The sequence below is a fragment of the Echiichthys vipera genome (genome assembly GCF_963691815.1).
Source record: "Echiichthys vipera genome assembly, chromosome: 15".
Lineage (NCBI taxonomy): Eukaryota > Metazoa > Chordata > Actinopteri > Perciformes > Trachinidae > Echiichthys > Echiichthys vipera.
This window is the reverse complement of record NC_139840.1, coordinates 11,107,641-11,164,459: the sequence shown is the minus strand read 5'-3', so window position 1 is coordinate 11,164,459 and position 56,819 is coordinate 11,107,641. Positions and strand designations below refer to the sequence as shown.

Sequence of the window (56,819 nt, the reverse complement as noted above, 5' to 3'; positions counted from 1 at the left end):
AAATGTCTTCCGAAAAGCAGAAAAGCAGCCTTTTCATTGTAAAGAAATTGTCTCCTCAAGTAGCTGTCTGGTGCGTGAGCAGGTGGGATGAAGCCGTGGCTCAGGTGATGCTGTACTCTTATGGCATGAGCTTATTGTGCACTCCCTATTATTTGCTGCAGTGGTGGATGAAGTTGATGCTGTGCAGTGCAAAGCGTTGCTGCCTCATTGGCTGTGATAACCCATCCGTTCTCCTTGAAGAGGAGCACACTGTAGCCAGCTAATGGGATCTTCTGTGGGATTTTTTTTTACTATAACACAACTCTCAAGAAAGCCTCATTGTCTACAAATAATGTAATTCACATCAAGTCTTCAGTTCAAGGAATCATCCAGCTGCTGAGACAAAGGAATATACTTTAGCTGGGGAACAGAGGAGTCATATGATTTGCATTTCTCATCTTTTTCTAACTACTGACAAGAGGCGAAGGAGCCAGAAACACACTATTTTGAGTTTAATTTTGTCTGCTGAAAAGATATTCACGATACACTTTAAGTCAGTCATTAATCCCCTGCTTCAAATTACCAGTATGTAAATGTGTTTGATGGAGCAAAGGGAATGTGGATTCTTATCCAGATAGGAAGATTTTTCCAAGAATGATAATGCTAAGCAGGAAAACATTCAGGCTTTCTAACTCAAATCACATGTTTCAGATCATGATTGTCAACATCTGTTTTGTGTATTCCAAGGCTTGTCATAATTAGCTATGCCTGTTTCTGTTTTTGTGAGGAAAATATGTTAAATGCTCAGAAATGTATTGTGACAGTGTTTGCCAGTGTTTTAAGTCGAGAAACTGATGTCCCGCTTGAGGACTGTCACGACTTTCTCATCACCATCATGTTGATGTAGCTGAAATTGCTATTGATTTAATGCTATTCCACGCAGTTGAATTAAATCACTGCTATTAAGTGGAGCCAAATCCGCCATTTAGAGGCTTGATATGGAATGATCGAATTGTAAATTTGTCCTAAACGCAGCCGCAATGACCTATTTTCTCTTAGCAGGAGGCAAGCTCATATAACAACTTGGTCCAACAGCAATCCAAGAGTAACTTCCACATTCATACATACAGCATATGGTCTCAGATGTTCAAAGGAAATGAGAAAACAATAGTATCCCATCACGCTTAAACTGTGGAAATTATGCTGAAATTATTGGCTACACTCTTATTTTCTAAACCAGTGTAGTGGACACTACCCAGTGGGTTAGACATGAGTGCCACTTCAGTCTCAGCCAAAGACACTGTCTGCAAGGAACAAGCGGTGTAAATAATATTATCAGCTGCGCTCTTGTCAGTGCATAAGTGCAACCGTTCTCATTCTGTGTTGTTTGATGTGGGTGAGGATTTTGTCATTGGAGTCAGCAAGGATAGTCTGGTTTTGCTGGGCAGAACCCTGACAGAACACACAAGATGGACATATGGTCAAAATATAACTTAGATCTGTTCATCTTAGTTAGTATTGACAGTCAGCGCATGACCTGCATATGCTGATCCCACTGAATAAAACATCAAAACTAGAAAAAGGTGGATTTTCCGTCAGGATATTGAAGGTTTTAGGTGGCAGACCAGCTAGATCAAGCTTGGACAGCACGGTTCTAGTTTACAGAAGAACAAATGGCAGCCTTCAGTAGCTGGTTTCGTCTGGATTTTGTAGCAGGAATGGTGACCCTTGTTTTTCCCGTTTCTGGTTCTGCATCAGCTGAGAGAGACGCTGTGTACAGTATGTTGGCAGTTTAGATGTGGATTTGGGTTCAAGAGATTCATGTTTAAGAATAATGACAGTAACAGCTTTCCTAAAATATCAGCAAGTGAGACAGCACTATGGTAATGGGTTCAAATCCCACATGGACCACAAAGTGTATTTTCAGAGCTTGCGTATTTGTACTTCGCTGTCAGAGACAGCAGACATTCTTCGTCTGTAGCTGACAGACAATACGGGGGGAGGTTTGGGTTTGAATCCCACTGGGAAGACAGACCAAAAATATCTTGAACTGTCAGTCACCAGGCCTTTATGTGTGTGTATGTGTGTGTGTGTGTGTGTGTGTGTGTGTGTGTGTGAGAGAGAGAGAGAGAGAGAGTGAGTGTGTAATGGACTATATAAGTCTGTGGTGCGATAAAGACTATTAGTTTGTGCTGGTGTGAAAGGAGGGGAGGAGGCTGCAGGTCACTCATAACAAAAAAAAACACAGACAAATGAACACACACTTATAAATCAGTCTTAGGTTTTTACAAGCTGTGGGCGCACGCACACACACACACACACACACACACACACACACACACACACACACACACCACACAGCACTATGGTTTTCATTTGCTCTGGATATAGATATTTGAGGCCAAATTATGATGGAATACTGCTGCTCAATCGTTTAGTGGTCACACACACACTCACACACACACACACACACACACACACACACATTCCTTTTTCTCCCGCTGTTATTTTTATCCTTTTCCTTAGCTATTTCCAAACACATGCATTCTTGAACATATACATTAACCTCCTATTTTTCCACATCCACTACTGTCACTAGAGCTGAATGTGACCTAGTTTGCGCTATAGTATTATGTTAAGTACGCTCAAAACTGCACAATCACATGGGAACGCTGCCTCTTTATGTTCTGTTTCTTGTGTTTCTTGCAGGGAAATATTACACAAAAGGTTCGGAGTCAGTGTAATAAATCAGAACCCACACTTGCAGGTGAGTCAATTTCCCAACATTTTGGTGTTTTGCTGCCATCTGGTGACATTTGACTGTTTCACATATGGTGTGTGAGACGAGTTCTGCTCTTTATCTATTACATCCCATGTAATCTGTAGCTCAGTAAATACACGTGCAGATAAAATTAGGACGCTGATGATTTTACCCACACTCTATTAAGTGATAAGATGAATTCTATAACATATTTATGAATGAAAAACTAGAGCGCAAGGATTCCAGCAAAATCCATCTACTCTGTACCAAATGACAGTGAAACTTATTTGAGTACTCTAAAGAGCAGTCTCGGTAAAACAGCAATTGTGTTCATTCAGAACTTGAAATTATTTTTTTTCTTATGCACTCTGTGATTGTTATCTTTTTGCTTGGTTTAGTATCTGACAGTGTGTTTCAGTATTTTCAGCCTTTTTTTCAAGTCTCAATACTTGTGTATGTGCATGTACAGAGCTGAAAGAGCTAAGAGGAGCTTTACAAATGGACTTGGAGCTCTACCCGTCTTCTCTTGCTGCTTCACTGACACCTCCCTCCCCTCTCCCTATGAAGGAATCGAAAAACAGGTTCAGGTGAGTATGTAAGACCCCCAGAAAGGCTCTGTTTTAATATCATGGGCAATAATAATATTATTAACAGTAGAGGAGTGGCAGAAAAGCTAATATTTTATTTGATTATTTTACTAATAAATGTGACCCCCAAATTAATAGAATTAAAATGAAAAGGGAATGCAGGCATTAAGAAAAAGAAATGGAAGCCATCCATCAGGCCAACACTGTGAGCTGTTGGACCAGGGGCTCTAACATAAACTAAAATTAGAAATTAGATTGAAATAAGAAACCTAATGGAAAAAAAAAGCTAAAACGAAAGCTGCTGCTGCTCAGGCCAGGAGAAAACAGATAAAAAGCCATTGTTCCTGCCTCATTTATATAGGTTTTCCCAATCAGGCCTGATAAGGTGTACCAAACTGCTCATAACACATTAGAATATGAAGAGATGCACATTGTGACTACTCACACTGTACAGCTGATACGTAAAGTAGCTTGTTCACAATTGCTCATAATGTGTGCCTTCTCATTCCATTTGTGTACACACAGACTTGCTATTGATTTATAAAAACAAATGCAATAAAATGTTTATCGATTTGATTCCGATTCCTTTTTTTTCACCAGACTCTCAGCAGGACGAAGGGTTTCTGATGAGACTCTGCAAACTTTAAGCACGACATCAGCCCTAAAACCACAACCGCCTCCTCCTCTGTGCCGTCCTGAACCCAGGCCACCGCTCAGCGCTCCTCCCACCAAGACCTCTGCATCTGTTAAATTCATTTCTCCAATGACACATGGACAGTACAGAAGCACATCAGCCTCCATTCGAGCTAAGAAAACACAAACTCTTATCTGCAACAGGAGCACCACTCCTGGGGATGCAAACAGCCACCACACCACTTCACTTCCAGGGCCTTGCAGAGACCAGATGATGGTTGAAACTGTGCACCACTGCAGTCTTTCTCCAGGGCAAGATCCCCACTGCAGAACCCTGACCTCTAGACCTAGTTTTCAAATACAAACTCCAAGAAACTCCCCCATGCATGGCACCCATTTGCCATCCCATCCCAGTATTCACACCCCAAGCAGAAAGTGTGATCCGTCACCACAGGGTGAGAGAAAAAGCAGTCCTGCCTGGAGGTCAAGAAACATCAATACTATCCCATCATCCCCTCACTGTGATGCAAGCAGCAAGAGTACTGACTATTCTGTGTCAACGACTGAGAAATCAAAGACACAAAATGGGCGACAGAATAGTACCTGCGGAGGTAGATTAGTGTCAACAAAAGTACAGACAGATAATGACAGAAGGAAGAGTTCTTCTGAGAGTCTTCATTCTCGTGTCCGTAGCAGGACGAGCAACACCCTACAGCAAAACGTATTAGCCACATGCACCCATCCGGAGTCTATTCAGATAAATGGACAATTCTTTACTTCGGCCAAAAGACCACTTGAAGGCGCCACAAGTCAGTTGAAGACCGTCCAAGAGACACAGACAGAGCTGGAGTTTATCAGCAAGTTTTACCAGCCAGTCCCTCCTGCAAGGGTGCCAACTTGAAATCAGCTACAGACCAGACTGCTGGGGTTGAAACAGTTAGATAGTCTGTTAGGTTTATTACAGGAAAAGTGCAAAGGCTTGGTGTGTTTTTTTATGAGATTGCAAACTAATAAACACCCTGTCTCTTGTGGACATTTCTTTCTACATAGCAAGATAATACATCACAGAATATCTATTAAATTTGAGAGTATGCTTGCTTGACATGTGCATGAATTTTTTTTAGGGTCTAATTTTCAAAATGTTCAGTGAAAAAAAATCAAAAATATTGTGTGGACAGAGGAGAACTGGTCCAGAGTGCACTTCTGTGATGAGAGTACGTTCAATGTATTTGTGTCTGATGGGAAACATTATGTTGGGCATAGGGCTGGGGAAAGGCTGAGCTCAAAGTGTGTAAAGAAGTCAGTTGATTTTGGAGGAGGACGTGTCATGGTTTGGGAGATGTTTTCTGCAGCAGGAGTTGGGCCTCTTGTACAGTTACATGGCAGGGTGAATGCAAATGTTTATGTGAACCTCCTTCGGCAACATTCAATACCTTCACTGCAGTTGTCTCCAACTCAGCCCGCAATTATCATGCAAGACAATGCCCCCTGTTACACTGCAAAACAGGTTAAGCAGTTCCTTAAAGCTAAGAATATTAAAATAATGAAAAGGCCAGCCCAGAGTCCAGATCTAAATCACATAGAGAATCTCTGGAAAATCCATAGTAACAAAGTAATGTCTAAGAAACCCACTACAGTTACTGAACTGTGGAAGAGACTGAAGAAGAACGGACCAAGATCAAACCAGAGCAGTGTGAGAAACTAGTGATGTCCTGTGGGCGCAGATGTGCTGAAGTCATTCAAAGCAAAGAACTCTACACTTCCTGTTCATTTTTGAATCCTATAGCCCTAAAAAAATAATTTTTAAATCTTCTCTTCTGACACAGTGGTTACTGTTCTCTAATTTTGCTCACTGCTTTTCTTTTCTTTTTTTTTTTACAGAATAAAAGTTTTTGTTGAAGTGCCTTGGTTAAAAACATGCTAGTACAGCAGAGACATTCTATCCAGTTCAGAACAATAAAAAACAATAACAGTATTTCAGAATAAATCAAGCATGAATCATTTGTTTTCTAATTTTGATCTCCTGTGCATAATGTTGGCGCATAATGTTGCGTTTCCTTCTCGGTAGTTTCGTTTTCTCCAAGCCACATCCTTTCCAATGAAAAGCAACTGTGCATGAGCAACCGCGTCACACATCTCTGATACACAAAAAGGTAAGTTTGTTCCCTTCGTTTGCTTTCTTTTACTTAGAATAACATTCGACTAAATTGTATTTATTACAGAATCTTTGTATTTTCTTCAAATGCTGAGGGGCTTGCTGCTACCATACAAGTTTATTGCTAAGTGCTAACGTAATAAACTGATATTATATAAGTGCGGATGACCACATCAAATAAACCCACACATACAAGATACCAAATACACACCCGGAGGATCATTTTAAGGTAGATTATGAGTGCAGTTATGTTTTTTTCAATATCCATGTTATAGATGTTTGGTAAATGAGGTAAAGGATGACAGATCCCGTACACTTGGTATCCTGTTTCACCTCCATGCGACTCCCGATACGAAAACACTGACGGCCCAAAACCACATTTCCTGGAACTAGACATCACCCCTGGGGCCTGCTGTAGTCGACCTGTTTGTGTGTTTTCTTTATGAAGTCCTTATTATGAGGTAATAGTCCGTGGGTGCTTTTGGAAACCAATACAGCATTTGGATATGTTAGGGCGTTTTCCCAGTTTAGCAGATCACATTTCTTCAGGATGATACAGTGGTGGTACATTCTTGGCTTCTTGTCAAGAATTTTTAGGGCTTGTTTATAAGCAATTTCATCAGGCTGTAGTGTGTACTGACATGCCAGTGTCCAACTTGATACAGTTGGTTATATGGCACAGGCCTAATCATTGCATTACATAAAGTCTGGCTGAATCAATTCTTTCCAATATCAATCATTATATTCAAATATAGTTTGGCTGAATCAATAGTTAAATTACTTTCAATGTATCTTAAATTGGAAAACATAAATCTTATTACATGTACGGTTCTTTTCACCTGTTGTTCGTGACTCCTAAATATTTAAACTCATGTACAACTTCAAGTTTTGTTCCATGTACAAAAACAAAATAGATGACGTTAAAAAACAAAAAGAAAAAAGTCAATGCATCCACCATGCTTAAAGCACCACCAGCCATGCACTACACAGGCGTTTGAACATTGTGACCCAATAATCTATAAACCAATAAATCAACTCCTGCTTGTACCATGCTGCGTGCGTGACGAACAGGTGCATGCTGGGTGAGGCCAGTCTATTGTGTGGCCATAGGAGTGGAGTGGCTAATTGTTAGATACTTAAACTACTTTGCTAGAGTGGAAGGTTGACTCTCAGTGAGGTGTGTGAGGAATTTCTGCTGTCCTTGACTCTTCGTTCAGCTCTAAGTGTTAAACAATAACTTTGAGAAGTGAGGTTTTTCCCGAGTTAAAATATCACAACAACTATGAAATAAATTACCGTGGAATTTAGTTTAAATATTCATGTCTCCGTGAATTGTGAAAACTTTGTTGTTTTTGCTTTATTTAGCGCAGTCATTAGCATGTCAGCATTGCCATTGTAAGCACATTTACGGTGCTTAGCATGTTGACATCCGCATTTAGCTTAAAGCCCTGGTAGCATGCCTGTAGTTTCCTGGAAAGGAATATAATTTATCTGAAAAGCTAGCAATAAAAGTACTACAATGTGATGTAATTTCACCTAACCTTCCCTCACAGGCTTGAATTATATAATGCTAGCATTTTAAAGGGAAATATAATTCTATAGTTAGTCCCTGTTAGCATGTCTGTACACTCCTCAAGGCTAAACCTGCCAACAACAAACAGACAGGCACAGAATTAACTGTTATAATATGACAAGTTATGGCATTTAATATTCCAGGATGTTGTGAATAGTAGTAATAATGGGAGTTAAGGTGATAGAGATATGAATAATAATAATTATGGTGGTGAATATGATACAATGCTATGGATAGTTAGCACTGATAGCTGTAATACTTCTAGAAATATGGCTTATAGTATTATTATGGCAGTGAATATTAGAACTAATAACATACTTTTATTTGAGAAAATGTTCAAGTAACTACTTTTCTTTTACTAATGTATAATATTCGAATACTCTTTTAATCCCTGTTAATAAAGTGTCTTAATGTGTTTGGTTAGATGGATGAAATATTCAACGTACTTCAGCAGTTCAGACTTGAATCTACCTACAACCAGTTTGTTCAGTTGGGCGTAAAGGATGAACTGGATTTCCTGGATGGCATAACAGATGAAGATCTGAACAACATTGGTGAGATAAACCTCAACTTGAATTGAAACCAAAACTGTAAAAACATGTTTTGCTGCCACTCAGTGGAAAAAAATCAAAGTGAGTTACATCTAGTGTTTTTTTAGCCTCAACATGTAATTCACTTGCAATTTCACTCAAGCCTGGGTTACCAGTACAATCCAACACCTGGAGTAAATACTTTTGTAAAACATTTTATTTGTTTTAAATTGTAATTGTTGACCCTGTCAGTATAGTTTGTGGTAGTTGTATTAGATATAAATGAGTACTACAGTGTTTATATAAATGGATGGTAAATTGTACTTTTATAGTGCCTTTCTAGTCTTCTGACTACTCAAGGAGCATTCACATTATTTATCACATTAACACAGACATTCACACTGATGGCAGTGGACATCTACACATCACCTGATCTAATCTGACCATTCACACCACATACACACCACATTCACACCGCTGCGCAGCACTGGGAGCAATCCGGGGTACAGTGTCTTGCCCAAGGTCACTTTGACATGCGGACCGGGGTCGACCGCTCTCGAATCACATCATGCTGGTGTGATTGTTTTCATCAAAGGGTTGAATTGAGCATTTATGAAGTGCGTTACAGGAAATTTCCATATATATATATATAAAGATATTTTTAAGGTATATATATTTTTTAGATATCGCCCAACCCTTATGTACATTGACTGAAAAATTGTGCTCAGCGCCTTCACACTGAATAACTCAACATCAAAAAAAGTCATTTTAAGTTAAATGTCCACTTAATTCTAAAAACGAGTTGTAGTATGTGCTTAATTCAATTTTACACCTACATTTCTATAGGTCTTAGTCATGTGGAGAAGAACCGTTTTTCAGCGATGAAAAACTTCATAAAAAGACTCCGATTTCCGGAGCACCAAGTTCAAAGTGTGACGCCTGTGCAAAAACCATTGGAGCTGTTCTGTCTGCAGTACAGATACCCCAAATGTCCTCAACCAAAATATATTAAAGGTAAGAGGAACACATTTTTTTGAGCCATTTCTGATCATTGGATTTACTTGAATCATTGATCACACAGAGTGTATTGTGTTCGTGATCATTGTGCAGAAATCCACAGCTTCACAGTGGTTATTTTGAATTGACAGATATAGATTCAGAACAAAACACAATGGAGGATCTGATGTTGAGGATCGGCCATCTTGAAAGCGTTGGTCATTCCAAAGGAGTCTGTCTCTACACAGTCGATGGGATGCCCTTGACAGATGATCCATTCTTCAACACATGTGAGTAGACTTGAACACCTTTTACAGTGACGGTGGATAGGTACTGAAGCATCCCTAATCTTGACCAGGACTCAATTTGTTTTGGCTTTAAGGCCCACGTTTGTGCTGTTTGGTTCAAGCAGGCAGCTGTTTTCAGAGGAAAAGCTATAAAAGTCAGCTGACCCTCACTAACATAGTGAGACATTTAGAAATTAAAAATACATATAGGCTATCAAGAACAGAGCTAAAATTAGTTCATATTTGACTTGCAATCATCAATCAAACATGACTTCAGATAAATGATAATTTTTCTCTGCATGTGTAAACCGGAAACTGTTTGCTAACAAGTTAACCCTATGAACTTTGAATGTTGTCTCTCATACAGGGTCTTTGAAAGACAGGCATATTGAAAATGGAGCTGTTATTTATGCCATATTCACACCAAAGGAAAACCTGAAACAGGCTCCTCACATACCAACGCAAGAGGTCGGTGAAACCTATGGAAAAGATGTGGTTCGATGCCACATCATGCTCAAGGTGCGTCTTTACTATATTGGTCATGATGCAACTAATGATATGAGCTGATTTTATTGTACAAGCTGAATTTGTGATTTATGGCTCTGCTTTAAAATATGAAATTCACTGATCCTATATTATACCATCTCCCTTTAATCACACATCCATCATTAATGCTTTTCACTCTTTGTTAAATTTAACAATTGTTACTTTTTTAAATCAAATGGTGCAAACAGATGTAATCGATCAGAGACCACTTTATGTTCATTTTTAAATCACAAATTTCATCCTTCCCTTCCTCTGGGGTTTTCTTTCACACATAGTATAAACATACAGTATTTATTTTAAGAATCTGTTTTATTTATGTATTATTAAAAAATGTAAGTTTTTGTATTAACTTTTTTTTATGAAGGGAGACTTTGAGATGATGGTGAACTTGGCAAGTGACACCATAACCAGTCTGAGACTCAAGCTGGCAATTGAAAGTGGAATCCCAGCACATGTCCTTCATTACAGGTAATTTGCAATTACATCACCAAGCGCTGATTTTATTGTTTGTGACCCTCTTCGTCATTTCAGTAAGATTTCTTCTCTCATACATTACTTCTGTTCTCTCCCGTGTTTATTGTATTTTCAGAGGTGAACATTGTGGTGGTGACACTCTGCAGAAGTGTGGGATCTCCGTAGGGTCAACAGTTGACTTCTCTTTGTCCACTTTTTCTGATGAGACATCACACGATGAGACCTTCTTCATCAACGATTTTGTGCCTTCAGTGCCACAAACCCAGAAAGGAATCAGTGTGTTCTTGTCTTCCCTTTACGCTGTTGTAAGTTTTATTCCACAATACATTATCAGAACGATTTACACAATTTGACAACTGTCGGGTGTATTATCATTTTGTGCAGACCCCTAGCACAGTAATCAGCTCAAACTCTCAATTTGTACAATACTGCTGGATTTTGACCGACCAAATGCAAATCGTATCACATTCCCATCAGCTTCTGCTGCACTATGTGTACATGATCATAGTACAGGTCAAGGATGGTAAAAAAGAGTTGATGTCACGGTTTCATATTGTGTTATATCATTGGGGCACACACAGTAAAATCTGGTCTGTGCTTGGTGAAAGATTCAATAGATGGCACACTATCAGAACACAGGGATCACGGAAATTAGCAAATTAGCATTAGCAAAGCCCCACTAGCATGGCTGTAGACTCTTGTTTCCTGGATCAAGTAATTAAAGTCAAATTGTTAGGTAGTTTTGCCCTATCATCCCCTTTGAGTTTAATCCTGCTTTGATTTAAATGTATCTATTTGTAATTTTTTTACTTTTAGAGACATCATTATATAACAGAGCAACAGAGGAAACTGGTATCCTACATAAGAAAACTGACTGGATGTAACCCTCTCGCCCAAAGTTTGCATCAGTTACTCTGCAGGAATGAAACGCTAACCAGGAACCAGAAGGTAAACAATATAAGCCAAATTTTTGAAAACATCCATCTGGGAACAAGTTTCTGCAATAACAAAAATCTGTTAACCTTCGTTGGTCACAGCAGCACATTTCTCAGCAGATAATATTAAAACAATCTGCGTTGTTTCAAGAAGACGTTTTCCTGTAATTTGGCTGAACTGAACCTTTACACTGACTTTTACTTTCACCAGTAGCCATTTCTTCAGACTTACTTGTTGTTTTGTCGTAGATTGCAGTTGTTGAAGGCTTGTACATGCTCTTCAGAGAGATTTTGCCTCAACATGGAACACAACAAGGGGGGGAAATCATTGAGGACCTTGATGTCTTTGAGAACTCACTGTACTGCTTGGCACATCTCCTCTCCGAAGCAAAGGTATGAGGATACTGAGGTTTTGACTGATACCGATTTGTGATTGGTAAACCACTCATTTTAGACTGAAGTTGCCAGTGTTTTGGGTGGATATTAATATCTATTGACACCATTTTATAGAAGCTTCCATTAACTAGAACTAATAGGTGATACATGGATTGAATATTAATGCATTTAGCAAATTCCTATCGTCGACCTTTTGCGTAACAATCGCTTTTAACTCATTTTGACAGAAACTGGAATCAGACCAGGAGAGCTACGCACCAATCACTCTTTTGTCTGAAGACGGCAGCCGCTTCTCTGAACCAGTCAGAGTACCTGGAGTACCCGGAGCCTTTGACCGAGCATACGTTTGTCAAAAAATCAAAGGTAAAACTATAAAAAGTCAACTTTTCTACACAGTTTTAACTGTGACCAGCAGCTCTATAGCTCAGTCTGTCGGTCAGTCCACAAAAATGTCCACAGTTTCCACCCTATGAGGCTGAAATTTGGTATCAAATGTTTGAGGTTGTTTGTGTGAATGCATGGATGCTGCAGATATCAGCTTCACTTTTTAATGACCTGCTCCATGTTTTTACTTTTTATTGGGAAGCAGCTACAGAAAATTCAGGGATGCTCCCTCCAACTGAAAACTGAAATAGTTGACACCGGCACAAATGCAACGTAACTGTATCGTTCGCTGGTATTATCCCTATCCGGACGGATCTGGTCTGCCGCAGTTCACGGCCTTTTCGTTGTGCTTTTACTGGGTGATCGCCACCGAAGTGCAAGTAGAATTAATTTACACACTTCTAAGAATTTACAAGTGAAATTTCATATTGGTACATGGCCATTTATATGTCAAATTATTATAGGAAAGTGACCTTGATGAGAGAAAGCGGTAAGAACGTTTGGGCGACGCCTAGCCTGAGCGGCTCAGGTGTTGCTTTACATTAAAAATGTAAATTAAGAAGACTTCACACTTCGTATTTTTAAGCCATTAAAGCATGTCATTTTATTTTGAAGGACTGAATTATGGTCCCCGATGTTTTAACAGCATTGATGTGAATGTGGAAGACCGGCAGCTCCCAGTGTTTACAGCGAGAAGACCATAGTGTCCGACTAGGGACGAGAGTAGCATGTGGCTAATTCACCGGTCTTGTAAACACAAAACTAAATTAGGCCGTTAAAACGATAGTTGGTTACAAAGATAAGTTAGACCACAAAATTAACTCAAAACATTACACCATAACTTATATTTGTAGGTTAAACAGAAAGTTTGATAGAATTTAGCCAAATATTGTCCGACTTGTGACACAGGTCCGTCACATTTTCAGCCCTTTTTGTGAGCTGATCCATTTTGAATAAGTTAGGAATAGTAAAGGTAGCAGTTGCAGTGAGCTAGTTGGAATAAGAGCATCTGAAACTTACTGTTTGGGGAAAACAGCCAACTTTCTTATGGTTGGTCATGACATGAATATACTAACTGTATGAAAACAGCAGTACTATTTATACAAAGTCTCAGAATGGTAAATGTTTTTTAAGTGCTGTAAATCGCTTCACTTCATTTTCTATCCCTTTGTTTAGATGGAGAGAAAATTCCAAACTGCACCGAAAAGGTTTTGCGAGAAACATCAATACAGAGAGCCAATGACATTGAAAAAATCTTGATCAGTTTGCCTCCATCCATCAGAACATATGCTCTTTGGATTCACAAAGACAACACGGCTGGTCAGAAGTATGTCGCATCAAAGATTTAATTTTCTTCTTAAAGTTCTTCAATGAGATGTTTTTGATCTGTTAAGAACATTACATTTAGACTTACGCCTTGTTTACTCATCTGTACAATTGAACGGCAGCTTTCAGATAAACATGGAGAAGACTTTTGGAAGTATGGTGGAAGAATTGAAATCTCCCTACATTCAGTGCCTCAATGTGACCCCGCCTCTACATTTAAAGGAGCTAGGACAGTGTGATGCACGCCTTGTCCTACTGAGTGAAGGTACGGCATTAAGTCACAACCTGGATGGGTCATTTCTTAATGTGCACATCTATATTTTGAATACAATTGTCATCTTAAAAGGTAAGACTCACTAGTAGTGTATTAAACATATTAAAAGTCTGCATCTTGTTTTCTTTATAAGCCCATAAACTGGGTAAGTTACAACAGTAACTTACTTAGTTTCACTCTTTTACGCCACTACATTTCAGAGGGAGATATTGTACTTTTTTACACCAACACATTTAACTGTTAAGCTAGTTACTTTGATTCCACGTCTAAAGAGCAACTTATATAATAAACATTATTTATAGATTAAGGATTCAAATGTTAAATTCTAAACCAGTCTGAAATGAGCTCCCCGTGACTATCTACAGTATATTGCCTCTGATAATTTTGAAAACTATGTTTGTTTGGAAGCTTTCTAATGTAATTCTGTTGTGTTTTTTCTTTTTCTTTGTCAGACAACATTGGTGTATGTTTGCGTAAAGAAAAAGGATCCCCAGACATGATCAGAGTGCTTGATTGTTTGGATGGAAAAGAAAAAATAGTGGATGTAAATGTCTTGGCAGCCAGGTAAGTACCTTTTTATAGATCTTATCTCCACATTATATTTCTCAGCAACAAGGAGCGCTCGGATAAAATATTTTTTTCTTTTTTAAATTCATGTTTAGGAGGTATTGGGAACATAAATTATTGTGTTGTTTGACTTTGGATTCTTGCAGTCAACATGCTCCTACATTTTGGCAAACGGACCCAAATTGTTCAATTTTAGATTAATAGATAACACATAAAACAGTCAATAAATGATATGGATATCGGTTCGATTTTTCTTGTTGTATTTTGCTGAATAACAGTGTTGTATCACAGGATTAGAGCATTTTATGACCTGCAGTCATATATTTTATTTCACAATATATTGGATAAATATCTGCCTACCAAGCATTTGCATTTAATCTCTTTCCTGTTGAATTGACAACACAAAATGTAAACACTTAAGTTCATTTGTGTTTTTAACATGTTAAATGAGATACCGGCTGTACTGTAATGGCAATCATTTTTCATTCCTCTTCCATAATTTCTATAGACACTAACCACATCCTTAAGTTTTTTCTGGTTTCTATAGCAATTTATATTTTGTCAGTACAAATGGGGAAGGCAGAGTATTGTTGTTCAATACAGTTAGACACAGTAAGTAGCACACAAAATAATGAGAACAGATGAAGCAGCGGTAAAACGTAGGAATCATGGTATGTGCAGTATAGTAATGGCCAGAGCCATTGCTGCGGTGGTTGTATTTTCTTTTATATACCCTTTGTGAAAGTCAAAATACCATTTTTCTGACTGTTGCGGTTTTCACATTTAACACAGGACCGGTGACCAAAGAGATGACCGAACATTTGTCACAACCAGGACTCCTATAGAGGCTATACTGGTAAGACTGTCTTTTGTTTGATAGTTTGTTTTGAAATGCATATAATTATTCTTGACTTAAATTTGAATTAGGTTCTGATAGATACCAGCTCCTCCATGGAAGAAGAGTGCTATGAAAATGCAGAAATAAAGAAGATAAATGCTGTGAAAGAGCTCTTTGACAACTTTGCAACAAGGACCATGGCATATGATTTTTATCATGTAATCGGCCTAGTGAAGTTTGATTCCCTGGTGAAAATTCTCCACACATTTACTGAAAATCTGGAAAAGTTCAAGGTAAAGTCAGTGTATCTGTCCTTACTTTTAGTCAAATTTGCATCTGGGATGGGTGTAAAGCGTTACTATACCTATATTTTTACACATTTGTAGGAACACGTACGTCACATCGAGCCAAGTGGATGTACTCTTCTGTATGACGCTCTGCGACGTGGGGCATGTGAGTTGGAAAAGGTCAAGACGAGGTTCCCAGATTGTAGACTTCGTATCATATGTCTCACTGATGGAAATGATTCTGGGTAAATTTCCTTTGTTCTAATCAGCTATGGTACCTTGTTTATGCTTGACTGACCCTTTGGTGCATGTATACTTTCTTACTGTGAGCAAGTAAAACAAATACTAATATAATGCCGCAAGTAACAATGAATATGAATGTCTATTATTTTTAAGTGAGTTGACATAATCTCAATTCTTTCCATAGGTCCTCTATAGAGCCAGATGCTGTTACAGCCAAACTACTGAAATCTGACATTGTGGTGGACTCGATCCTTCTTGGAAATGTGGAAAATAATATGCTGCATGGAATCAGCAACGCAACAGGTACGGCATGTTTTAAACCATGCATCAAAAAGTGTTTAATAATGACATATACGGTATATGCACTCAAACATTCTGCTAATTTACGAGATCTCATCTAACTCATTGTTGAGTCTTTTTTTAACACTGACTCACTGATACTGTATTTTCCCTTGGCATTATTGCATTTTCATTACAAGGTTCAAGATATTTGACACCCGGCAGTTCATGCACATAATTAATGCTGTTAGTGTGACATTTAGAATATCACCAGGAGTCCTCCCAAATTGCATTTCCTGGCTGAAAGTCCTAAACTAGATCTGGGCGGACCTTTATGCCATACAGTAGGTGACATTGTGTCTACAAGGCTGATGAGAGCACATTAAGGTGTGTGCATCTGTGTTTTACAAAGTCACCACTAACCTTTAGTGTTCTAGCGCGTTACATTCATTTAGCTGACGCTTTTATGCAAAGCGACTTACAATAAGTGCATTCAACCCTGAAGATAACACACAGAAATCATGTCTGCACAAAAAATGCATCTAATAAGTGAAAACAAGACTTATTCCAAGTGCTACATTTAAAAAAAATCAAAGAGAAAGGGTTATATTTTTTTAATTGATTCATGGGCAAAGATGGGATACCGTAGCTGAGCCCTCCACGTAGTGAGGGAGTAGCAAGCTGTTTGGTGGGAGCAAAGCGTAGTGGATGGGCTGCTGTACATGGTTTGACCATATCCTGGGGTTAGGAAGGGCCTGAGCCATTTGCATTACGGTAGGCAAGTATCAGGGACTTGAATCGGATTTGAGCCGCCCCTTGTAGCCTGTGCAGGGTTCTGAGGAGCGGTGTAGTGTGGGAGAACTTGTGTAGGTAGAAGACCAGTCAGGCTGCTGCTCTCTGATAAATCTTGTAAGATAGTAAGTTGTACTGTAACTCCAAAAGGTAATTTGTTTTCGATGGATATGTATTCTCAACAGATCTGTATTCACTCATTTATCTCTTCACCATACATCCATGTTGCTTTCAGGTGGTTGCTGTTTCAAACCAGAGACAACCAAAGAGGGTCTGAAGCTCTTTGAGATTGAGACAGTTCTGTCTTTGGAGCAGAGGAAACTCAAGGAAAAACTTGACCCGTCTTCCATCAGTAAGGTTAGTTATTGTAGATTCTTCACCCTTCGGTTGGAAGTGACATGAAAATGAAACTCATTAATTCAATTTAATTCAATTCAATTTTATTTATTGTGCCAAATCATAACAAAAGTTATCTCAGGACATTTTAAAGAGACACTTTTCAGAGTAGGTATAGGCCACACTCATTACTGTTTAACACAAGCAAAATTTTTACATATTGTCTCGATGTGCTGATGTATTTGTTCCTGTCACTTTATAGAGAAGTTTGTCAAAAATCTTTACTACCCAAGGGTATGATGAATGTCCCGAGACGTCCTTGCCAAGCCAGATAAGCGGCAAAGTAACAGTGACACAGAGGTGAGTGATGGAAGCACAGTTCCATAGAGACTGATAATAAACTCGGTTATTATGGTATCCATCTGTTGATGATGAACCACTTTTGCTGGTGTCATACTTTGTCTGCATTGTAGAACAGAACGAGTTGACAAAGAGGTGCCACATAAAAAGAGGCATTTTTGTGGAATTTAACTGATTTCACTAGGAGTGCTTGCAAAATGATTTTCGATCAGTGATAAGCAATACTTGGTTATGTAAAAAGATAGATGGTATAGCCTCACAGACGTATGATTTTAAACTGTAATAATTATTTTTTATTTGTATATACTGTGTATTTTTACGTACTGAATTTTTCTTCTTCAAGTATTTGCGTTACATTTGAAGCCTTAATAATCTTTCTAAAAAGTGCTCTGAAAAAGAAGATGAAGCAGTCAAAGACAAAGCGCCTTCGGGAGAAGGACAAACGTGTCCTAGAGGAGCTGAAGAACCTGCATTGTCACCCACATCCCTTCTTCAGAGTCTTTCCGTCCGAGACAGACTTTAGTAAGTGGCATGTGCTCTTATGTCAGTGTAATGCTTGTTTGTCTTTCTAGGGCACATGACAGGCCCAGTGTGAGGTTTTACCCATGTGTCATTATTATATATCTACACAGGATAATACAGCATGTACAAAATAATAAATTGTGTTGACACAAAATACACAGTTTACCATGTTTTCAGGGGCTTTTTCTTATTCATGCACATGCTTTTAATTGCAACAAGGTTGAAGTTTTTTTTCTGATCTTTTCAGCGTTCTGGAGAATTCTCATGCAAGGTCCTCCTGACACACCGTACAGGAAAGGAGTGTTCGAGCTGTACTGCCAGTTTGGTCCCGACTATCCAGCGAAGCCGCCACTCGTCCGCTTTGTCACACAAGTATCCTGCCTAAATATAAATAATGTTCTTCACTAATAAAGTCATCTGTTCGAAATGTACATGTTTTCTTAACACGATGGCAGGTGTACCATTGCAATGTCAACAGTGTGGGCCGCATCTGCCACAACATCTTTGACCGCAACTACAACGCCCACATCACCATGAAAGAGATCCTCGAAGCTGTGTATGGACTGCTCATCGTCCCTGAGCCTGAGGATCCACTGGACAGGTGATATATAATGCTGAGGATGTTCAGCCTGTTCTGTTGATTCTTTAGCTTTATTGTATTAATATTTTGATGTTAGAATATCTCTGATGTAATATTTGACATTTATTATCTGATCGCTCACGTAGAGAAAGGGAAGAGGGAGTTATTTGAAAATTCACACCCAAAGTAGCCACAGCTTATATTAGAAAATACATCAAACTAATATAGATGCAGATAGTTTGATATATTTATGATGCAAACAACTGACAAACATATGCAACAGTTATAAAATAGATTTTGCTGTTTGTGACTGGTGGCTCAGCTGCCCTGTTTCATTCTAACCTCACCAGTACAATGAAATGCAATTCTGTACAGTAGCTCTTTTTTTTGTGAGATTATTTTAAAGAGATGTTAATTCAACACTGTAGAATATACAACAAACACTTGACTATGACTTATTTGACTTACATATCGTTTTTTTTTTTGTTTTTCTTTGGAAGCATTTTGGCTGAGGAATTCCTTACGAGCCGTGAGACGTATGAACGAGAAGCCGAGAAACATACGGAGGAAACTGCAGGAAAGTCACTGGATGACATGGAGAAAGTAAATGAGCTTTCCAAATAATTTACTGTGTGTATATATAATGTGCCTTATATGTGTTACATAAGCATAATGTTCTACAATGTTTCTATTCTTTTGTTTTTATTTAAAGGAATTGGTGGCTGCTGTGCCGCAGTTCATACCCCAACATCTGATCTGTCCATTAACCAAGAAGATGTTTGTTGATCCTGTGAAAACCGTGTATGGCACCTTGTATGAACGCAAGGCCATTGAGGAACACCTGAAGCTGTGAGTTCATTTACTAAAGATGATTTTACCTGTATGGTTACCTAAAGGACTGATATCTGTTAAGAAGCCACACGGTTGCATATGAACCCTTCTTTTATTGGCTCTCAATCACAGAATTTGCTGCATTGCCATGTATTTTTTACAGTGTTACTCTACGCTCTTTTGCAGACACAAGTACGATCCGATGGCTGGCCCCGGAAACGAGCTTGAAATGAATGACTTCATAGCAGACCAGGACATGAAGAAAATGGTGACGGATCATCGTGCTCATCAAATATCAGCTATGTAGTTTTACATCAGGTTCACATGAAAAAGGAAGTTAACCAGTTTTTTATATATATATATATATATATATATATATATATATATATATATCCACATACACTCACCGGCCACTTTATTAGGTGCACCTGTCCAACTGCTCGTTAACGCAAATTTTTAATCAGCCAATCACATGGCAGCAACTCAATGCATTTAGGCATGTAGACATTGTCAAGACGATCTGCTGAAGTTCAAACCGAGCATCAGAATGGGGAAAAAAGGTGATTTAAGTGACTTTGAACGGGGCATTGTTGTAAGTCCAGACGGGCTGGTCTGAGTGTTTCAGAAACTGCTGATCTACTGGGATTTTCACGCACAACCATCTCTAGGGTTTACAGAGAATGGTCCCAAAAAGAGAAAATATCCAGTGAGCGGCGGTTCTGTGGGCGCAAATGCCTCGTTGATGCCAGAGGTCAGAGGAGAATGGCCAGACTGGTTGGAGCTGATAGAAAGGCAACAGTAACTCAAATATCCACTGGTTACAACAGAGGAATGCAGGAGAGCATCTCTGAACACAGAACACCACCTACAGCAGAGAGGAAACAGCAGCAGAAGACCACACTGACACTTTTTTAAGCACCAGGTGAACCTGATAAAGTGGCAGGTGTGTGTGTGTGTGTGTGTGTGTGTGTGTGTATATATATAATAACAGGCTATTAATGTATATTAGAACATTCTTTGTTCTGTCGATTGGGAAAGGTTGTTGTTGTTTATATCTTGACCACACTTCACTTTTCATGAACAGTGAGCAGTTTGTGATTTTTTGTTTTGGTTTTAAGTTTTGATTGTTCAATATTCTTTTCTATGCTGTTCTGTTTCCTTATGTTTGAGTATAATCACCCAAATGTTGTTAGTCTAACTTTTTTGTGTATTTCTTGGAGTAAAGTGAAACAAGTTTGTTTAATTTGTATTATTAGTGAAGGCAGAAGAATAAAAATGAGTGATTTGAATTATGGATGCAGCTTTTTTTTCTGATGTACAATGATATGCTATTCGGTCACACAAGTTTTTTTTTATGTGCAGACATGTATTAGTGAGAGGAGCAACTAATATTTTTTACTTTGAGGGAAACCCTATCAAATAAATGATTCTAATCAAAAATGGGTGTCTTCTTTCAAATAGTTCTATATCTCTTTACATTGTAAAGTATTTAAACAGGTTATATACAGTTTCAATTTGCATATGACAGTTTGTGAAGTTTATGAAATCCATATTCAATCAAATGCAACACACTTTGTCCCCAGGGTCCAAATTGCAGAGGTACATAGAGTAACACAATATGGTAAAAGTTTAAAAATGTGAAACTTAGTTGTACACACTGATAATAATACATTTAAAAAATAGCTATACACATGTAAGAACAATAATCTTAGTGCAAAAATGTATAATGCAGTACACATAGTATACTATTTCGGGTTCAAATTAATATTATGTGGGTGAGAGATTTGTGACATAAGATCATTACAAAACTACAAAACACCCACTCTGGCTTATGATTTCAATTGTCAAGGATAGACATAAAGGTAAAAATTCTGAGATTGATCTTAGTTGGATGATTTAGTTCCACATCAAACAGATAAAACATAAGGATACCAAAGCAAAGGCCTTATATGTGAAAACCTATTAAATCCCAATCTGATAGCTCACCCATAGTGAGTATTTACTAGGAGAGGTATCAGCTTCCACACACGTTCATCTCCAGTATGTGACTTGGGCAACTTATTGTTGTGGTTGTTTGTCATATCATTATACTATTATATCATATTTTAAATTATTTATTTCGTCATGTTTTCACCAGACAAGAACAGAACAAGACAGAATGTTATACAAAGGGGTACCAAAATTAAAAATAAAAACATTAAAGAAAAAAATGTAAGGCTTTACAAATTCCAATTGTTTTCATTGCTATACTATTTTTAAGTCAATGTAATGTTTGGATATAATGTCCAAATTCTTTTCTAAATTGTTGTATTTGTGGTTTCTTTTTAACCCATTTACATTTGTGAATTTAAAATGTCCATATAAAATAAATAGGTTCAAAATATACAGGTACAATCAATGTCATTTTTGTCATAAAAAAATCTCTTTTTCGTATAAATATATTTGAGCCATAGAAAGTCACTTTCTTAAAAAAATATCCCATATCTGACCAAAACAATTGAACACATAAACACTAAATTAGCTCTTGCGTCCATTATTTTGGACAAATCACATTCTGCCCCTACGTCACGCGTTGGGCACGGCATAAGACAAGAAGTGGATCAATTGTGCCTTCAAAATAAAATTTCTTATTCAATAGGGTGCATTACAGGCCTACATGCCGCATAGAAACGGCCATTAGACGACATTAAAAGATAGCTTTTTAGAAGATAAATCCTACTTTTCATTTTTTATATCGGTGTACGCTTTGATTCTGCGTCGTTTATGCTTTTATTTTGAAGGTTGTAGCCGGAAAGTGTTTTAAACGTGTACGTAAACTTTACGCTTACTCACGTTGAGAGTGCTGGCTTGAGTTTTGTCTACTCGGCAGAACAAAGTGGAAACAGACGGAACCGGGCAGCAGCAGGTGAGTCCGGTGGTGTTTTTCTTAAATCAAAGTATCTTCACTGTCTTCATCTGCTGACGTGTATTAGTTAGACTGGAAACTCCCGACAGGCGGACCAACGTCTCGTCAGCAGGTCGTTTTACTGCAGAACTGTCAGCGTTGTTGGCTAAATGTCCTAATTCCGTGTAAATACTGGCTGTGAAGTTATAGCACTGATTGGTCCGTTTGACCTATTGTGACTCTTGTTGTCATTATTTATTTATGTTTGAATGTGTATCATTAGTACACTGGTCTTATGTGTGTGCTTTTTTAAATTCACTTCAGTTCAATTTTATTTATAGTGCCAAATCATAGCAGAAGTTATCTCAGGACACTTTACAGACTAGGTAAAGACCACACTCTATGATAAACAAAGACCCAACAATTCCCCCGTAGAGTACGGTGGCAACGAAAACCTTCCCTGTTACAGGCAGGAACGTCAGACAGACCCAGCTCTGTGGAGGACGGACATCTGTCTGCACCGGGGAAAAAAGAAGTAATGGCACTGATTCCTTAGTCCATTAGAATCACAGCCAACATTAGCAATAAACCTCCGAGTATACCTTGGTAACAGCAACTCTTGTGGTTCATTTTGATTTATTCTGAACTAATCCTGCACCGAGAGGTTGAACCAGTCCTACCTTTCCTGCAGAACCTGTTTGCCCTCATGTTTAGTTCACAGGTATTCCTGAAAAGCGGGAACCCGTTTTTAAACAGTCACGTTGAATCTGAATACACCAGTTGCCTGTAGTATAATGGAAGAATTACCCCATCTGAAAGTGCCACTGGTTTCATGTCAAAATCACACCAACGTGCTTCAGGTTTTGGGTTAAACACTACACTTTGCTCTCACTTCTGTCATAATCATTAAATGAAATACACATGCCTGCATAAAAAAGAGTGAGGAGTATTTGCTTTATAGTTAGTGGCCAATATAAACATCAGTTACTGTGGTCTAATTCAGTATCACCCTCTTCAAGTAAGTTCCAGGTAGATGTTTGCCATTTTTGCGACTGAGAATCACAATATTATGTATTATAACCCTTACTTAAGGCAGGATTACTGAGACAAGTTTGGTTTTTCATACAGAAATCCCTGTTTCTTGGAGAATCTTCCCTCAGTATGCCAGTCAAAGCAACACATCAGCATGCTAAAACAAAGCTAAAACATGCAGCAACTACAAACTGGGTGAAAATAGAAGCAGATATTAAGGTTTCAGGCTCAGTTTGTCATTGTCTTTTATTAAAGGTAGCCAATATGATGAGTATGAGCTGTTAAGTGACTTTCATTTTAAACCTTTCTCCATAGAGATGTGGTGGGTGCTGTGGGTGCTCGCTGCCTTGCTGGCTCTCTTCTGCAGTCTTGATGTGTGGTACTTCCTCCGGGCAGCCGCTGTGATCCTCCGGGCCTGGTTCCAGCCTCCGATCTGGGACGTCACGGCGGAGCAGATCCGAACAAGCCGGGTCACTTCCCATGACATAGACATGTGCCACATGAACAATGCTCGTTACCTGCGGGAGTGTGACTTTGCCCGCTTCTCTCTCTACATGCGCAACGGTGTGTTCAAAGCACTGCGAGCCCTTGGAGCTTCGATGGTAGTGGGGGCCACCACCATCCGTTACCGCAGGGCCCTGTATATAGGTGAGGGGTACGAGCTGCGGAGTCGCATCGTCACGTGGGATGACAAAGCTTTTTTCCTGGAGCAGAGATTTGTGTCGACAAAAGACGGGTTGGTGTGTGCCCTCATGTACTGCAAGCAGAGTGTCATACGCAGCAGCCCAGACAAGATCATGCAGCACCTGTGTAAGCGAAAGGTAAGGGACGAATGATTAAACACTAATGCATATTTGACAGCTTTGTAAATTGGAGGACACTGAGACTATTGTTTGCTTACTGCAGGTGGAGTGCCCAGAGTTCCCAGAGGACCTTCAGCACTGGGTCAACTTCATCTCTGCCAGCAGCCAGGCCCTCAGAGCCGAGAGTGGACTAGAGGAGAAGAACAAATAAGACATTGCACGGGCAGCTTTAAGACTGGCTGACAGTTAATTTACCAGCTCAGGATTAAAAAAAGCATTTGTCTTCTGTTTACAATTTACATTTGTGCCTACACATCTGAAAATGAGCTTATACTTGGATCCCAATACTCACAACACTGGAAGTACTAGCACAACAGATTGTCCGGAGAGGCGGAAAATGGATCCCTAATTCAGTAATAATAAAGCAATATGATTGTATAAAGTGTTTCTTTGTGTACCAACTATGGCAGCAATAAAACAAATTGATTTTAAAGTCATTTTGATGCACTTTTATTCCCTCGGTATGCATATAGGTGCACTACTGTGCATATCTACATGGCAGTTATTGAAAAAATGACCATTATTTTCTATTATAATATTCATGTAAAATAAATAAATGAATGAAAATAAGTGCTACATGAGACCGCTTTAGTATAATCTTTAAAAAAATGGTAAGTTAGAAGTTATTGAACAAAAACATTGGTTTTGTGTTAAACAGTAATACATTGGTGATCTCTGCCCCTAGCAATTAAATGCAAGGCTAACTCTCTGTCTACTGCCAATATTGGGTGAAACTGAGTTTGAAGACGCTGCTCTGTCAGGAGTGAATGTCTGACTTAACTTCACCACAGTCAGCAACACTAGAATCAGTATATAACACGGCAATGGCCTACATTTACATTCAAAATATGGTGGGTTTCTTGAGGAATATGGGCAGGAAATAGAAAAGAGTTGATAAAAAATAGGACCTTATAATCTGAATGGCAAACTTCACATTATAGGGAAGCATCCAACTGAGTTTTTTTTTGTGAACTAAAAACTACACATGCTTGTTACAATGTAAAACATGCAATAGGGCTATACATGTACGTAATATAATATAAGGTATATTAACTTTACATATTACTTATGGCAATACAGTAAAGCCCTTTGAATTGAATAGAAAGAAAGGGAGAAAAGACCTGATGGAAGATAGTATAAGATTCGGGCTAACAGGAGGGAATATTAATACAGAAGAGATGTTATAATAAGATCATACTGGAGTAGGTTTACTCCTTTAGTTTAGCACCTCCATATGTTTTTGTTTTGTCATTCTTATTCCTTTTTTATGTTTTTCTGTCGTGGCACATTTTGATTTATGTGAAATACATTTTGGGCATTGTGTTTAACTATGGCACATGTAAGAAAAGTAATGTTTATATTGAATCTTTTCAATGAAATAAAAAACTAACTAACTCCAGAAGGTGGCAGTAATGCGCCACTGAGGATGCCAGCTGCCGTTAAACCCTAAAAAAAAAAGGAGAAGAAGAATTACGTGACGTCACACACCCGGAAATCATGTCCATTCATTCTCTTCATGTACCGGTTTCCTGAAGTCGTATCGCATCCCATGGTAACACTCTCTTTCGGATTCACGGTGAGTTTTACACACTTAAAAACAAATTATACAATATTTTGGATTATTGTTTAAATTTCCAGAGTGAGAGAACATGAAAAAAGTGGCGACTTCATGCGTCAAGAGTGTGGTCTCTATTCTGCAAGGCCACCAGCTGCAGGCAGCTAGCAGCTATGCTAACAGATTTGGCTGTCACAGCAGGTTCAGCCCCGTTCATCTGAACTGAGCTCTCAAGGTTGAAGTTGATAATTATGAGGATATGATGCTTCCGTATATCTTTTTCTTTTAGCTATAATGGTAAGCCAACTAGTGATTAACGTACTAACCTCTTGTTTTTCTTTCTATACATTTGTACTGACATTGATGAGGTCAAAGGAGCTTTTGATGAAATAGTGAGTGTGTTGTGCATATAGATTTAGAAAACAATAACTCCTTTTATTGATGTATTTATGTATATATTATGAAGGAAATTGTTGTTATAAACTTTGGGACTGCTATTGTTATATGGGGTATAGAATTTGCCTTTAAACGAGTATTGATAAACTCGTAATTAGCATTATAATATATAAATTAACTATATTATACCATACTGCCCCAAACCATGTCACTTTACATTGCAAATGTGTCTCTAAAGTCAAGTAAAGTTTATTTATATAGCACATTTCATAAGACTGGCATAGACTCAGAAGATCATAAATAAAAAGGTATTACATAAAAACACAGGGCATAGCACAAAACAGGGACTACAACAAGGCAATAAAAAATAATGTATGTTATAATAGAAACAACAATACCAGTTCTTACCCATTAACTCACATTTTTAAACCTATGTAAAAGCCTTTTTTTTTAAAAAGACGTGTTTTTATTATGCTTTTAAAAGTAGATAATGCTCTTGTATTGTTTTCTATTTTTATTCTAATGTTATTTTAGTTTTATGTACCTTTTTAATTATTTATTTCTGTTACTTTCTCTAATTATCTTTAATATTGCTGCCATTGTGTTGCTGCAAAGACAAAATTGTCCCTGCTGGGGGGTCAACAAAGGTTTATCTTATCTTTTTTGACTGTTCCAGAGAGATGTTGCTGCTGGTGCTGGGTGCCCTCCTGCTGCTCTTCTGCAGTCTGGATGTATGGTACTTCCTACGGGGGGCCCAGGTGTTCTTCCAGGCGTGGTTCCAACCCAGGATATGGGACATGCTGGCTGAACAAAGTATTGACGGCATGGTCCTTCCCCATGATTTGGACTACATGGGCCACATGAACAACTCCCGATATCTAAGGGAGTGTGACTTCGCCCGCTTCCACCATTACATGAGAAATGGGCTATTCATGGCCTCACGCAAACTGGGGGCCAGGATGGTGGTAGGGGCCTCCACCATCCGGTACCGGCGCTCCCTGGCCTTCCGTGAGGCTTTTGAGATTCGGACCAAAATAGTGGGATGGGATGAGAAGGCATTTTACGTGGAGCAGCGCTTTGTGTCCAAGAAAGATGGTTTTGTCTCTGCAGTCATGCTCTGCAGGCAGAATGTGGTGCACTGCAGCCCGGAGAGTATTATCGAGTATGTCTGCAAAAGAAAGGTGAGGAGAAGCTGAGGATGGAGAAAAGTATTGGCATGACTTCAGTAGCAAGTGACGATTATTTTCAGCATTGATTCATTTGCTGATCACTGTCTCAGTTAATCATTTCGTCAAAAATACTGAAAAACCCATTACAATATTTTTAAGTGGTGATAACTTATTGTTGTTTTTTTTTCCTAAAACAACACTCAAAACATAAAAATATTTTGTTTATTTTGAATAAGACAACAAAATCTCACTGGCTTGCTGTAATCAAATTAGTTACCATTTATTTCTCCGTCTATTTGACTGGTTGATTGTCAACTAATTATTTCAGCTCTACTGTTTGGTCTAAAAAGTAATGAAACATGTCCACTAAGCATATGTCATCTGAACAGTGTGAAAATTTACAAACATGTCACCTTTCCACCCCTTGTGAGTTTGAAGGTCTGCTCTGTGGCTCCAGTGTGTCAGCCAGTCATGATTTCAGGCCTGCCCAAAAAAATCCAAAAAAGCCAAAAAATATGAAGTGTTCAGTGCGCCATAATTTAGTATAACATGAACCAGTCTTTTCACATGTTGACAGCAATCATTGTCCAACATGTTTAATGTGTTTTGAAAAAAAATCTCTGAATTTACTTTACCCAGACTTTAAAAATAACAAAAAAAATATCAAACGTGTTGCCAATTAATTGTCTGTCACTTGACTTATAGATTCAGCTCAAGGTGGTGGCTTTATTCTAATTTTTTGTGTTTGCCCGCAGATCGAGTGCCCCAAGTTTCCTGAAGACCTCAAACACTGGATCAGCTTTATCTCAGCCAGCAGCCAGGCTCTGAGAGCGGAGAGCGGACTGGAAGAGAAGAACAAGTGAAGGCCCCACACTGTGACACTATGTATTATGAGTGTAGGCCCACATATCATTTGCATAGCACGCACATATACAGTATACATACATGCACATAAACGTAGAGAATTTTTGTTGACTTACAAGATTCCATTTATCTCTGTTTTCGGGTCGGTCTTTCCTGCTGTGTAATTTTGAATGATGTGAACAGAAGTACTGAACTTATGAAAACTTGAACTGTAAGGTATTCCACATTTTGAAGTTCACTTCATGCATTTGGGATCACGTTGCAATATCTCTCAGAATAAAGTCACCTGAGAATGTTGCTTTATCCTGTAGCTTATAGACTGGCTCTAGACATCTCCATTCTTCATTCATTCATTTTAGCAGAGTCCTCTAGCTTCAGCTACATAAGCATGTAGAGCAAAAGTTAATCCTCCACTGACATCAATGCATGTTTTCAAACAAACAGAAGATATTTTTTTGTGCCTGTTTCTCTTGACTAGCCGTAGTTTACAGTTATAATTTCAGAGAATTATAACTTTACATAAAAAAAGCAAAGGTGTGATGAAATACTTGAATAGACATCATGACAATTGTTTTTAATCTTCCCCTCAGCGTTTTGCACAAAGTATCCCAAGTGAGTAGACGCACTGAGTTCTAGTTAGAAATCTGAAAGGGAATATTTGATTTTGAGAGATCCTTTTATTCAGTTAAATCTTGTTCTTTTACAGACTGTATAATATTTGCATTTAAAGGGTGGGCTTCTTGATTGGAATCGCGTTTCATTTTAAGAGAAACTGCTTAAATCCAAATTAACAGGCATAATAAGCAAATGCCAATAGGAGGTTGCTGGCAACTTTTGAAATTCTGCAATGCACAATTCAAAAATTATTAGGATGATGCTTGGCCTTTTGAAATCTGGAACCTTCCCTTTAATGCATCAAAGCTTTATTTTGTGACCAAAGTAATGTATTGTTCTGTATGAAGAAAAAACTAAATTTAAATTTTATAGGATGAATGTCTAACCCGTTATTTATGTGGTTGATACACTGAAAATCCTTTTTGATTTATTTAAGTTTGAAGTTATTCACTGTCCTTTTATTTTCCACATATTATTTATGATCTATTGAAATGGGTTGATGTACCAAACTATATTTATTGTGTTTGTTAATTATTTAAAGGCATTTTAAAATAAAAAATACATTGGAAACTTGTTTCTGTGACTGGGCTTGCCTATTCAGCATTAACTTGAGCTACTAATGTATACTATATTGAAGACCACTATTTGTTTCCCACTAAGTATGTACAGCTCGATAATACCACTGAATATGTGTTTTTGACCAGAACAGTCGGTATGTAAAGAATGTGCTTGAGGAACTCAACAAATGAAGCAGATGTTAACTCTCTACAAGTATTTCTAGGTGATTGTAAAACAAACAGGTTTGTGTGTAAGTTTGAGACTTCTGTGTTGAAGAATTTGTTCAAAGTTGGCCAAACTGGACCTGTCATGTACATGGCTTCAGGCAGAGGGGGAAGTGTACATGTGTTCAAGTAAGATAATTAACTTTAAGTTTGAGGTTCTTTACTTTCACTTTACATTTCCTACTATTGTATATTGTACGTTTACTTCACTGCCTTACAGATCAGAATAATATAATCTTTACTGCACAACATACAGTATATCTCTGTTAAGAACCATTTGCTGAAACAACACTTCAAACTAAAAGCGACATCTCCACAAATCTTTAAAAAAACAACTACACTTTGGTTTTATATTTGGCATTGTATGCAATTTCAAATCTGGTATTGAAAGCCTGTACAGTAAAAAAAGGTTAATATTGTAGTATTCATTTCTTTAAGTTACTGCATTTATCATTGATTTGTATAGCCTACACACTGCTGGAAAGTATTTGGACTCACATACTGCATTTCCACTGTTGCTGTACATGAACCTCACTGCAGTATTTCATGCATCTTAGGTGTATTTGTAATCCACTACATTTATTTTGCAGCTTTAGTTTCTAGTATAGTATAGTAACTATTTTACTTTACTGCAGCTTTCAAAAGTGTTTGAAAACTATTTACTTTTCACAATGATAAATTAAACTACCAAACACTATAAACAGTAGTTAATATTTGTTCAATCTTGACCAGTTGCATGAAGATTCTGCTCTTTGTGTAACTGCTATTATGCTAATACATCAGTAATAACGATATCTTCTGTAATAAAACACTCTGAAATGGGCCATTCTGCATATTTGGACTTTTATTAGTTGAAAGTACTGGTACAATACTAAGTACCTTATATCTGTACCTATGTGAATACATGTACTACAAGAACACAGATTCAAAACATAGTAAGAAAAACCAATGACATAAAACTTTCAGAACTGCGTTTGCATTTCTGAATTGGGTAATTATAGCGATTACATTTTTTTTTATTAATACAGGCAGATAGTATCCTAAATACATAACATCATACAATTGGTAGAATGCCTTCAATTCAATTGAGTTAGTAATTTGAGTAACTAAAGTTGAGAGTGCCAGTACATTTATAAGCTTTAATGTACATATGACTATAAGGCATATCTACATTTGTATTTAGTCTCAGACTTCACTGAAGCAAATCTTTCCCCATTTTTTATTGTGTTGTGGTACTTTATCTTGGTTTGTGGCAATTATTGTCTCCAAAAGTAATTGGCTTTGCACTGTATTTTTTAGGGAATTTAGATACAAATTATTACTTGAATTGTGCTTTAAAAATAAATAATTTAACCATTAAAATAATCGTATTTATTATTGTATTTATTTATTGTCCTCCAAACCCCCCAGCATTATATTTAAAGGTGTAAATTGGGTGTACATTATTTTGAAATGAACTTTTTTTTCAAACGTTATTAGTATTGTTCAAATGTACAACAATAGGGCTGATTAACATGAAAGTAGGATACAAAATAAATAATAAAATGGTATAATTTAAAAATTCAAGGGTGAGTTAAATTGTATAATTCCAAGTTGCTAAGCAGTTCATTTGCATATTTAGAGCTCATATAAATAAGGGATTTACAACGTAATACGAATTCATTTTGAAACGCTTTAAAGATGAAGAGTCTTCATAAATGTAGCTTTGTGTATATAATATTTGGCCACTATGATAATTGTGTTTTATAACGATTCCATGCATTACATCCACATGTGAGCTTCTGATTTCTGTTTTTAAAGATTAAAGTCCTACTGCCGTTTCCGGTGACGCCTCCGTGGCCACGCCCCCTCAGCATCACTTCCTGTAAACAAAGCAGCAGCTGTCAGACAGTCACGTTCCTGTGTTTTCGCTCGTTTTCTCTCGTTTTCTACACCGACTTCAGCGTTTTTTCGACGATGGCTCAAGCCGGAGTGGTCCTGGACAAGGACCAGTTCAACTGCTCGATATGTCTGGACGTGCTGAGGGACCCTGTGACCATCCCCTGCGGACACAGCTACTGCTCGGGCTGTATCCAGAACTACTGGGACCAGGACGACTATCTAGGGATCTTCGTCTGTCCGCAGTGCAGGCACAACTTTAACCCGAGGCCGGTGCTCTGCAGAAACACCATGTTGGCCGACGTGGTGGAGAAATTCAGAACGACTGGACTCCAAGACACCACCACGACCACGACGACGACGCCTGTAAATCAAAGTTTCGCTGAGGCCGACGACGTGGAGTGCGACGTGTGCACCGGGAGAAAAAACAAAGCTGTGAAGTCCTGTCTGGTGTGTCTGGCCTCCTACTGCGACGTTCACCTGCAGCCTCATTACCAATCTGCTGCTTTCAAGAAACACAAGCTGGTGTCGGCCTCCAAGAAACTCCAAGAGACGATCTGCGGACGACACGACAAGCTGCTGGAGGTGTACTGCCGCACCGACAAGCAGTGCATCTGTTACATGTGTCTGACGGATGAACACAGGGGCCACGACACGGTGCTGGCTGAGGCGGAGGTACAACTGAAGCAGGTAATCTATTTATAATCAAACCGTCTGATTGATTCAAGACAAGGCTTCTGTGGGAATCAGCCCCTGTACTGTCATTTGACCTGGTGTGATCTACATGGTGTCCTTCACTTGTGTTTTTTACAAATTGCTTAAACGTTTTTATTTTTTATTTTTATTTAGTTCTCTTTATTATTCTCTTTACAAAAATACAAGGGAGGTATAAAACACACTGTATATGATAAATAATAAACTCTTAGTCAAATAAATATAGAAAGTGAAACAATACACAGTAAGCAATAAACTCTAAATATAAATAATATAATAATAATATAATATAAATATATAGAAAGTAGACACATGAATACAGGTCAAATAAAATTCACAGAAAATGAAATCAGATAAGTTGAGTGTAGAGTAAGCGTATAAGATAAAATATGTATGACTGTATATGGCAGAAATGAACAGTAAGATTGAATTATTGCACTTAAGTGGTGGATAAAGTTATTGCACAAAAAAAAGTCTCACTGTGATCAAGGTCTCTTGCTCAGGAAAAACAGGAATTCTCAACAACGAATGCTTGACAAACAATATATGGCTACACTGGTTCCACATTAAATAAAACATGTAGGCTTACAAGTGACATTCAGAATGCTTGAGTATAATGTTTTTAAATTTAAAGAGATTTTCATTTGTATTGCTACAGTTGTATAATGTGGTCTGGATTGAGAATAAACAGTGAAATCTTACCCTTTTCCATTTTTTAAAGTAAAATGACTCAGTCTTGAAAACCTAAAGCTGGGTTTTCAAAATAATTCATTACAATATTCAACCCAATTATTGCTCTACTTTTTTTTTATGTGGACATGGTCTAATGTCTTGACGGAGGAAAAAGGCACAACATAGCAGCTTTAACAAATAACTAAGTAAAAGTAGATTTATTTTAATCTAATGTGTCTAAAGTCTAATATGGTTTTGATGGAGATAAAGCAACAAAATTACCTCATTTCCTATTTTCACAAACATAATAAAGGCATTTAAAATCTGACAGGATATTTTAGACATGCTCTAGAGTTCCCATGTTAATCTAGTCCTGATGTGACAAGCTTGTGTTTTTCAGTTAGACCAAGTCTACTGGGGTCTGGGTGGCAGTGAAATCAGCTATATAGCAGGAGAAAAAGCTATTAAATTGCTCTTTTCTGTTTGCACAAATGGAAGAATGATCCCACAATCTGAAATGGGGTTTCAAACGACACATGAAAGACACGGTGTAACCAGTAGTTTGCCATTGCAAAATCTAACATGGTGTAATGTTACCGTGAAGACACTCAGATCTCCATGAAATAAAAGTGACAATAATCTATTGTTATTAATATTCTTTCCTCAGGGGCAGCTTGGTGACATGAAGCACAGCTCTCAGCTGAGAATTCATCAAAGGGAAAAAGGAGTCCAGGAGATTAGACAAGCCATTTTATCTTTCGCCGTAAGTGCCAACATCCTGTTTGGTCATAAATATATACCATATATACGTGTTTAAAATGCTTTTTATATGTTTCTGTGTCGCCCCCCCTCCAGCGCTCTGCTCGGGCAGCAGCTGAGGAGAGCGACGCCGTCTTTACCGAACTGATTCGGTCCATTGAGCTGAAGCGTTTCGAGGTGAGGGAGCTGATCAAAGCTCAGGAAAAGACGGCCGTCAGTCAGGCCGAGCACCTGCTGGAGAAGATCCAGAAGGAGATTGTTGAGCTGAAGAGGAACGAGGCTGAGTTGGACAAACTTTCCCACACTGAGGACCACGTTCATTTCCTTCAGGTAACAACGCTCCGATTAATACCATCAAAGGTATTACGTACAAGTACATTTACCTATGTAAAGTGCAAAAACTTCAATATTGTACTTGAGTATTTCTATTGTTTGCTACATTATGCTTCTACTCCACTACATTTCAGAGGGAGTATTGTATTTTTTACTTCACAACATTAATACATGACATGTGATTTTATATTCAAAACATGTGATCGGTTTATAACGTATGATGCCTTATTCAGTGCACAAAATTCGCTAATTGAGTAGTCCATAAAGTCTTATTTTGTTTTTAGGAAAGTTGATTTAAAAACAAAGATATATTTACTCCAATAACCTATTTTTGCACTTGGTTAAGACAACTAGGTTTCAGGTATAATATATATATATATAAAATAAAACACTATCAAATAAATATACATGTTTGCGTAATAAATACTTTTGATGCTTCAGGTATCAGAATCAGAGGGTTTGCAGAAGACTGCATTTTGCACATATAAGGAATTTGACTTGGTGATAATTTGGTGCAAGTGTGAACATATAAAGACACAATACAAAATAAGAAAGCTTAAATTTTACTGTGTACAGTTGTGCATGGATGCGGAATTTTTTTCCAGGGGTTTTAAAAGTTCACTTTGTAAATACAGGTACAACAATATGTTCAAGGGGGGAGATAGTAAGGTTTATTTTACAACAGTTACTTGAGTAGGATTTTGAATTCAGGGCTTTTATTTGTAATGAAGTATATTTATGGTATGTGTGTATGGGATTTTACTTAAGTAAAGGATCTGAATACTCTGAGTACTTATTTACTTCAGATGTCTGGCACAGTAACACGCCTTAAACTCATGTCTCTTGTATGATATTCAAGAGTTGTCAGTCTCTCCACGCGCCACCTGTGCTGTCAGCTTTGCCTTCGGTCAACGCGGACCCCAACCTCACCTTTGTGCCCGTGATGACAGCCGTCTCAGACTTTAAAGGACTGCTGCAGGAGGTCTGCCAGGGAGGATTTGTCAGCATCTACGAGAAAGGTAAGGGTTGTCTTTTTATCTGATACAAATTATTCTGATAACTCTGTTTATGTGTTTTCTTTCTCTTTTGTAGTGAGGGATATAGTGATTGTAGGTCATCCGAATCCTGCTGTACAGCCGGACACAACGCAGCCCATTGATGGGGAATCAGCTGTACAAATGGAAGCAACACAAGGTGAGACTATAAACCTGTTCACGTCCATCTGTAGGACATGATTTGGATGGGTCAGTCACAAAACCACAGCTTTTGATACAGGTGCTAAAACGTAAACTTTGTATGATTCATGTAATTGGAGAAACATCTGTATTGTAATTAAAGCTCTCAGGAAGCTCCCCATTCCTGTTAAAGGTTGTCTTGGTGTGAGGTTTTCTTATCCGAATGGACGGTCTAAGAATAGTGGGTGTTGTATGGTGTACAGATTATAACGCCCTTTGAGGCAAATTTTTGATTTCTCTAATCAACTGGTTATTGGTACTATTGGTCCAGACCTCTGACCTTGTGTAAATTAATTAGTTTTCCTTAAATTGGTTAATCTAACAGCCCATTTCATGCTGCTTATCCATATCCAGTTAGTGTTAAGTGATTGATTAATGCCATAAGTAGGAATTATTATATTATATTATATGATCATCCATCCATCCATTCAGACCGGGGATCTGGAGCCGATCCCAGCTGACATCGGGCGTGAGGAGGGGTACACCCAGGACGCCAGTCTATCACAGGGCACATAGAGACGAACAGAGACAGACAACCATTCACACTCACATTGACACCTACTGGCAATTTACAGTCATCAATTAACCTAACACATGCATGTCTTTGGACTGCGGGAGGAGGCCAGAGAACACGGAGAAAACCCACACAGATATTATTTCATATTTAAAGCTGTCTGCAGCTTGGAAGCATTTTCAGAATTTGATTGCATACTATGTGACATTAAGAAGTCTTAATTGAATTTGTTGAACCCTGCATAAACCCTGTTGGTTGCACATCCAAATCCTAACCACATTCTCATGCCACACAAACACCTTACTCAGCTTGTTTGTTTACAGTAGAGTTTGCTGAACCTGCTCAAGAATGACAGTGCTGCAGATTTTGACAGCTGAGACTCTGTAGCAACAGTGTTTGTTCTCTTTGTGCTTGCAGTGATCCCTCCGCCTGGTCTTGATCAAAGTCCTGTGAATCCCCTGAACCCTTTCCTCCCTCCTGGGCCGACCTTTGCCTTCTCACCGTTTGGTAAATACAGCCATTAAATGAAATGTATTTAAGCATTAAACAGTGTGCAGAGCCTGTTTTACACAAGCAAACCCAAATGCAAATTGTATTAGAAATGTTTCCATTTTTGTGACAGAAAGAACAAACGGTAAACGCTGATTGTGAGAAGGACTTCATTCTCTGCTCAGGACCATAGACTGTATTATATAATGAATGTAGCCTCTATGTCGAGGTTCGTTCTCTCAACTTGATCCAATCGCCATCTTGTCAGACTTTGACTCCCCCTCATTACCTCTTAACAAAAAAAAATTTGATGTGTGTTTGGGGGAGGGAGATACGTCCATCTGGCTGACGTATAGCTCTGAGGAGAAGTGAGGGCCAGCGGCTAACTGTCACTCAAGAGGCCGCACCCCTAATTATTCATAAACTTTAACCTCTACTAAAATAAAAACTAGCCTTGAACAAAAGAGTGTTGTCATGGAGATATGACCTAAACATACAAACTAGAAAGTTTCTTTGTACCAGGAGTTAAACAGGTTTAATGATGCTGTGAAAACGGCATGTTTAACATGAGGGTCAATGAGAAATTGCTCTATTATGAAACCTGCCCCTAGTGGACACTCCCTGGTGGATTTGTTTTTTGGCACTTCCTGATTGGATCCAACAGGAAGTCGCTGTGGTTGGGGCTTGCTCAGGACGCCATTTCTGCACTATATCTTTACAGAAGAAATAGTTGTCTGCTGCTATATTAATGTTGAGTACATTGCTTTTAAAATGAAAGTAGCAATATCACACTGTTACAAATAATAAAACTAAATAAATGAAAATGATAAAAAATAATTTTACATGGACATGTTACCTTACAGATACACATGTAAATTGAGTAATTGCATCTTTCTGGTTAAATATTTAAATCTTTGAAAGAAAAATGAGTAAAATAGTAAAGGAAACCATATAGACGTGTTTTTATTAAATGTAATCTTAAACTGACATCTTAATCTTAGTGTATGGCGAGTTATTTGTAATAATATAATTACTGAAATGGCAGTCATTACATTGCATCTTGTTGGAAAAGTGGCTCTGTATATGTTCGGTTGTTACTACCTGGTACAGATAATGTCCAGGAACATGTTTGTGAGCTCTCCTCCCAACATGCTTCTCCGTGTTCAAATGTTTTTGTCACCTTGGGGTGCTGTAGACTAATAATTCCTTTTCTGTCTGCTCAGGCTCCAAACTCTCCTCAGGAACCAGACAGAGGCACTTTCAGCGCCGCGCTCACCCCAGGAGGAAATAGACTTGTAGTGGACGTCAAAATCAACATTTCATAGGCACCTACACGGGCTGAATGTCATTATACCTCAGTGCTGTTTTCTCACACATCTGTACTGACACTACTTCTGACAATTGTACATTTAATAATCCATATTTTGTAATTAATTGAATTGCTGGGTTTTCACCAATCTGCTATACTTGCATTTTGCATGATAGCGCGGGTGGGAAAGACATGAGAAAAGTATTTTGTGCCACAGTAGATCACATAGACCATGCATTTACTTAAATATTAAGCAGCACAAAGCAGGACCGACACAGTATATCTTATTTCAGTATTTGAAATTAAACTGCCTTTGCATTTTGTGAAGTTTTAGGTTTTTTAACAGTGCTATTCTTTTATAATGATTTCTCATTTTTTAACCAAAAGTACATAATGCTGTTTTGCTTTAGAGACATGTAATAATATGGTATATTGTGACTTGTGACATGCTTACATTAAAAAAAGCAACTTCTTTCTTATTTGCATGAAGGCAGGTTCACACTTCACTGAACTTTGAACAAATACAGGCACTAGGTGTCCGATGGAGAAGTGGAATAACAGGTTGACTTAACACGCAAATACACTTTTGTGTTACGCATGTTATGTGTCCAATAACTCACAAGTCAGTGCATCTAGTATGAATTCATCTAATGTATACTTAGGAGAGGTTGTTCAATAGAAGGTTCTTATTTGCACAGGCTGCTTGATCTGGGACAGCCTATTTGCAGGTTTGCTGGCTGTGATTGGAGGCTTCAGGGTGCAGCAGGTGAAACCTGAGAGGCTGTTATCAGCACACCTGTGAGCTACACCCATCTTTGTCCCTTCCAGTTTGTGTTTGGAGTGTGGAGGAAATGGCTGCAACAACTATTTCTATTGAACAAGATCAGTTTTGTTGTTCAGTGTGTCTGGAGATTTTAAGAGACCCGGTGACGATCCCTTGTGGACACAGCTACTGTTTGGACTGCATTGAGGATTACTGGAACAGGGCCAAGCAGAAAGGCCAGTACAGCTGCCCACAATGCAGGCAGGTGTTTAATCCGAGACCTCTGCTGAGTAGAAACACTGTTCTGGGCGAAGTGATAGAGACGTTTCAGCGCTCTGGATTTCAAGCTGCAGCTCATCCCTTGGCCAAACCCGATGAAGTCAAATGCAGTTTCTGCACATTGAGAAAAACTAAAGCTGTTAAATCCTGCGTTGTGTGCTCCGAGTCTTACTGCGCAGCTCACCTGAGAGTCCACGAAGAACGCTTTCATGGAAAAGCCCATAAGCTGATCCCAGCTGTGGATCAGCTCAGGGAGAAGTTGTGTCCACATCATGATAAGTCACTGAGGCTGTACTGTCGCACTGACCAGCTGTGTGTGTGTTCCCAGTGTGTTAAGGAAAGACACAAGGGCCATGACGCAGTCTCAGTGGTGGATGAGAGAGCAACACAACAGGTGAGGTTGAATATTTCTTGATGCAGAAATTCCTCATGAGTTCACATGTTTCTGAACAGCTATGTAAAATAAACAAATAACATCTATAAATTGTTTTCACCAATATTCAGACAGAATTGATCTGAAAGTATGGATTTTTTTAAAGGGTATACTCTGCAGCCTGTGATAACATTGTAATGTTCTCAAGTATGAGAAAATACATCACTAGTAAGTATTCAGAATATTTTAGTATTCAGATAGTATTCAGATATTTTACTTATGTAAAAATCAGAAATATCACAGTGTAGAAATACTCTTTTGTAAAATCCCTGACTTCAAAATCATACTAAGTAAGAGTATAATAGCATCAAATTTAAAGTACCAAAAGTAAAAGTGACCATTATACAAAACGGCCCATAAAATGGATATGCAACCTAATTAGCTGGATTCTTCTTATATACATTTTTTTTTCAGATCATGCTTTTTAAAATATGTCTGAGAATAGAACCAATGGTATTTTTGACACATTTACAACATAGTGGCTGGTACACGTCTGATCATTCTCCCCTAATTTGTTAATTGGCATTTTTAGTGCATCTTTCCCTGTTACACTCTACTGGTCCTGACATAAACTTTTATGTAGGAGGAATTCAGCTAATTTGGTAGAATATCAACTAATTATATGATTTTAAACCCTTAGTGTTAAATGTTACCCGGTAGTACCTATAGTAAATGTCTTTTATAAACTGGTCTAACTGCTTTAACATTTCACATATCAAATGGAGGGTGTAAAAATGTGCCCTGGTCCTGCAGCCACGTCTTGTTCTCTGATGTTAGTATCAGTAGTTCAGGTTTAAAGACCAAAGGCCTTCCAGTGCAATCCAATCTTTTGAACTGTGGGAATTTCTTCTTCTTCTTTTTTTTTGGACTGAGCAGCCTGGGGGACTGTGCTTTGTGATATTCATCTTTGTATTCTCTTAGAAAAAACTCCAAGAAACCTCTTTGAAGTCTGCGCAGAAATTGAAGGACACAGAGAAGGAACTCCGCTATGTTGTCAGATACATTAAGGTGAGCTCCATGTCAATATATGATGCTGACAAACTGCCTGTGCTCAAAAGTGAAACAATCTGACCTCCACAGCACTCAACAGAAGCAGCAGTGGAGGAGAGTGAGAGGGTTTTCTCCAAGTTGATCCGCTCCATAGAGAAACAAAGCTGTGAGGTGAAGGAGGTGATGAGAGTCCAGGAGAAAGCAGCTGTCAGTCAGGCTGAGGAGCTGCTGGAGAGGATACAGAGGGAGATCATTGAGCTCAGGAGGAGCGACGCTGAGCTGGAGAAGATTTCTCGTGCTGAGGACCACGTCCACTTCCTCCAGGTACGATACAAAACTCTTTAGTTGTGGAAAATAACTCCCAATAATGTCTATCCCTATGTTTTGCATTCAAATGATGTCCTATCATTTGATGTTTCATGTCACCGCAGAAGTGCAAGTCTCTCCATTTCCCTACAAAGACTGTGGAGATGCCCAGCACTGATGCACTTCAATATATGATGTATAAAACCATGAGAGGAGCCCTGGCTAGTCTCAAAGACAGTCTGAACGAAACACTTGAAAGAGAATTCAACAGGATCTCTGATAAAGGTATGATGTCTCTTTTACACCCTATCGCCATAAACAGGATTATCTTGTTGATATTTGTTTGTCTGCATTTCTAGTAATTTCACTGAAGGAAACCAGCAATCAAAGTGCTTCTGAAAAGACTAAAGGTAAGTGAGTTTCATTACATTGATGTAATAAACTGCTACTTATTTAAAACAGCTAAAACAACCCAGATAATGTCACAATGATGTAATCAGGGACCCAGACGATGAAGTTTAAAGAGTTAGCTTTTAGTGAAAATGCATGTTTGGGGGTATTGATTATTATTCTCTGTTCACAGTAGAATGCAAAAAAAACATGTTCTCCATGAATTCAACTCAAAACGGGTTGAATTGTTTATACAAGTACAAATGGTCACTATGAGACTGAGGTATTCCTTTAACGTTGACCTTTTTACGTTCTGTTTTTCACACCTTTCTACTTTTCATTCAAAGAACTAGATATTTTAACACAGTTCTACTGATGATTTGTCCAGAGAGGGATTTTAAGTAGAGATCGGTAGAAGAGCTCCAACTGTGTCACTTAACATTGTCTATGGGAAAAATGTTTTGTAATTTGACTTCCAGAACCACGGGCGTCTGAAATAGCTAACTATTTTGTTGTTTGATATGTGTTATCTCCTACATCTGTCTAACAGCCAAAGGCAGTGACATACCATACAATACAGAACCAAAGACAAGAGCGGATTTTCTACAATGTGAGTACAATTATTTGGTAAACCATAAGACATTCATCTTTATGAAACCAATGATTAATAGTGTCTGAGAATGTACATCTACTGTGTCCAGATTACAATGAAATAACCCTGGACCCGAACACAGCCAACCCTTATCTAAGCTTCTCTGATAGTCGAAGAGAGGTGACCACACGTTCAGAGCCACAGCCCTACCCAGACCACTCGCATCGCTTCACCAACTGGGCCCAGGTGCTGTGCAGAGCCGGGATGGCTGGACGCTGCTACTGGGAGGTAGAGTGGGCTGGTAACGGAGGGGTTTCCATTGGCGTCTGCTACAGAAACATGGGCAGGAGCGGAGGTGGGAGCGACTGCAAGCTCGGACACAACTCCAAATCCTGGAGCCTGGACTGCTCTTACTCAGTCTGTTCATTTCAGCACAATAAAGAGAGTGTGACCATCGCTGCTCCCTGCTGCAGCAGGATAGGGGTGTATCTGGACTTCAGGGGTGGGACTTTGTCTTTCTATAATGTTTCTGATACGATGCTTTTACTCCATAAAGTCAAGACTACATTCACCCAGCCTGTATACCCAGGATTTTGGGTGGGGTTGAGTTCTACTTTGAGGCTTTGCTCTATTTAAATGTAAAGATGACTGCACTCCATAAATAGTCTGCACGTAGCCATGTACGTGTATGGTTCAAAATGTTTGTTCGACTAAGATTAATAATGAAACTGAGATGGATCTAAAAAGGAAAAGTTGTCAAATAGGTCAAGGTGTACATTTATTTTGAGCATATGTTTTATATTGATTTATTGTGCATCAGATACATTTTATCTTAAATCAACAATTTGTACATTAAAGCTGATTTATTTAACGCTTATAATAAAGCATTTAATACGTGTTAAGACTTTGAATATTTTTGTAATTAAAAAATGTATTTTTTCCACCCTCAGTGTTTAACACAAAAGTTTGACATGTTGGGATATACACTATAGGCTATGGTTTTTCACTCGCTGGCATAGATTTAGTTAAGGTTGATACCATAGCAATTAACATGCTACATCTTGTTGTAGCAACAGCAGTTTTACAGGGGTTATGTGCAATGAAGCCAAGAAATAGTCTGCAGTTCTTTGTGTTTAAGATAACTGCGAAGCCTTACATTTAATGGATATCAGAGTATCCATCTCAACTCTGCACCAGAAAGTGATCAAGCATAATTTACATTGTGTTGACATAATAGGACATTTTTCAGCAAACTTTTTTGCTTTAAAATGCCATCTCTTAAGGAAAAACTGACATTTTGACATACTGCACTATCACAAAAAAAGGGAAGGTTCCTCTCTAAAATATTATGTGGAATACAATCATAGTATAGCCCTGCAGCCAACCTTAGGATCCTTGCCTTCCCCATGCCTTGTCCTTTCTTTTGAGCCAAATCCAGAAGCTCCCTTGTTCTGCTTCTTCCGCTAGCTCCTTTAGAGCCTTCTTGGGTTAGGAGCCAGTGATCCCAAGAGTTGCTGGGTCGAGGCACCGGTGAAGCATCTGCACCCAACTTCCACTGGGAAAGTTCAAGCTGTCCACCCTGTTCAGCGTACCTCTTCTTTTTCCTCTCAAAGGCCGCCTCCATTCCCTCTTCCCATGGTACAGTTAGGTAGTATAGTCTGTTACACTAAAATGTAAAGTCATAGTATGGTCTGTTAACTAAAGTGTAAAGTCCCAAGTTTAGTTTGGGTCGGTTTGAGCTCTCTTTAAATGTAAAAGATGGCTGCACTCTATCAAACAAAACAGTAACAGTTCTCAAGTAGCCTTTTCTATGTGGTTCAAAATATTTGTTTAACTTGACCTGTTTGAATAATGAAACGGAGACAGAGGGTTGTGCTCAAAACTTAGCATTTTAATAACTGTGCCAGCAGGGAGCAGCAGCAACACTTTGGTGGAGCAGGTCAACAGCTGGTGGAGCTTAGATCTTATTGAAGGCAGCAACATCTACACTCTGGATCTACAAAGGAAGAAAGACGCATTCAAGAATTTATGTTAATGTGTAACCTGATTTTTTTGTTACGACTGACACAGATTCTGGAAAGATTTTGTTGTTAAATCGTGTACTGCAATTTTCCAATGCTGTGAGCGCCACAATTAAATTTCATTCATCCCCACTGGGCTGGAGGCAGAATTGTGTAACACAGATGTATAAAGAACTTCGATTTTAAAACAAGTGTAATACGTTTTTCCATTAGGGTTAACAAAGTACAACAAAGTGGTTGTTACTTACAAAGTCCTCAAACTTGGTGATCTCCTCCTCCAGGATGTCTGTGCCGACTTTGTCATCTTCGACCACGCAGTTGATCTGCAGTTTCTTGATGCCGTAGCCAACTGGTACCAGTTTAGATGCTCCCCACAGGAGCCCGTCCATCTGCACCGAGCGCACACACTCCTCCAGCTTTGCCATATCAGTCTCATCGTCCCACTAATGGAACACATGGATGATGGGGACACACAGAATAATAATGTAACTAATGCCATTAAGTCACAATTCAACACGGTTAACAGCAAAACAAAGCTTTTACATATGCTGAATAACAGCATACTTTCTAATACGGACTACATGCATGTTTAACTTATTTTGTTGGGGTTCATATGAATGATATAAACACATTTAAATAAATTTGATAGTCAAAATTAATTCCAAAGAACATTGAATCCAAAGCACTCTCTTTGTTGCCTTTTCTGAAACACGTAAACAGTGAATCACACCAACAGGGAAGACACATTTCCTGATTTGAACAACATTTTTCCAAAACTATAGGTTCCTTATATAAGAACACAACTGCAATGGAACTATCAAATGAGTATGAGCAACATGATACAGTTGAGGAGGACTTAACGTACGGGCTTGACGTCCAACAGGATAGATGACTTGGCGATGAGGGCGGGTTTCTTTGACTTCTTGGCTGCATAAGCATCCAGACGCTCCTGCTTGAGGCGTGCTGCCTCATCGTCTTCGTCATCACTGCCGAACAAGTCAACATCGTCGTCGTCATCGTCGTCATCACCATTTTCGACCTGTACTGGAGCAGCCTTGACTGGAGCAGCCTGGTTACAACAATGAAAAAGAACAGGAAAATATCTGAAAGTGTGCTCTTCAGACGACTTTCTCCAATATGGTTTTATCTTTCTTTCTTTCTCTCCATTTGCTTGAACAATTCAAACATCGTACAATGATAGAAAATCAATAGATGTGTGCTGGGGAGGAACGAAGCTTAAGTCCTCCCCAAAAAGAGTCAATCAAGTATATTTAAAACAAATAAAATAAAAACCAGATAAACGAAACATAAAAGACAGATCTTATGTTATCTACCTTAGCACATGGGACAGCTGATGGGCTCTTTTCTAGCACCCCCACTCTGGACTCCAGCTTCTGCAGGGCTGCTCTCATCTCTGTCACCACTAACAAACAAACAATAGAAAAAAAATGTATAAATATTGCGTAACAAGTAAACCAAAGCTCAGGAAGACATAAAAAAAAAAACTCAATACACACACATACCTTTGTGCAGAGCCTGGTTCTCCAGTTCCATGCTCTTCATGCGTGAAACCAGCTCCTGGTCTCCTCCTGCATGTGAGGATGACTGTGGAAAAATAAACCCAAATTAATTAGCAAGTTTCCTGTTGCAGATGAGGGTTCAGATGGTAACAAAGCAAATGCACTATCATCCAGGCTGAGAGCCAATCCAAGCCTGAAGAGACGAAGCAAGCAAAATTAATATAGTCAAAGTGGTTGAGGTTTAAAAAGAAACCCATGCAGGGCTAAAATCAATGATTTGGATACACAACTGACACACACACAATGCTGTTAAAATGAACTCCCTTGATCCCTAATAAAGAGGATTTCATGTTTACAATGACAGCATGCAGGAATTTTCATTTCCCACAATTAATAATAAATTAAAGGGCATAGTTCAACATTTTGGGAAAAACATATTTGCATTCTTGCCGAGAGATGAGAAGATCTTAAATCAAAAATAAAACGTTGGCATTTGTATGGATTAATGTAACAAGATATCAGGTGCCATTTAGTGTAGGTGGATTTTTAAAAAACATTTTTTGGACAGAGCCAAGCTAGGTGCTTCCTCGTATCCAGTCTTTGCCTAAGAGAAGACCGATATGAAACCTTCTGATGTAACTCTTGGCAACAACGTGACTTAATGCATTTCCCAAAATGTCAAACTATTTTTTTTAATTACTGATCACTTAATTCAGAGGTTACATGAAAGCTAACTGTCACTGTATACAAAGAATTGAGCTTTCAAGATAGAACATGTTGAATGGAAATAGTATTAGCATTTTAATGGTATGAATCAGAAATACTTTAATAATGATCACAAAATCAACATTGTTTGAATTACCACCCACAAATTTCAAATTAGTTAGTGATAGTGTATTAAGCCTCAAAAGAAAAAAAAGATGCAGGATGGCATAGTGGTTGAGGATGAGACATCTTGAAACATCGTGCTGTGATAACAGTAGCACACTCCACACCAGGCAGCAGCAGCCAGCACATCCAGCTCTCTGCTGCTGCCATGCAGCGTTCCCAGGCCAGAGCAGCAAAGCTGGATGAAGACTTACATTTCTGTGCTGCCGTCTTGGATGGCGCCCTTTGTGCGGCTGCAGGGCAGTTTTCACCTGCACCCGGTGATGTACAGGGTGAAGGTAATGGAGGGAAAACAGAGACAAAAAGAAAAGTACTGGTTGTAGATAGAGTTAGCTGCTACAACTTCAGCGTCATCAGTAATAGGATGGAAACTGATCAGATGTCAATATTGTCAGAGAAATGGGATGAGATTATTTTAATATTGTATTATTAATTAAAAATAACCTCAACTAAATCACATTACCTGATCAAATGTTACTATAGTTCTAATACTAAAGGATTTTCAACAGTCTGAGCACATGTTTACATCTGTGAAACCACTTATGGCTTACTCAGGTCTTATTAAAAGGCAGCTGTTTCCAGCAACAAGCTCAAAGACTAAGTAAACAATACATTAGCTCTTTTTGTTTTAATGAAGTCTGGCTTACACACTAGAAAGGTTGACATTTCACAAAGAGAAGCCTTCTTAAAGAAATTTCACTGTAGGTGATGAGACAAAATCCAGTGCTTTTACCATTCAAGTATGACTTCTCAAGCTTCAGCTGAAGTTAATGAGTAGGCCAAATTGAATGTGTCTTATCCAAATCAGTCCTTTTAGTATGATAGTGGTTGCTTGCTGAGAAACGTGAACTCACTCTTTAAGGTAACAACATTTAAGTAGCCGATGAGACAAAGTAGATTTTTCACTTGAACACTTGTTTCTGTAAAAATCACATACAACAAATCACAATCATAGTGCTAACAATATTGCAAATGGCACTGACGTAAAGACAAACACATACGCAACGAAGTGACAGATAGCAATGAAGATTATGGGAGAAGCAAGCAGAGGTGAAAGGGAAAATAAGTCCTAACAAAAAATTGTAGCATGCATGAAGCATGTCCTTGTCAAGTGCAGGCTAAATGTTTTTCTGGGAATTTAATCAGGCTTAAAATGTCCGCAATTACTTGCCGTCTTTTCTTTTATCACAATTTCTAATTGAAACAGCTATCCCCCTGTATTAAGGCTGGTACACGAACATTAGTGAGTACAGTACAGCCACTACAGGGGATGTTCCTATGGCTCATTTGTTGCACAGTACTCACTCCGTTTATGGACTGCAGGATATTCTGTCGGGATTTAGCAATGTCCTGCAGAATGGCATTAAGTTCTTTCTCCTGCAGGTACATGTGGGTAAAGCAGTGATGAAGAGGGAACAGTAGGAGACTGAAAGCAGCGTGCAAAACAGACAAAAGCAGAATGGACCATACACCCAACATTTAGCATGACTCCGTTATCAAAAGATTTGAAGCAAGTAGCAAATAAATGTGAGCTACGGCCTTATCTAGTTGGGCCTCACGATGCATTATGAAGGTTGCATACATTTAAGCAGCAGGCATAAAGGTGACACAAACCCAGGATAATGACCTGACCTGCAACTCTCATGGTGCAGCTGTCATATTCCCACTTCAGTACATGTACTGTAACAAACTTTTTCCATTTAAACCATTTGACACAGGAAGAAATATGCCCAGCGAAATAAGAATTTCACAGCGTAATCTATGGATTTGTCTGAATAACCAGGGCATCGTTTCTGTAAAGACATTGCTCATTTCTTGTTTTTGGGCAGCAGTGGAGGCACACATCCCAATAACTCAGTCAGCAGAATCAAAGGGCTGCTTAAAGACCTTCTTTAAAGAGAAGTGATCATTCTCTAATCTCCATTGTTGCCCAGGCATGTGCACACTGTTGCACTGGACAGCCTGAGAAGCAGAGGCAGCTGCCAAACCACCTGACCCCCTCTCACTAGGATGTGCCACATCTAAATCGAGTGGCTTAACTCACATGCAACCAGCTGCTCCGGGCTGACGATGATGTAACTATTGCTTAATAGGCCAGTGACTGGCAGGGCAGCATGAGCTGAGGTGGTGTCAGACAGGAGGCGAAAGGAACTTTCTAAAAAAACCTAAATGTCTTTATTTCAAAGAATGATCAAGTTGATGGGCACTGAACAGGCTTTCAAAAGAAAAGTTATTTTTCAAGCAAAATATGCGCTTGTTTTACCTGTGTAGAGGGTCCGTTGGCTCCTTCGTAGAAACGCGTCTCTGCCTCATCGTAGCGCTGTTTGTCAAACCAGACTTTCTCTGAGGCGAGGCACTGCAGTCCACTCATTTTGGTACTGAGGAGAGAAATCAGGAATTCAGGATAAATAAAATAATGTAAAAAAAACAAACATTGAGCTGCATCCAACACTGTCTATGAACAAACAGCCATGACCAGGTGTTTAGTCATTACAGCCAGCACAATCGGTGACAAGACAATGAGTGACAGAACATGATGAACAGCCACAGATGGAGTTGTTGTTGGTGGAATAGGGAGAGACAAAAAGCAAAAGACAGACAGTTTCAACCGTATACAGTAAATTAATAGCAGAATAACAGGCATCAGTTTCTGTAAAATGAAAACTTTTTTTTTTTTTTAACTGAAAAGACTACTGCATATGCTTCACCTCCCTTCTCATTTTGCTGACTGGTTACTGCAGCAGACAGGCATATACACATTCCTTAGTCAGTGAAACACAGTTGCTTGGTCTGCAAAGTCTGGATTATAGAACAAAAGGTTGGTCACTGCCCGAAACAACCCCCCTTAGTGATGGCAGAGGTTCATTTGTCCACACTGTGGGATTATGAGACAGACCCATTTTACTTACTATCTATCTATCTATCTATCTATCTATCTATCTATAACCAGAAATACTTTAATAATCCCAGTAGGAAATATATGTATATGTCAGACGGCATGTTGTGCGCTAACACTTATGCAACGCAAGGTCAGATTTAATGGCCGTTAAAGGATAACTAAATAAATGTAAGGGGCTGTATTGATGCATGCGTAGGTACAAATAAGAAATGTTAAATGCAAGAAAACGGCAGAGTGCTTTGGAATAGGATTTTACAACTCTGAAAATGATCACTGTGAAATTAATTTTATCTTTAGCCACAATAATTGCGAGATAAATACAGCAATCAGTACAAATAATCAACTGGCCACCGCAGCGCCTTGAAATCATGTTGCATTGCACTGCTGCAAAAGTTGAGTGAGTCCTCTGTGTTGGCACCCCTGCTACGTTCATAGATTGAGCTCATTTAAATGAATAAGGGGGCTACATTTATTTTCTCTTTGAGTGAAGGCAGGATGCGGCCTACCGAGCAAACTCCAAACTAAGGCTCATTATAGACCAGCATCTCAGAAATATTATGCACAATACACAAGTAAGCATAACTGAAAAAGCCAAACAAGAAAGCATTACGGACAACCCCCCCCCCCCCCAAAAAAAAATCCCAACAAAAATCAAACAAGTTACATAAATCTAAAAGCACACGTCTCTCCCATTCCTTGTGCCAGAGGTGCCATACTTGTCCCATCTGGGCCTGCTTTCCGTCTCGGAGAACCCCCTCTTCCTCTGGGTCGGCCCCTTGCTGCCTTTGCCGCCCTGTTCGGTTTCAGAGGAGGTGCGATTGCGGCCTCTGCTGTACTGGCGGTGGGGGGTACCAGAGGCTTTCACTGTGGTGATAGGCTGCCCCTGATCCTGCTGTGGACCGTGGCTGCGTCTGGACTGGAAAGTCAAGTGACCTCTGGTGTTTGGACTCCTCGGAGACGAGGAGAGCGGCCCGTTGCTATTAGAGACGAGCCATCGTTGGTAGTTGCTCTCGGCATGTTCATAGGCATTGCGGTTGTACAAGGTTCCCTCTGCCTGAATGCCCTGGAGGAGAGGGCTTTTACCATAAGAGCTGCTTGCTTCATTTGAGGGGCTCAACCACTCCTCTTCGGCCCCAGAACTCTCTGACAAACGTGTGCGCCGCGGCAGCCTGCCAAACTGGACTCTGTCTCCGCTGATGATGCTTCTCTCCATAGTGGGATTATTACCCTGCCTGAAGGTCCCCACTGGTACAGCATGCTGAGGTACTTCTCCTTGCTGACGGTTTGGCCAAGACTCATCCATTTCTCTATTAAAAAAGGGGTCCCTTTTCTACTCACTTATGTTAAAAGGAGAGAAAAGAAGCAACAGGTGGAAGCTAGAAACATTAGCACACCACAAAGGACCTTGCTGGTTAGACACACCAAAAAAAGCTCTTAAAACAGCTGATGTGATGCCAATGTGGTCTTGTGGGTGAAGAGACAGTGGACTGATCAAAAAGCTTACTTTTTTGAGAAAATACTATATACAAGGTATTTTCCTTTATAGGAAGAGTTCAGGATGAGGATAGAAGAATTAACCTGAGAATGCAAAGGGCATCATTTGTCTATGCTTTTAGGATATGAAATGATGAAATGATGCCCAAAAAAGTCCTAGCAACTTGATCAATCTCACATTGGACTTTCAAAAACCAAAGCAAACAATGCAAAATGTAATGTAGCTAACACAAATGACAGGTGAAAATGGCCAACATGTATGTTTGGATTAGGTTTGCAGTGTTTCCTCCATATTCATTTCAAATTGGAAAACAAACGTACAAATATTTACTTCATTTGTTTAATATTGATTTCATGATTAAGCATTTAAATCTTAATTTAAAAAGGTCAATAACACCCTGATTAAGATAGGTGCAGTGCAACACTAGACCAAGGCTTCAAACACACAGCAGCTGTGTCCAATTAACGAGGAAACACTGGGTTTATGCATTAAATGGGTTTCAACATTCAAAAACCCAACCTGCGCACCAGTGTCTGGCTCACCTTTGTTTTGGCATGCTGGAGAACAATGTACACTACCTATTGTGGAATGGAATATTTAAATAATTCAAAGTAATGCCACACATTTGAAGTATATTCAAAATCATTGTTTCTTAAACAAAATCCAAATATTTCTGACAAAACTTCTTTTAAACATGCAGGCAAACATCACAAAGGCACTATTTACATTTCCATGCATGAAATTAAAAAAAGATAACCACATCATTTAATTAAAAAAAAAAAAAAAAACACTTTACAAAAGCCAACTTACAAACATGAACGATGCATTATTTATAGCAGTGTTAGAGAAATTCCCTTTGATAATTCCTAATTTCATGTGGGACTTTTACAAAGAGGGGTTTTCATCAGGTCATTTTGAAGGCGGACGTCTTATTAACTGTTGAATTATATTGTGTTAAACTGAGAAGAGTTTCTAATATTTTGCCCTCCCTGTTGGCTGAAATAATTATTACTCAACTAGTCAACAGAACTTAATGGTTTCAGTCGTTTTTTCAAACAAAAAATTAAAAAAATACACCAAACAAATGCTTACACTATCCTCTTACATGTGAATATTTTCTCTTTTTGCTGTTTTATAACTGATTGAAGCAAGCGATGTGAATGATGACCTTTGGGCTCTGGGGATTGTGATTTACATTTCAGCCATTTCACAGACAAAAAGAATTATTTGAGAAAACAATCCACAGGTTTGTCAGTGGAAATAAGCAGTTAGTAGCAACCCTAGTCCCAATATATCAATAAGTTGTCAGAACAAATCCCCACCACAAACTACAGCCTCCAAAATGACCATTACGTTAAATCAACACCTCTTTGAAAGTTTCAATTAAAACAGATTTTAACCTTCATAAAAGGTGGGATTTACTGCAGGTCTGATTATGGGGGAATTGCTGGGTCTATGCCTACTATGCAAAGTGTCTTGAGATAACTTTGGTTATGATTTGGCACTATAAATAAAATTGAATTGAACTGAATTGAATTATTGGAGTGCATTCGTTTGAGCAAGGGTTACTTAAACTAGCAAAATACTTCCACCACACCATATAACTGCAATAAACCAGAGCATGTGTTAAAGCATCAGCTGTAAAGCAGCTGCAACACCAACACTCACCTTTGGCAACTGGGATGGGAAACTAATGCCAAACAGAGAAAAATAAGAGACAATGCAAAAAACTCAGATATAAATCCTTATGGAAAAACCACCGCATTTCTGTGATTTACTCAAGGTTTGAGGTATACTGACATAAAAAACGAGTGCAAGTCTGTTAAGTGATAATGGAAATGGGAGACAAAAGTAGCACTCACTCGAAAACTACAGAAAGAAGTGGGGCAAACACCAGTCCCAAATGAGGCGAAGTCTAAGCGATGGTAAACAAAGTAGAAATTGGTCTTGTATTTCACCTGTTGCTCACTAGCTAAAGTTAGGTGGCACAAGTTGTTTTTTTTGACAGCCGCAGCACAACTTGTAGCTGGTTCCTTTGACCACGTGGCGCTTGAAAGCTCTGCATTTAAAAATACTTTGTGGCTTTAAACAAACGGTACACTTTTCGTTATGTTCCAAGTGGTAAAAATACAACTCTTGTGCACTTACTCTTGGCTTTATTCGACGTTTTATGGCTTGGTAAGTGTCCCCGGACGTGCTGCCTCGGCTGTAATCCGACGGGAAAAGAGGACGTGCATTAGCGGACCGCCTGTATCTTTAATGACAGAGGGGGGGGCGGACCGAGGTGCTCCGGTGACTTTATCTTGGATTTCCCCTGTCTTTAATGTTTATTTAAAAAAATACAATACCATGCAACCACCCAGGAAACGAGTTATTTTCTATAAAATCCTATAAATATGGAGGAATTCGTGTTTACAATACTATTTACGCCATACCTTCGGATTGGTTTGATCCATTTTGGCTAAAGACTTCATTTCCCAGAAGCAGGTTTGACAGGCTGGGGTCCCCGGCCTCATACACGACTTTTACAGTATATTTTTAGTATGAGCGCTATGTTGATTTGTCTATCCAGTTCGCAGGGTTGACTTTTGTGATTGCATATTTTAAAATACATGCTTCTAAATGCTGAAAATTGAAAAAAAAGTTAAAAGTTAGCTCAGTTTTGACAAAGTTTCTTGTTGAGCCAGATACTCCCTCCTCCCTGGTCCTGCAGGGGGCAGACTAGACCAGTCGAGCCAATTTAAACCCTGCAGAAAAAATATACAAGGCTTCTAAATATTATTCATGATGTATGATGTATAGACCAGAAGACACAGACGAGAGTAGAAGTAGTAGTAGTGGAGGGAAAAATGTAGGTTTTGGTGTTGTACTGTTGTTTATATGTTTGATCCAGGCTTTGTAGAATTGTTTTCCAATTTGGAGGGATCGTTTTACACAGGTAGGTCTGTTGTGCAATACAAGCAATGAATGCAGAATTATTAATTAAAAAGACCCACAAAAAGCAAAAATCATGAATACAAATCAATAACATATATCACACATGGAAGACTATTCCCCATAGTTCCACAGCATATTGACAACAAGCACTAATCAATGCATTGAAAGCATTGCAGACATACAAAAACAAAATGTGTTTGTCAGAACAGACTGGCGGCTGATGTTTATCATTAAATAACCCCAAACTGAAGCTTCAAAAATCTGACACAATTCAGACAGCTGGCCCCAGCATCTCCTGCTTCAAGGAGTCTTAAAATGTTGCTCAAAAAGATGACGGCTTTGAACCCGTGAGGACATTTCACCTCCGTTTTCACCTTCAACAGCTCCGGTTGACCAGTAATTTACAACCTTTTTCCCACTTTTTTTTTTTTAATCCTTTCTTTTTAAAAGGCACATAGGACGACTGGGCGAGTAAGAAAAGCAGCACAAGTGAAATTGTGACAAATGCTTAAGGACTTATTCTGTGCTGGGCACTCTTTGAAATGAAAGCCACAGTTTGCACAGTTCACACAGTTTATGGTGTATCCTCTACAGGAGATCTATGATAGGACAAATTTGCATTGTAAAAATTAGTAAAACCTTTGACTTTGTTCTTGGAAGGAGTTCAACAACACGTCTTTCACTGATAAGCTGATTTATTCCTTCATCCAGCCTTCCCTGCCCTAGTTTATCTATTACTTACAGTCCTTTTTGTATTTCTTTATTCTTGCATTATGTATTTCCTATCTGGCTGACACACTGTGTTCTTTTAGTGTGCCGTAAATTGCTTCAGGGGATTTTCTGTTTTTTTTCTTAGGGCCTACTTGAACACCCCCTCAATTTTTTTTGACTCAATTATAATAATAAAGTCTTTTGGCTGTAAACCTAGCGTTTGCTCCACTGACAGATGAGGCGTTCACTTTGTGGAGCCATCAGATGCTAAGCAGAGAGGAAGCGCATTTACACGTAAGTATTGCCTGACTTGTGTCTCAGCCTCGGGAATAATAAATGTGATTTCTTGAATTGGGTGGCCGAGGTCTTAAAGCAAGGTCTTCAGCTATGTATTTGTCTTGTAGCACTGACAAGGCCTTTGCCTCAGGGCTATGGGTAAGAAATAACAAGAAAAAACATGTTGCAACCTGCGTTGAGCCAAACATCTATCAGGGAGAAGAGTATGAATGGCTGATCTAGTTTGTAGTCAGAACTTCTACTCAGAGCATTACTTGAGGTGTTGTTTTAGGCTGCAGCTAGCGATCATTTTCAATTTCTATTTCTATTGATCTTAAAAAATGATTATCAATGAATCGCCTAATCTATTAAATATCCAAAAATAATGAAATGGGTCCATCACAGTTTCCCAGAGTCCAAGGTGACGTTATCACAGGTTTGTCCAACCAACAGTCCAAAGCCTAAACCTGTTCAGTTTACAATGAGATCAAACACAGAAATCCTCAGATTGGGGAATCTGAAATCCGAGAATATTTTGTGTGCGTGCTGTTTTGTGTGAATAATGAATAAAACTATTAATCATGAGTATAGTTGCCATTTCATTTTCTGATAATCACCTAATCGATTAATGGACTAATTGTTCCCAAATGACTAACAAGAGATGTTAAACAACTGCAAAGAGGGGCAAAATGACCACAGTGAGAGACAGGACTGCAATAAAAAAAACTCCATCAAATGGCCACAAAGCGAAAGAAATGATGACAAAGAAATGCAAAATCACTACACGTACAGTAGAGGTAATACAACCACAAGGATGCGGAAAAAAACCTCAAACATACGTTAAATAAAAACACAGATGCCGAATTACTGCAAAGAGATACGAAACAACTTCAAAGGGATGCAAAATGACCCCAAGAGACCAACCATGATGTGAAACATTCTCAAAGAGACTCCAAACAGCTACAGGACACAACAAGACTACAAGGGGCTAAGTAGTGGGGCAACATCTGCTTCCCTACTTCTTACCTCCCTATATCTGCCCCCCTTGCTCAGATCAGTCCCATTTTCAGACTTAAACTTCATTTTGATATCAACTACACCCCGGTGGGGGGTTAATTACCTCTCTAACATTAGGTCACGATGGGGGTCTAATCGCCAAGGACTCTTATTCAATCATTATTTATCCGGCATGCATTTGTAATACATTTTTATTTTCACATGTAAAACTGGAATCATTTAGTCTCTCCTGATTGAAATACAAAAAACGTGTAGATAGAATAGAATAGAAATACTTTATAGATCCCAAGCTGGGAAATTGCAGAAGTAGTTCCTACCACAGTAGGTGGCTCCATAACCACATTTTGCCATGATGACAATAATCATTGGTTGCAGTCCTTGATAATCTGACCTGTGCTTTTCCTTATTTCAGTGTTGATGCTTACAGTGTAATAGCTTATGAAAACACAAGCTTGAATATGATCCATTAGCTCTTGGTAGGATCCATTAGAATAGGATTAAATGATTTATGTCTCAGTAGGAATTTTAAAAGCCAGTCCATGCATTTATCTTCAACAGGCTTGACTACTGTAAGAGTATCCTGTCCACCAAATAATTGATTTCAAAATACTTCTGTCGGTTCACACAATGCATGGTTTAGGGCCCAAATACATTTCTGATCTTCTGCGTTGCTGTGAACCACCCAGAGCTCTCAGGTCATCTGGGACAGGTCTGCTCTGTGTCCGCAGAGTTAGGACTAAACATAGAGAGGCAGAGTTCAGTTTTTATGCTCCACATGTTTGCTGCAACTCTTAGTTCTTTAAAACCAAGACAAAATGTTTCTGTTTTTGCTGCCTTTCAGTAAACAAATTGATTTATCAATTTATTTAACTTCTACTGTAGCCCAATCATATTCCTTTGATATTCTAGGTTTTATTGGATTTTCTCTTTAAATTATTTTATTTGCTTCTTTTTATTTTTTGGGAATTATTTAATCTGAATGTCATTTTATGCTTTTAATGTTTTATGTAAAGCACTTTGACCATTGTCAAATCACCTTGTTGTAGCAAGGTGCTCTACAAATAAACTTGCCTTGTGGGGATCAAACACTCATCTGTTTTCACAAAGCTTTGTTTAAATGCAAACAACTAAAATGTTTGAAAAATAAGCCATTAGCCAGCAGTCGTTGATGGTATCACACAAACCTTTTGTTAATCTGTGTTTGTATATGGGTCGTAGTGTTTAGGATTAGCTTTACGGGAAACCCCATACAGGGATGACCAGAACCTGATAACATGCTATCTTCTATACCAAGAGGTTTGTTTTTAATTATTTCTGGAGCCACTGGGACACTGTGTTTCACACTGAGGGACACAGATTCAATCATAGTCTCCGACTGTGACAGCAAAAATGTTCCTGTGCGAAGCTCCAGCTGAGGAGTAGTTGAAGGTTGCATCCTTTGTTCTTGGGAACCATATTCTGTAGGGAAGGATTTTTGCTTCAAAAGCACTTGCCCGCTCCACATTCACACCACTAGTTGTGGTTGAAAGGAATCCTTTAAGTAAAAGTAGCAATACAACAGTGTCCTACTTCTATTCTTCTTTTATTTGTCAGATTTACAAACAAGTTGTATGATCGATTTATAAAATATGATCATGTGCTGTAGTTTATACCATCTAACAGTATATGAAGTAGTTAAATACTGCTCATGTGCAACAGTAACACAGTTCCAGTGATTTGATATGCAGTATAACAATAAAACTCTCTTTAAAGGGACCATTCTAACAAA

The 56,819-nt window shown here is 38.6% G+C and overlaps 5 protein-coding genes across 8 annotated transcripts; 4 read left to right on the top strand and 1 right to left on the bottom strand.

The window, feature by feature from the left end:
- The first annotated feature begins 6,085 nt into the window (after positions 1-6,085).
- Positions 6,086-20,825, top strand: LOC310958158 (uncharacterized protein). The gene is made up of 25 exons (XM_083928990.1): positions 6,086-6,113; positions 8,113-8,242; positions 9,065-9,232; positions 9,367-9,504; positions 9,869-10,020; positions 10,412-10,515; positions 10,637-10,826; positions 11,338-11,469; positions 11,706-11,849; positions 12,080-12,215; positions 13,413-13,563; positions 13,685-13,827; positions 14,289-14,400; positions 15,196-15,259; positions 15,331-15,534; positions 15,628-15,773; positions 15,956-16,074; positions 17,078-17,199; positions 17,441-17,538; positions 17,924-18,060; positions 18,308-18,432; positions 18,516-18,661; positions 19,141-19,243; positions 19,353-19,489; positions 19,658-20,825. Exons 2-25 carry the CDS (start codon positions 8,113-8,115, stop codon positions 19,776-19,778), a joined length of 3,222 nt encoding a protein of 1,073 aa, XP_083785116.1. The 5' UTR covers positions 6,086-6,113; the 3' UTR covers positions 19,779-20,825.
- Positions 20,826-22,318: 1,493 nt separating this feature from the next.
- LOC310957466 (protein THEM6-like) lies at positions 22,319-24,652 on the top strand. Its single transcript, XM_083928039.1, has 3 exons — positions 22,319-22,376; positions 23,703-24,208; positions 24,294-24,652. Exons 2-3 carry the CDS (start codon positions 23,705-23,707, stop codon positions 24,399-24,401), a joined length of 612 nt encoding a protein of 203 aa, XP_083784165.1. The 5' UTR covers positions 22,319-22,376; positions 23,703-23,704; the 3' UTR covers positions 24,402-24,652.
- A 1,132-nt stretch (positions 24,653-25,784) lies between these two features.
- On the top strand, positions 25,785-28,242 carry LOC310957467 (protein THEM6-like). The gene is made up of 3 exons (XM_083928040.1): positions 25,785-25,826; positions 26,878-27,382; positions 28,126-28,242. The coding sequence occupies exons 2-3, from the start codon at positions 26,882-26,884 to the stop codon at positions 28,231-28,233; spliced, it is 609 nt and encodes a 202-aa protein (XP_083784166.1). The 5' UTR covers positions 25,785-25,826; positions 26,878-26,881; the 3' UTR covers positions 28,234-28,242.
- Positions 28,243-31,523: 3,281 nt separating this feature from the next.
- Positions 31,524-42,072, top strand: LOC310957868 (E3 ubiquitin/ISG15 ligase TRIM25-like). Its single transcript, XM_083928606.1, is given in 15 exon segments — positions 31,524-32,199; positions 33,563-33,658; positions 33,751-33,984; positions 34,847-35,006; positions 35,080-35,181; positions 36,154-36,243; positions 37,449-37,514; positions 38,315-38,970; positions 39,931-40,022; positions 40,024-40,078; positions 40,081-40,323; positions 40,431-40,590; positions 40,665-40,715; positions 41,246-41,305; positions 41,397-42,072. Coding segments are annotated over 15 exon segments (3,204 nt in total). The 5' UTR covers positions 31,524-31,587; the 3' UTR covers positions 41,924-42,072.
- A 1,085-nt stretch (positions 42,073-43,157) lies between these two features.
- On the bottom strand, positions 43,158-52,330 carry LOC310957769 (elongation factor 1-delta-like). Of its 4 annotated transcripts, XM_083928497.1 has the most exons (11): positions 52,259-52,329; positions 51,779-51,800; positions 50,653-50,688; positions 49,332-49,952; positions 47,980-48,094; positions 45,911-45,967; positions 44,832-44,913; positions 44,643-44,731; positions 44,174-44,377; positions 43,557-43,751; positions 43,158-43,283 (listed from the first exon to the last, which is right to left on the bottom strand). In XM_083928497.1, the coding sequence occupies exons 4-11, from the start codon at positions 49,916-49,918 to the stop codon at positions 43,245-43,247; spliced, it is 1,368 nt and encodes a 455-aa protein (XP_083784623.1). In that variant the 5' UTR covers positions 49,919-49,952; positions 50,653-50,688; positions 51,779-51,800; positions 52,259-52,329; the 3' UTR covers positions 43,158-43,244. The 4 variants fall into 4 exon arrangements, with proteins under 4 accessions (XP_083784623.1, XP_083784622.1, XP_083784624.1 ...); XM_083928496.1 differs by lacking the exon at positions 50,653-50,688 and having other exon boundaries at positions 52,259-52,330; XM_083928498.1 differs by lacking the exon at positions 50,653-50,688 and having other exon boundaries at positions 49,332-49,922; positions 52,259-52,323.
- Positions 52,331-56,819: the final 4,489 nt, after the last annotated feature.

What these genes read in the sequence shown, in the direction of transcription:
- LOC310958158 (XM_083928990.1), top strand. Translation starts at nt 8,113, where the DNA reads ATGGATGAAATATTCAACGTACTTCAGCAGTTCAGACTTGAATCTACC. An exon ending in ACCCGTCTTCCATCAGTAAG is followed by an intron (nt 17,200 to 17,440) that starts GTTAGTTATTGT and finishes GTCACTTTATAG; the next exon opens with AGAAGTTTGTCAAAAATCTT. An exon ending in TCCGTCCGAGACAGACTTTA is followed by an intron (nt 18,061 to 18,307) that starts GTAAGTGGCATG and finishes TGATCTTTTCAG; the next exon opens with CGTTCTGGAGAATTCTCATG.
- LOC310957769 (XM_083928496.1), bottom strand. Translation starts at nt 49,918, where the DNA reads ATGGATGAGTCTTGGCCAAACCGTCAGCAAGGAGAAGTACCTCAGCAT. An exon ending in CCAACGGACCCTCTACACAG is followed by an intron (nt 45,968 to 47,979) that starts GTAAAACAAGCG and finishes CACCGGGTGCAG; the next exon opens with GTGAAAACTGCCCTGCAGCC. An exon ending in CAGCTGTCCCATGTGCTAAG is followed by an intron (nt 44,378 to 44,642) that starts GTAGATAACATA and finishes TGTTGTAACCAG; the next exon opens with GCTGCTCCAGTCAAGGCTGC.
- LOC310957466 (XM_083928039.1), top strand. Translation starts at nt 23,705, where the DNA reads ATGTGGTGGGTGCTGTGGGTGCTCGCTGCCTTGCTGGCTCTCTTCTGC. An exon ending in AGCACCTGTGTAAGCGAAAG is followed by an intron (nt 24,209 to 24,293) that starts GTAAGGGACGAA and finishes TGCTTACTGCAG; the next exon opens with GTGGAGTGCCCAGAGTTCCC.
- LOC310957467 (XM_083928040.1), top strand. Translation starts at nt 26,882, where the DNA reads ATGTTGCTGCTGGTGCTGGGTGCCCTCCTGCTGCTCTTCTGCAGTCTG. An exon ending in AGTATGTCTGCAAAAGAAAG is followed by an intron (nt 27,383 to 28,125) that starts GTGAGGAGAAGC and finishes GTTTGCCCGCAG; the next exon opens with ATCGAGTGCCCCAAGTTTCC.